Consider the following 72,089-nt stretch of genomic DNA (forward strand, 5'->3'; position numbering starts at 1 on the left):
TTTTCATCAATTGGAAAAGGTGTCTACTCTGTGCAATTTTGCAAATCTGATCACTAAGGACATACTAGTCATCTTATTAGAAAAGCATAGAGGTGCCTTTCTGCTCTCATAGTGCAAAGGATGTTTCACTGAACAAATACAATATCAACACCCATGCATTAGTGCTCAAGTCTGATGCTCTGTCCTGTAAGGCTCACAGGCAATAAAGAAACAATAATGAAACTTAATATTAAGTAACAGAGTCACAAGACTTTCCAAATGTTCATGTTTAGTCAGGTTCCAGGGTACTTCACAGCCAAATATTAATTCACCAAAAGAAAGAAAAGGATATGCCACTTAAGATTACCTTTTCCTGAACGTGATGTGAACACCTGTGGAAATGCTCAATAAGAATCACAAGGCTTTATGTCACTCTTCCTAAGGAATAAAAAATGGTTAAAAGCATAAGTGAATAAACTGAACAAGGCCCATCATTTGGATCTGGAGCCAAAATCTTCTAGTCCAATGGGCATAAATCTAAATTGCAGTGAGTGACTGTCTTACTCTATTCTTTCCAAACCTAAAAATTTGTATTAGATTTTTAATGCTATAGATCTGCAAACTTTTAAATAATAGTTTTAAAATTCTTTGAGATTTTTATACATAAATAGTGTATTTTGATCATATTCCCCTTCATTTCTCCCAGATGGTTCCTGATCCACTCTGCTAATTCCAACATTACTAAATTCGTGCCTTTTGTTTTGTTTTAAGTCATCTACCTAGGGCATATGCTCATGTGTTAGAGCCGTCACTGAGTTTGCTCAAACTACCTGGCATCAGCACCCTAAAGTAAACTGACTCTTCCTCCTCCAAAAGGCACCCACTGCCACCAGCTTCTCAGTTAGGGGTTTGGGCCAGTGAGCCCCTTTCTCTTCCATACTAGAATGTTGTCGGCTTGACCTTGGAGTTCATGAGTGCAGTAGTCCTGTCATGCCCAGAAGATCCTGTTTTATTTCAAGTATTGTAATATGCTACAAGAATTTCAGAGATATCAAACTTGACAAAAAATATGATTATGTGTTGAGAGGAATTCTGAAGAAAATGTTAATGTTCTTATTTTGACTTTTTTTTTATTATTTAAACTGCTTGGCCATTAGCTCAGGCCTATCATTGTCTAGCTCTTACTCTTATATTTAGCCCATTTTCATTAATCTATAATTTGCCACATGGCTCATGGCTTACTGGTACCTTACATCTTCCTTGTCCTAGTGGCGGCTCCAGGCGGTCTCTCCCTCTGCCTTCCTGTTCCCTCAATTCTCCTCTGTTAGTCCCGCCTATACTTCCTATCTGGCTACTGGCCAATCAGTGTTTATTTATACAGAGTAATATCCACAGCACTTCCCCTTTTCTTCTTTTTAAAAAAGGAAGGTTTTAATTTTAACATAGTAAAATTACATATAACAAAACAATTATTGAGCAAGAATTACAGTTACAATATTAAAGAAGATATCCTATCTATCTTTTATTTGTGAGTTTAAGGTTTTATATCTAACTTATCTTTTATCATAAATAAGGAAATTTGTAACTATCTAGCTTCAACTACATCAAAGACCTCAGAAGGATATAATATTACCTGAGAAATGGGAGAAGGATGCAAGCAACTTTCGGGAGTCTTGCAGGGTAGACAGAGACAGGTGACAGCCTGGACAGTCACCTCATGTTCCTTTGTAAAGTTGGGGCATTTGTCTTCAGCTCACAGGGCTAGAGTCTCTCGGCCATTTTTTTTTCAGTGTCCTATAGAATGCCTGGCAGTTTTCTCTGCGAAGCAGGAACCTGAAGGACCATTTTGTCAAGCAAAGTTCAGTGGTCATCTTTCTATGGGTCCTGTAAGTCCAGTCGATCAAGCAGTCCAGGCAAGAACAGTTTCTTGCCCAAATGGCTATTTTTGCCAAGGTGAAGATAAACTCCATATGGAGTGTCTTCGATGCCCATCCTCCTCTCTGAAGTAAATCCGGTGCTGTCAGGAGCAGACATGACTCACTGTCCAGGAAGTCTAAATTTTTAAAAATATTTTAAATGCCATATTCTGTAGGTCTTTGAAGTATTTGAAGATTACTTGTCTATCTGAAATATATTTATGTATACCTAGAAGACTTAACTAACATGGCTATAAGTATGATTATCATAGATGACTAGTTATTAATCTATTTAATTATCCATTCTAATCTAAATGAGTTACATAAACATAATACCTCAAACAAGAATAGCAATATATATATATATATATATATATATATATATATATACAGTATAACAAAATTAAGATTAATTTGACTTATTATACTCACACATGAGTTACAATTAAATGAATCAAGGCAGTACTGTATCATGAATTTGATTGTTGCTTTGTATACTTGAAAATGTTTAAGGTAATTTCCTCTCTCTACATAATTTCTAAAATTCAGAGTAAGAAGCTGAATGTACAAAAAGACCACTGGAAACTGAACTGGCGTACATCCATACTCTTGATATTTTACCGAGGAACTTTGGGTGACTTAACAGGCAGCCAGCTGTGTCTGTCATTCTAGGGTTTTGGAAGTTGCTTACAATGCATTTCCTATTTACTTAGATAATATTGTATCCTTCTAAGGTCTTTGATGTAGTTGAAGACTAGATAGTTATAGTTATAATTTTTCTTGGTTATAATAAAAGATAAATTAGATATGAAACCTTAAAATCACAAATATAGGATAAATAGAATATTATCTATTAATTTGACAAATATAGACGAGATATTACAACTATTATTCTTGCTTGATAATTGTTCTATTATATCTAATTTTACTATGTTAAAGTTAAAAACTTTCTTTTTAATTAGACAGAAAGGGGAAAAGCTGTGGGACAATGCTTTTGTACACTGGTTTAATAAAACACTGATTGGCCCGTAGTCAGGCAGGAATTATAGGTGAGGCAAGCTGACTAATGGAATTTTGGGAAAGGTCAGGAGTCACCAGCCACACAGAAAAAGCAAGATATGAAGGTAGAACTCAGAAAAGGTACCAAGACATGTGGCTAAAGACAAATAAGAATTATGGGTTAATTTAAGTGTAAGAGCTAGTCAGTAATAAGCCTGACCTAATGGCCAAGCAGTTTTAATTAATATAAGCTTCTGTGTGTTTACCTGGGTTTGATCAGCTGTTGAACCTCAGAACCATGGGAACCGGGTAGAACCAAGAAAACTTCAGCTGTACCTAAAGTCTTCCACTGTGACCCCAGAGGTTCATAAAAATGTCAACTTGGTGTGAAGTCACTTTTGGGTGAGGTATGAGACAGGGATGTAATAGCTATACCATGTGACATCAGCACATGGACATTCTACTGTATCATGGAGAGCCCTGGCATTCCATGTGATGTCACCAGTGTTGTGGCAATGCCAACTGTCATTGGGGCATTTGTGCAGTGTCTCGTGTTTCACCTACAGACATGCTGACTAGACTGAACAGGATTCTTGGGAGACAGGATGGCGAGCACAGGGAGGCCAAAGGGAGGCAGAAGGAAGATGCCCTTCAGTCTCCATGTCACACATCAAGAAATAAATGGTTCTGGGGAAAGCACAGTGAGTCCTGGGAAAGGGATGGGGAGCTTCCTGAAGGAGGAAGGCTTCAGCTGATCCTTCTAGGAGTGGGGATAAGGGGGTGAGAGTTTCTGAGAAGCCATGGGCATATCCAGGTCCTCTGAGTTCTTCAAGAGCAGACCTAGAATTGAGGATTTTCATGGATAGTTTGGCAGAGAGCCAGGGATGGTCAAGGCTGCAGCTGTTCTGTTGAGGGCCCTCTGCTTTCACTCTGAGTGGGAAGGAAGCACAGAGGGACTAAAGAGGTTTCAGTAGCAGCCCTGCAACTCACACACACTGGATGTCTTTTGTCCTGTGTCACTAATAACAGGGAAAGTAAAGTCCCCTGGCTAGAGCTAGAGGTTCTCACATTTTAAATAACAACCTCTAGCAGGGCAGGAGCCACAAAGGATTGCTGCATGTCAGTGATCCCTAAGGTTTCTGAGTTCCTGCCCTCTCACTAGCCAGTCATCTTTCCTCTACCTTGAATACATGATTGAGACATCACTCTTCCTGTAAGTTTTTGTTCTTGGTGTCAGAGGGTTCACCAGTGGATGCCCAGTCCTTAGGTATTTTCAGTCATACCTTTCAATAGTTAATAACAACTTTGCTAACATCATGAAGGCTGGAATGTATTCTGACCTGCAGTATGGTGGGAATGAAGCCTCTGCAAATGGCACATTAAGCTATATGATGGATTTAGCCTTTGCTAATACAAAACAAAACAAAACAAAACAAAAAGAGATTTCTGGGCTACACGCTGCTTTGATAGAAACATAGACCCACTATTTCTGAGAATTGATGGCTCCCAGAGCTGGCGGAAAACATACTACTGCCATGTTGGGAAGCTAAAATGGGCGGAACCAACAGCCACAGCGCCAGCGCGTTTCAGGCTTAGAAGGCTACAGTTTAAAGCAATAGGCTCAACCAATATAAAAAAATAAGCCACATAAAGATGGCTACCACACAGAGAATCTGGATTATGTTCTCTTTGATATTCGTAACTGAAGAAAAACATTTGATTACAAAAGCTGTTAAATTATGCCAAAATATATATTTTAAAAGTACCTTGACTTCAAAATTTGGATGTAAGGATATGTTGCTTTGGAAAGGAGGCTCTGATTTTGTTTCCACAGAAAGCCAGAGGCTAAGGATTTGTTCAAGATTAAGAAACATCAGATTTGACCAGCCAAGTCCTCCTGAAAGGTCTCCGATGACACCATGGCCCTGATGATCCAACATCCAAATGATTTCAAAGCTACTGGCTCAGACGACATACCCTCATGGACTATTTCATAATTCTAAAATTTTCTTTATGTCCCCATAAGATACAGCGCCCCCCTCCAGCAGGAAATAGTAAGAAAAACTACGCCCAAATTCCCAAATATACCAAGCTGACTTTGGAGATATATAAAGGTTAAAACCTTCCTTTTTAAGAAAAGAAAAGGGGAAGTGCTGTGGGATGGTCTGTATGTGAAGTGTGTTACTGATTGGTTAATAAATAAATCACTGATTGGCCATTGGCTAGGCAGGAAGTATAGGCGGGACAAAGAGAAGAATTCTGGAAAATGGAAAGCTGAGAGAGAGACACTGCCAGCCGCCACCATGACAAGCCGCATGGGAAGATCCCGGTAAGCCACGAGCCATGTGGCAAGGTATAGATTAATGGAAATGGATTAATTTAAGATATAAGAACAGTTAGCAAGAAGCCTGCCACGGCCATACAGTTTGTAACTAATATAAGTCTCTATGTTTACTTGATCGGGTCTGAATGGCTATGGGACTGGCGGGTGAGAGAGATTTGCCCTGACCGTGGGCCAGGCAGGAAAACTCTAGCTACAGCTGAAGCGTTTGGAAAAAGATTCATCATTACCTGTGTGAATTATCATTTTTCTGACAGGACCCTAATAATCCTCCACCATCCCCATACATTGTAACTGCCCCGTGGATCTTCTCTGATGTGCTTATTCACCTCATGGAACTGATCTTCCTTCCCCATTATCCTGAACTAATTCCTTAGCATCATTTATTTCTCATCTTATTAGTTAGCGATCATCAGGATGAGAAGAGCCATTCCTGGGCAAAGTTTGGAAAATGAGTCTTGCCCTTCATACATGATGAACTACTGAATTAGAATGAACTAGATTCTAATGAATCAGGGAGATCTCTGGATTGGAAGGAGGGGGTGCTGAAGGCTTTCCCCTGTGTCTCAGAGAAGGCTTCTGGAAAGGGTGGCTTGGCTTTTGTTGAACTGGGAAGAATTTATTATCAGATAGGTAACAACCATTGGCAGTGACCATAACAGTTCCTTCTCTGGAAATTCTATTGTATCCCAGAGATCCCTTGGCATCTTCTGTGAAAACACCAGTGTTGTGGCAATGCCAACTGCCCTTGACTCATTCATTAAGTGGTTACAGGGTTCACCAAAAGACATGTTGGCAAGACTGAGCTCAAATGATTGGCAGAGGAAGCCCTGGTTTTCTAAGGAGAAGATGATGCCAAAATTGGACCTTATCTTAATGAGGTTCAGTAGCTGTAATCATCTGAAGCAATGGGCCTCTGTTGCTTCTCTTGGTCCCTAAAGAGCAGATCCAAAGTGGAGGATTTCTGATGGGTAGTTGGCAGGGGGACTAGGAATGATCAAGGAGGCAGCTGCTAAGTGGGTCCACTGTACCTGGATCTCTGTCCTCTTTGAGTTTCTGTTTGATTGGCAATGCTCCCAGCCACAGCCAGGGAAAGAACACCTTGTCGTTACTGGCTCAGTCAACAGGAACTTCTGTCCAGGAAGCAATATGCATCCATGTACCTCTGAAAACAGGATCCCTGACATCCCCCACACATACCCTGGTGCTTAACTGTTCACAGTATTGGGAAAAAAATTTCAGGTCTTTGTAGAGGCAGAATTATTTATCTGCAAAGATATCCTTTGGAGAAAAACAAAGTAATGGGGTACATGAAGGTGAGAAAGAGGTTACTGAGAGGCATGAAAGGCTTCCTGAGGGTTTGTGTCCTTCTCTGCTCTGGGTGAATGGTGACTGACCACTGATGACTTCCCTGCATCCTGTTTTTTTCTTCTCCTCATCACCTGCTGCCATTTTCCTTTCACCTTTGCCTAACCTTGGTTCAGCTAACCTTGTCCTTGGAGCTTGGCATGGACTTTATTCCCTGAGAAATTCTGAACTTCAGAGGAGCTTGTGGCTGCATCTCAGCCCAGCAGAAGTCCCACAGCTATGCTGAGGTGTGAGAAGAGGCTGTCTCAGTGCACCCCTTAGACTCATCATACTCTAAAGCACCCACTCCATGTTGTGTCTGCAGCACTCAGAACCTGCTTTTATTCCAAACTTCTTCATACTGAGTAAAAAAAGCCTGATGGAGGGTTAGAAGAAATGAAAACTCTCAGACATTGATAGAAGTGTAAGATGGTGCAGCCGTGTGAGAAGCTATGCACAAATATTCAGAAAGTTGAACTGCAGACCCTGCGTGGACCATTGATTCAGAATGGAAAGTAGGTGTCCTCAGAGAATAGGGGACAACAGGGTTACAGCAGGACTCATCAGAACACCTCCAGCTAGAAACTATTCAGATGCCCATCTTTGATAAGGGAAAATATACAAGGTGGTCCATGGAATATTGTGAAGCATGGAATAATACATGCAATCATTTGGATGTGTGTTAGTCAACCTTCTGTTACTCAAAGAAATCCCTGACACAACCATCTTACTTGAAAGAAATGTTAACATAGACTTCTGATTTTATAGGTTTTCTAGTTTTCTGAGCATGTTACTTTGGGCCTAAATTGAGGTAACCTGTGGTATAGAGAGCTTTCATAGGAGAAAGCTGCCCTCCTTGGAGGCACTGGGTAGCACTGAGAGAGAGCAAGGGGCTGGTCCACTGCCATCCAGTGGTCCTGTGCTGGGGAACTAAGCCTTCAATGCACAGACAGGGAACTTGCTAGGAGAGCTTGAATTACTGGTCAAGGAACCCTGGTGTTCACCTGTCTGTGTACAGGTTTATAAGGCAAGCACTACATTGACTGATCTGCACACTGAGTTCTTCTTCCAGATCACCAGGCATGCATGTGTTATACAGACACACAGGCAGGCAGAACACCTGCACATTTAAAGTAAAAATAAAATGAAAAATTATGAAAACAGAGTAAAAGTACATAATCTTCTCCACATCCCTGTGCTCAGAGCATCCTGTGTTTTCCTGACTCTCGGCTGAAATGTGGGTAGGGGGAGTGTGGGTTAAGGAAAGTTAACTTCTCCATAGTGTACCAGGTGGTCTTCTTACCTTAGTGTTATCTGGGAAACTAAACATAGATGTAATGTAGTATGCCTATATGTATGCATCCACATACATGTGTGTGTTCAATTGTGTGTGTGTGTGTGGTGTGTGTTTGTGTATGTGCATGTGTGTGTATGTACAGGGGTGCAGGAAATCCTCTCCTAAAAACACAATCTTCTAATGAGCAGGAACATCAAAGACTTGAGGAAAATCTTCAGTCCCTGATGAAGCAGAGGGAGCTGCTCACCCGGCAAAGGGACTTGGCAGTAAAACTGCAGCAACACTTCACTGTGTCCCAGATGAGGTAGGAGCCCAGGCTTCCAGAAGCAGGTAGATCCAAGTGGGTCCACTGTACCTGGATCTCTGTACTCTTTGAGTTTCTGTTTGATTGGCAATGCTCCCAGCCACAGCCAAGGAAAGAACACCTTGTCGTTACTGGCTCAATCAACAGGAACTTATGTCCAGGAAGCAATATGGTTTCTCCTTGGTCTTATGGGCATTGTGTCCCCTTCTTCCCTTCTGAGACCTCTAGTATCCTCTGAATCCATCTCTTAGATTAGATCTTCCCACAAATGTTCACATGGCATCCAGAAACCTAGAGAGGGTCATTAATCATGAAGGAAAGTGTTTTCTCCTGCAACTTTATTTTCCATCAGGAACATCACGTTTAGAGATTAGTGTCTACACTTTGGCAGATGTGCATACTGTGGGAGCCCATTCTCGGGTTCCTTGTGGCTTTACCCAGCAGGTCCGCATAGAGGATGATTAGGACCACGGGCCTAAGTGCAGGTGTCTGAGATGGTCTGCACTTGGCTGTGCTGGGAGGAGGTCTTTTGCTCCACCCCTTGGTTTCTCTATAAAAACCCTGGGGCAGAGACAGTCGGGGCCCGTTGGAATAGGTTCCAGGCCCTCTCGAGGCTATCCTTTATTTTCTATCTGTTTATCTCCGCGATATTCTCCGCAATAAATCCTTCTATCTAATATTTCCTGCTGCTCGCACTCAAGAAAACTCTGGGGAACTGTGGGGGTGGTTGGGTAAACGCCCCACAGAATGGCGCCCGAACAGGGACTAAAGAAAAAAGAAAAAAGGGACTAAAGAAAAAAGGGGGGACTAAAAAAGAAGGGGGGACTAAAGACAAATGAACAGGGACTAAAGACAAAGTAATAGGGACTAAAGATAAAGGAAAATAATAGTTTTATTACAGAGTTTTTGGCGAAAGTGCTGAGTTCAGCCCTGCCAGTGGATGAGGCATGCCGGTGTTATGGAAAATATATATTTTTTATATATATATTTTTGAGAGGCAGGGGTTTTATCCTCGAGAGAAAAGGAAAGCGGACTGGAAGGATGTCCAATGCTGCAGCGAAATTCTCTTCTGTCAAAATTTTCTATCTTCTATCCCTTTCTCAATTTCTATCTGTGAAAAATAAGTATAAGGCATAGGGTAGTGAAATAGTGTAGGGAAAACTTAGAAGTGTAAGATTGTGTAGGAAAAAATAAGTAAGGCAACTAGACAGAAAAACTCGTCAATTTTCTAACTTGGGGGCTCTGAATGCAAACTGGGGGAAAAATCTTTCTTTGGGCTATTTGGGTAGTAAAAAAGCTCTTCTTCGAGCTTATGGGGAAGAATAAGTTTCCTATGGAAGCTTTTGACCTGGGGCAGCTGAAATGGTAAGTCCAAGCGGCAGGAGAAAGTGATTTCTCCCTGAGGCAAAAATGGGGATGTAAAAAGCCAAAAAGTTTAAAGTTGGGAAGTTTTGGGAAAAGTTGCTCTTTCTCTTGGGGGGAAAAAAACCTTTCTCTTAAAGCTTTTCTTGGAAAATTTGGGGGAAAAAACTCTAAAAAGCCTTCATCTTTCTCAAAAGCTCTCAAACTTAAAAACTAAAGCCTTTAACTTTCTCTCAAGGGCAAAAATTAGAATCACCTGAAGATATTAGTATGGGGACCACCTGTGATTAGCTCTAAGGGAAAAACAACAAACCTCTTAAGACAGCAAAACCTCTAAGTTCTGTTTTTCAAGCCTTAAAAATTGTCCCTGCAATGCAGGAGGCAGGGACAAGTTCCTAAAAACCTCTTGTAAGCTGTGTCTCTTCAAGCTAGTAAAAGACAGTGGGTCAGAGTACCCTGAGGGAAACGCTTGGGAGAGTGTGGGTAAAGAGCTACAGAGAGCCCAAAAGGGCCAGAAACTTTACCTGAGAAAAGCAAAAAAGCCAAGCTTTTCAGTTACAGTGGAGCTGAGGCATCAAGGGTTTTGTTTAAAAGCAAAAAAGCCAAGCTTTTCAGTTACAGTGGAGCTGAGGCATCAAGGGTTTTGTTTCTGAGTGAGCGTTTCAGAATGAAAAGGTGCTCCTAATCGTCCTAATGCAAAGATCCCCTGAAGCATGCAAACTGTTAGCATTGTATCCTCGCTTCTGACCAAAAACCCAGAGGTGACTGGCCAGCATCTCTGAGTTGGGGTGCATTTCGGGGATACTAGGGTTCCTGCAGTTGTAAACTTCCTGGAGCATAGAGCTGAGGCAGGAAGGTGCAGGACCCAGGGGAAGATTGCTAATGAACAAACAAAACTAAAGCCAGTGGGAACAGCACAGTTGCCTGCTCTCCTACAAATCCCGAGTTGGTAGGTCCACAGCTGCAAAAAGAAATCTGAGAAAAAAGCTTTCCTATCAGTAAGGACCTTTCTGGGAAAACAGTAAAGCTGAACTGTGTCTGAAGCAGTTGTGCTGCTGAGTCAGAACGCTGTCTGGGGAAAGAGCCCAGCCAGGGCAGAACAGCACTATCCAGGAGTAAAGCTTTCTTTTCTGTCAGAGAAAGCACCTCTTTGAGAAAAGCTTTGTTTCAACTGACTCCCCTGAGATGAGGGAGTGTAGCCCTGAGGGGTGATTGCCTCTGGCATAAGCTCTGTCCTTGAGCACCCAGACAAGCAAACGCAACCCACTGGGGGACTGGGTCAGGTGAAGGCCTGATGAAGTAAAACACCTGTCCTAGTGGGAGTTTAGAGATGGCAAAAACCTCCCTTGTTAGACTTTCAATCTGTACGCTAACCACACAGACCCTGAAAACAGACAAAAAAACCCTACCTTCAGTAGCAGGGAAAGCTGCCACTGTAGTGTCGGAAACTGTTTCTGGGGTAGAGGGGATAAACTGAGACCAAACTGGGAACTGTCTGGGAAAAAGACTCCGAAGAAACAGAAGGGACATATTCCTCCCCAGAAAATACATGACCTGTGAAAAGCTGCTAGAATTTGAGGCAGATTCCGGGGGAGAAAAAAGGCCCCTACCTCCAAAAGCAGCTAGGAGGGGAACAGAGCCACAGACAGATACCTGAAGCTCTGCATCTGGGGAAGGGAGGAACAAGCAAAATGAGATAGATCAGTGGGAGAAAATCTCTCTGAAAGAGCTATGGAAAAGCTGTTGTACATGATCTTGTTTTTCACTGACTGGCTAAAACACAAGCCCCTAGGAAAGTTGCTATCAGAAATGCCAGCCTCAATGCCGGCTAACGAGGCAGGTGTGGTTCTGATTTGGGGCCAGTGTTGGATGAAGGAGAAACACCTGTTAAAGCCAGTTGAGGCGAGAATAGAAATCTCCCAACGTGCCATAACTGAAAATGTAAAATGCTTGTTCAAATCTCCCGTTGCAAAAGCAAAAAACTTTGTTCAAACCTCCCAGGCAAGAATTTGTAAGCAAGTCTGGTAAAAAAGAACTTAGAAGTTGACTCTCAGACCCGAAAAGAACTATGGGAAATGACTGATGGAAAAATGATATAAAGGACTGATATAAGGGACTGATAGTATTATGGACTGATATAAGGGAAATGCATTCTGGGAAAGGTAGTTTTTTCCGCTAAAGATGGTGACATTGCCCTGAAACACGTTTGTCAGCTCGAAAATATGTTCATGGTAAATTTAAAATTCAGCTTTTAAAAGAATAAGGAGGAAAATCATCTAAGAGTTTTAAGTGTCAGTTCCAATGAAATATTGAAAGGATATGGAACTAGGCACTTCGTGGTTTGGGGGTTGGTAAAATGCCTTATTTACCCTAATAGCTGTGCAAAGTTTTTACGGTAGTTGGATGGCAAAAGGCTACCTTTAAGAGCAAACAAGCCACTTTAAAATCCTTAAGACAGCAAGAGAGAGCAGTTTATACACTCAACGTTGTCTTAGATATGAAAAAACTTATGTGAAATTAAAAGTTATTTACCTCTTGAACAAAGAACCTGCAATGAGTGATTCCTTTGCAAATCTAATTAAGGGGATAAGAAACAGGCATTCAAAAAAATGACTGCTTTATAGATGGGAAACAAACTTCAGAAAAGCTGTCTTACAAGAGTTGCTTCACCTGAAAGTTCCTTATAAGAAATCAATGCTAAATCACAGCTGCTAATAACATCAGTAGTTAAAGCTAATAAAATGAAAATGCTAAATCCTGAAAATGCTTTTTCTCAAAGTAAGCTAATGAAGGATATGTTTCATGAAAGAACATCTATGTTCTTGACTCCTTTGAATAGTAACAGTTTTGGTGAAAATATTGGAACTAACAACAATCCAGTCAAAATGTTTCAATAAATTCAAGATGCTATTCCACAAAAGAAAGCTGCCATGCTTTGTGGGCCATATTAGAGTTCACTCCAGTCTTCCTGGTCCTTTAGCTGAGGGTAATGAGAAATAGAAAGAACCCTGCTTGGGATTATGGAAGGGTACTAATCCTGTGTTAATATGGGGTCTAGGACATGTTTGTGTTTTTTCACAAGAGGAGAATGAAGCTCGGTGTTTACCGGAGCGTCTGGTAAGGAGCGTGGAACTAAGAAAGGTCAGCTCCAATGACGTTCCTACAAAGGAACCAGAATGAAAGTGGCTCGATCAGTGTTTCTGAGGTTTTGTCACTGGTTGATGCAAACAGTGAGGAAATAGAGTTCGGAGCTGTGCCACTTTTGGCTTTACTAGCTCCTTTGGAAAAATACGTTATATCGCCTAATAGCTGTGCGGTATTTGGCAAAGACCTTACAGCAGCTAAATATGGTAATTTCACCCTCAGTATGAAATGAAGTTTTTTCGGTAGAGCAAACCAAGAGTACTGCTATAATAGAAACATTTGTCTGAATTGAAGCACTTAGGGGAACTATTATGAATTTGGGTGAAGGGACAGCCTCTAGTTAAACACCGTCTAGCACTGACAGTGCATCTCTGCTGGGTCCGGAACGGCTGAGAGAACTGGCAACTTTGGAGTGTGGCGTCATCCTGGGAAGGTTACAGTCCCCTAGCAACAACTATCACAATTCTATAACAACAACACTCACTAAATCCCAGTGCTTTATAACAAAGCTGACTATAAACTCTAAAATTTAGAAATGATGTACGTACTTCCTGTCTAGTTAAGAGAATCTGTCTAATAGAGATAGTACTAATAATTAAGAGTAAGAAATAGAAAAAGAAGAAAATAAGATATGTGAGTTTGTAAAAATTATCTTGTTAGATCTGTGTTAAGAAATCTTTAGGTGTTTGCTAAGTTAAATATATGCTAATGGTAGCCCTGTATAAGTTTGTAAAATAGATCTATAGAGTTCCTTTAAGAAAATAAGCTTGCAAGAAATATCTAAGGTAGTCTAAGACGTGTAGTAATAAGCTTGTAAGAAGTAAAGATACTAATTGTAAATGTAAGTTTAAATAAGAAATATGATAAGTATATAAGAAATATATTTGCTAAAGTAGTTCTGTAGTTTCCTTAAGGAGTATAAATAAGTAGATGTTAATGTGTTATATGTGAGTTTGTAAAAACATGTAAATGTTGAATGTGAATCTAAATGCAAAAAATGTTATATGTGAGTTTGTAAAGTGTAAATGTTAAGTGTGAGTCTATTTTTAATGTATATGGTGAAAGAACCTGAGACACAGAAGGTAGTGTCCTACTAGACTGCAAAGCAGGCAGTCTGAGCGGTTTTTCAAAAGCTCCAAAAGCCGCTAAGAAGCTAAGAATGGCGGACGCCAGAACCAGCACAAGGCATCCGCAGCTGAGATCCGTGGAAAATCGACGCAACACAGAAAAACCTGAGCTAACATCAAAAAATGGTGCAGTTTAGACTACTACTGTCTAAAAAGGTCGGTCTGTGAGAACAAAAGTTGCAGAGACGCTTGTTTGAACTAAAATTGTTAACTGCAAAAAGTTTTGGTTGTAAAAAGTCTCTTCATATTTGGAAGTGAAAGCCTGATACCAGAATTTATTTCTTGTTTGAACTTTTTGAACTTAAAATGAGATAAAATTACAAAAAGACTTTGGTTATGGATTTCTTCATATTTGGAAGGCTCATACCAGAATTTATCATTTGAATTTTGGGACTTAAGAAATGAAATGAACAATAGAGATTTCATTGCAATGGGACAATTTTGAGTTTATTCATAAAAAAATGGAACTGTTTAAATGAAGAAATTTATTATTTCTACCTAGAGTCAAGATGCAGTTTTGTGTATGCATATATGCTTTATTAATTGGTGATTCATGAATTGTTTTGTGGAACTGTTTATGTAAAAATGAAATTACTTACAGAACTGGTTTTGTGTTACAAATGGAACTGTTTAAATTGAAACGTTTGGGTTTTCTAACTAGGCTTGAGATTTTGCTTAAATTATAAAGAAAGGGGGAAGAGTTAATATTCCTTAGTCTAATTTCAAAAGTTGTTTGAGGGATTAATGTCATGTTTTTGTTAGTAAGAAATGCAAATGGGGTATATTAAGAGACTACTTTTAAAGTGTAAAGAGTTTTATTAAGAAACTGCTTTTGGATGTTTTGCTAAGTTTTCAAAGTGTTAATGGTTAGATTGAGAAGATTGCTTTTCAATATGGGTTTGTAGGAATTGTATGAGTTTGGGTTCTTCTAACTAGGTTTGAGGTTTTCTTTAAAAAATTATAAAGAAAAGGAGGAGCTATGAGATTGAATTATGTTTGCAGAACCCTATTGATATTAATGCACCCTGGTTTTGTGGAGTTAAGGAAATATTTAAGTTTGATGTGAATACATCGAAGTTTTTCCTATGTTCTGTTAACAAGAAAATTCAAATGATTGAGTTAAAGTTGTAAGACAGAGAAAATTGTTAACTATATATAGCACCATATATGCTAATTCAAATAGTTCTGTTAAGAGTTTGCTTTGAATTGTAAGATTGAGAGAATTGTGACTATGTATAGCAATATTTATGTTAACCTGTTAATGGTAATGATGAAGCTAAGGGATTCTTTAAGTTTGTAGCCGCCTTAAGAGTTTTGGCTTAGAAAGGGCTTGAGGCAGCTAAGACTGCTGTAGTCACCTTGGACCTAATTCAAAAGAGAAATGCCATCTATATCATCCTCTACTCCCATACTGGGAGGTGTAACAGCTATGGAGATTGCTGTAAGCCATTAATAGTTTTTTTTATATATTAAGAAAGGGGGACCTGTGGGAGCCCATTCTCGGGTTCCTTGTGGCTTTACCCAGCAGGTCCGAATAGAGGATGATTAGGACCACGGGCCTAAGTGCAGGTGTCTGAGATGGTCTGCACTTGGCTGTGCTGGGAGGAGGTCTTTTGCTCCACCCCTTGGTGTCTCTATAAAAACCCTGGGGCAGAGACAGTCGGGGCTCGTTGGAATAGGTTCCAGGCCCTCTCGAGGCTATCCTTTATTTTCTATCTGTTTATCTCCGCGATATTCTCCGCAATAAATCCTTCTATCTAATATTTCCTGCTGCTCGCACTCAAGAAAACTCTGGGGAACTGTGGGGGTGGTTGGGTAAACGCCCCACAGCATACAGCAGCCTACTGCTGATTGCTGGCTCTCTGCAGTGTTTATCAGTTTCTCATGAGAAGATTTACTCTGGTCATAAACAGAGTAGGAGTTGACAAGCTAATCCCATGCAGGGGTCTGGGCTGTAGGAATCATCAGAGCCTTCTCTGCATTGCTGTGTAGGCTCCACTAGAGGGCAGGCATAGAGTTTTCCAGGAGGTTCACATTCACCTGGTATCTAATCAAGACCAGGTACATCTTTCCTGACCTGTGCCTCAGACCTTGTCATACTGATATTTCTCCAAAATGATGTCTTTGGACTGTTGAAGAAACATGCTGTTTTTTTCTAATCCAGCACAGTGTGTATTTTCCAGTTCAACTTCTATCAGTTTTTAAAAGTTGAGGAAAAAATCCTGCCCAGGTGTTCTCTGACACTTTTCCGTTGGTGAAGCAGGGAATGAACTCGGATGAAAGGTAATGCTGATTGTCTAGCTGTGTAGATCTGGTGGGGGCACAAAAGCTGACAATGGCAGGTCCCCACCAGGCTTGTGTCCCATCTGTCTTCCTCCCCTAGGTTTGAAAACCTCCAGCAGGAACTGGGGCAGACCACAGCCCAGGATGAGAGCCTCCTGCAGATGGAGCTGCTGAAGCAGAAACACTATGTCCCAGGCAAGTCAGCCACCATTGAGCCCCATCCCCAGCAGCCAGGGTATTCATGGGGTGTGTTTCCTTCCTTAACTTTTGTTTACTAGAGATTAATAGGTCCTGATTTTCTTGCCAGTGGCACAGCAAAACTGTTTCTGAATCATATTTTCTTTACTGATTTTACCTGACAGCACCTGTTAAGAGTACTGAGAAGGCTGGAGGAAGCCAGAAACACCTTGAAGGCATGACATTCTACACTCCAGGTTCAAGGCCTCCTCAGAAAATGCCACCTCTTTTCAGCTTTGAACTCAATAGTGAGGCAAATATCAACCTACCATCAGGGGATCCAGCCACAATCTGATCCACGTCTGTTGGCTCACTATCCTTGGAGAAAAGTTTGTGTCAGAAATGAGTATAATATCCAGAGAACACAACACAAATTACTAAGATCTCTGAGTCCATATGTGATGGGCAAGTGTTGCTGAAGATAATTTACTACAGAGAATAAGCCAGTTCCTCACCTCATTTACTCTTCCATAGTGAAATTCCAAAGGAAACTGAAATTTGTTTGTTTTATTTTTTGTTTTATTTCTTGGGATATTTATGCTTTGGTTTTGTGTTTTCTTCATTTTGTTTAAGGTTGTGTTAATTTTTGTTATTTCTTTTATTCTTGTCATTGTTTTAATAGTTTGCTAAGGCTATACACTGTATATATTGATGCTGTTTTGAAAGCCCACATTGAATCAAATGAATGTATTTTTGTGAATAAAATTCAATTTCAAACTTTTCACTCTAAGATTCTTCTTTAGTCAGATGAGGTTTCACACTTCTGTAAACCAAGAACTCACAGGCTTGTATTTATCTCAGTAAGTTCCAGGAAGCTTGGGCTGCACAAGGATTTTCCATTCATGGGTCTCAGGGCTACACAAGGGGATTGCACCTAGGATGTGGATGGCATAGCCTACTACGTGGACACCCACTACATAATAGAAAAACTAGATATATTGTATATTTGAGGTCGTATATTTAGCTACCAGTAAACTGTGGTACACTGTACACACATGTTCAAGAAATCATCATGTAGACCAAATTAAAGAGAAACAAAAATATTTTGCTCCAGGCTTCTCTGGAAATGAGAACATTCATTAAAATTGTATAAACAAAACCAGGAAATGAAAATCATTCTGCCTCTGGTTTTCTTGAAATATAACATGAGTGGCAACTGAACAGCAGAGATCATTTCCTGCATAACATGTTGGGACTTTTTTTTTTGTGATGCTTTTCTTTATACCTATGGGGTTTTTTTGCCACCGCGTACATGCAATTCCCACAGAGGCCAGGTGAGGGCAGATTCCACCAAGAATTTAATTTAAAAAGGTTTGTTAGCTGTCCTGTGGGTCTTCTGAGACAGAAATAAATGCTCTTAATGGATGAGCCATCTCCCCAGTCCCTGCAATTGACCTTGTCCTCCCATACATGTGTGCTGTATTAGGTGAATCGGATCACTCCCCACCAAAGACTGAAGTTTCTTGAAAACTGTAGGGACAGGCATGCTAAATTGTCTTAGGCTGCCACACATCCATTCTGGGTTCTCTCATAGGTTCAGGATCCTGCCCCGGTCTCACTGACTGTCAGAATGGAACAGATTTCCTAGATCTCTTCTAGGTTGACAACACCTATGAAGCCTGTCTGATGAAATGCAGAATTGAGAAGACCCTCCTGGGGTTGGAGGTAGGATGAGGAATCCCTCTTGATGGTCCATATAAGCAATGTTGGGAGGAAATTATGACTAGGTGGAGTGGATGGAGGCTTATTCAGGGGCCACATGTCTCTGGTGCAGAGTGATTCTGTGAAATTTATAACTGAGATAAGGCTGTTGTGAGGCCCAAACTACTCTGAAAGTTCTATACATATCTGGTGTACTGGTCAAGATTCTGTGGGGTAACAACTTATAGAATGCATTTCTATATATACAGAAGGCTATTTTTTAGAATGACTTAGAGGCTTTGGTCCAGCTAATTTATCACTGGCTGGTTATGATGGCAAAGACCAAGAATCCAGTAGTTGCTCAGTCCACTACGCTTGATATCCTAACCCATCAGTAGTATAGTCTGGAATCCCAAAGAAGTTGGCTCCAATACCAGTGAAGGTATGGACTTCCTAGCAAGGAGAGAGCAAACAGCTAAAGAGCAAAAACTCCCTTCCTCCATTTCTGTAGAGGCATTAGAGGCAAGCTCTGCTACCAATCTTAGGAGTCTCACAAGAAGACCAAGTTGTACAAGTCTAAAATATATGCAGAGGGCCTGGATCAGGTCCATGCATGATCCCTGGTTGGGGGTTCAGGCTCTGAGTCACTATGAGCCTAGGTTAGTTAGTTCTGTGGGATGCTTTTGGGGCTCCTGATCCCACTGGCTCCTACAAATGTTAATTGTTCATTCATTATTTTATGTACATTGGTGTTTTGCCTTCATGTAAGCCTGTGTAAGGGTGTAGAATCCTCTGGAACTGGAGTTACAAACAGTTGTGAGCTGCATTGATTTTTTCATTATTTTAAAAATTATTTCATATGATGAGTATATGGAAATTTATTGGTGGGGATTTAAAATGATAACATATATCCATTTACTTATTTAGAAAGGATAAAATACATATATACATATATATGATAGAGAGAGAATGAACATACAATACACACCATGACATTTTGACATTCTGTTCATATGGAGGTCAATGAACAAATTAGGAGGAGTAAGCTCTTTCCTTCCACCCAACTAGTCATCTCATTGGCCCTTCTCTGGTACTTTACATGATCAACTTGTGGCTTTCTGCCTTAGAAGATTTTCTTGTGGTTTGAAACTTAAAGAATATTTTAATATTAATGTGCATTAGGAAATATTTGTGCATAATTTTGTTTCAAATGATTGATACACTTAATAACTTTTCACCCTAGGGGTAAGAATTCTTGATGGGAGGAGGGTTGCTGTGTGTCTAGCTTGAAGAAACTGCTAGTCCAGAGTAATTCATGGGAAAAGGCAAAAGTGAAGTTACTCTGCCATGCAGGTCAGTGAGTTCACTGGAAATAACCAGTGAAAAAGCACCAAGGAAGGTTCCAGAGTGAGTCATTGAAATGCCATGTTCCTTCTTGGCATTGTGCTTTGAGAATCTGTCCTATGTGCCCCATGAACTTCTCTGGACTAAGACTATTGGTCACTAATGCTCTGCAGGCCCCTCTTGACAGTTCAGGTTTTAGCATTTAACCAGTTATAGCAATCATCACATAGTTATCCAAATATAACATTCTTACAAAAGTCAAAATTTCCAAGGCACTTCAGACGTTAAATAGCCTTCATGTTTACTAAACATTTTAGAATACTAAGGTCTCAACGACTTAGTAAAAAACATACCAGTTAGATGAATTACCTTGTATATTTTCATCTCTAGATACTTTTAAACATGAATTTCTGAAAAATTGATGCAAAATGACATGCACAGTACATGATATACTGAGGTTCTTCTTAAATGCACTTCAGAATCAAATATGAGCATAATCATTAATTATACCCAGAACTTTAGCTTTATTTCATACTTGATGACATTCAGAATAAGCTATATCAAAACATGGGGATTGACATAGGAAGTTATTTGAGTGGATAAATGAATGTGAGGAAGGAGTCGGATCTTCCCCTGAAACTGCTCATAAAACCTAGAAAGGATTTCCTGACAATTTCCTGAAGCAGGTCAGAAGCACCACATGTCCCTCCATGGAGGAAAGGTGCAGCCTTATATCTGAAGACTGATGAAGGCACACAGAGAGGACATGATCCAAAAGCCCTCACTATTTGCCATTCATCTGCTTGACTCCTATTGCTTTCATTTTGATACACTTTTCATATCATTCCACTTTCCATCAACTCTAGAATAAACTCTCAGGTCTACTACATGCTCTAAAAGGCACAGTGCTGGCCCTGAGCAATGGTGCATGTCCATGGCTCAATGCCATGCTGCATGGGTGAAATGACTAGGCCCACAAGGAGTTGAGTATCAGGAAATGCCCCCGAAGTGAGAAGGGTAAGGGTATTGGGACATATGGGGGAATACATAAAGGCATCATTTTGTGGTATGGAAAGAACTCAGGTGAACATGAAGGCTGTAGACCACTCCAAGGATCAGGACCATAATGAAATCTGGAGTAAGGGCCCATCTGTTCTGGAGCCGTGTGCACCTCTGTTCCTACACGTTGTAGAATTTGGGGACAGAAGCCTGATATGAGACCAGATGAGTGTTTGGAAGACTCCCTTTCTTTGGTAGCCTTGTTCAGGTCTCTTGCTGCCTGCAGGTCAGTAATTCCTCTTGAGATGACCTCCACAGCAAGACTGATGCCCTTTCGCCATCTCCATGTGCTCCAAGGGTCACTCTGACTTGTGCATGGGATGGTACCCCATCTTTAAACTAAAGAGTGTTCTGGGACTCCAGAGGCTTTAGGCACAAGGGAGATGTTGGTGTGCTTACTCTTCATGTTGAGACTTTAGGCACAAGTGAGATGCTGGTGTCAAAGACTTTATTCCTGTCTTTCACACTTGGAAGCCTGGCTAGGGGTGGCATAGACCAGGAAATGAGAACTGTTCAAAGACAGCGCAGGCATGTACAGGGGTAACAGCTGCTCTTATACCCTCATACATATCAAACAGTGTGAGTGAGAGATAACTCTTTCCATCTTTTCCCTGTTAGATGGAAGCTCATTAGGTTGGGTCCAAGAGGGACCTCTCCAAATGAGCGCGGTGCCTGGATTGGTTCACAGGGGTCTGGGATTCAGGGTTAGAGGGTCCCCAGGGCAAGTGACAGTGAGGGGGGGATGGATGGCAGCTGATGATGCTGTGTTCATCTTCTTTCATCTCCCCTGTATACTGTGCCTGGGCTTCAATACTATATGCTTTTATATTTAAGAAATTTGATACTGATTAATTGAAGTCCAAACTTTTGTTGTTAATGTACATTTAATGTACCTGACTTTTTAAATTGCAAATTAGAATATTTGTTTAATATTGTTTGAAAATATGGACATTTACGGATTCCTTCATAAGCAAAAGATATTCTATGTAACGACAATTAATTCTGAATGAAAGCAATCTTGAACAAAATCTCAGGTCTAAGCATTTGTTGGGGGCTTTTCTTCCTTAGGAAGACTTGTGCTGTGAAAGTTTGTACTCGGTGAGTGTTCATGTGTTTCTCTTGGCAATCTCTGTTTTGTTGTGGAGTCCCTAACAAGGAATTTAAGATAGGTAGAGCCTAATGATGAGACTCTCCTTTTTGTTTTTTAAAAAAAAGTACTCTCATATCAAAAACATCGTCTACTAACACCACCATAATCTGTTTTCTTATGCTATCTAAGGATATCTTAGAGATTTTTTAATTTGAATGTAATAAGCCCCTATAAGCTCATAGGTAGTAGAATTATTAGGATGTATGGCTTTGTTGGAGAGAGTGTGGCCTTGTTGGAGGATGTATGTTACTGTGGAGGAGTGTTGAGATCTCTTATGCTCATGCCATGCCTAGTGTCTCAGAGCACTTTTTGTTGCCTGTGGGATCAAGATGTAGCTTCTTCTCCACTTTCTTTTCCTTCTCGAGCATCATGTCTGCCTGCATGCCTCCATGTCCTGCCATGATCATAATGGACTAAACCTCTGAAACTGTAAGCAACCTGATTAAATGTTTTCCTTTTTAATTGTTGCTGCAGTCATGGTGTCCCTTCACAGCAATAGAAACCCTAACTAAAACAGCACGTATGCAACATAATTACAGAGGACAATGGACTCAAAACAATTTTACTTTTGGACCACCCTTTGAGCATGGATCAGATGCAGAATACATTGTAAGGGTTTGTACATTTAGGTGTATTTGTTACAAATGCTTTTAGACCTGTATCATCTACGAAGACATCATTGCAGAGCAAGCCCAAGGTCAATCAATTCACCTTGCTAAGTTGAAATCTGGGACAGCCATGTGTCATGCAGTGGGTAAGAGCTGATGTGTTGTTCTATGCTGAGTAGCAGTGTGCAGAGTCAGAAATGCCTTTCTCTTTGTGTTCTGCCTTTTTTTCCTCCTATTACTTCAGACATGATCTTTCAACCATTTAACTAGAACTTTCCCAGCACATGAAGTCATCCCACCCAAATGAACCCCTTCCCATGCTACTCACCCTGGTTACCTCCATGTCTTCAAAGCCTAGTGTAATAAATGCTTCTTAGTCTACACAGAAATATAAACTAGTACATGAAGAAATTAACAACTCGACTTCTAGACAACTAGAAGATGTTTTAGATAGAGACCATAGTGGCCGCCACCATCATGGAGTATGATATCTCATGACACACACACACACACACATATATGTATGTATATAATGTATACATATATAATGTATATATATGTATGTATATAATGAAGACTGCATTTCTCAGGGGAGAAAAAAATAAAAATATAGTATTAATATTAAACTACTGAAATGATATGCAGGTATAGAAAAATGAACTGAAGGAAGATTTGATATTCATTTCTAGATACTGATAGCAAAGATTATTTCTGATATTTATGCTTTTTGAAAGTTACATTTTACATATTTTCTAATAAGGCAAATACAGTGTCTCTGTTGTGAATTAAAAAGTTATCCCTTTCAAAAAAATGTAACAGGCACTCAGAGTTGAAGGCAGAAAAGAGCTAACACAGCAAGCTGGCCAATCAGAAAGTTCTGCTGCCTCCTTGGCTGATGTCTGGGAGTTGGGATTTCAGTTTACCTTTATATTTATAGACACATATTTATGCGGTTAGATATGGTTGTACATATTATGTATACCATATAGATAATTATAAAAACATGCACATAACTATACTCATAGCTCTGCATACAACATGCATACCATACACATGTGTACCAATACCACAAAGGTTGTTTGTTTCTTTTTTTTTCTTATTTTGACAATTTATTGTACATCTAATTTAATTTCAAAGTTTATTTCTATGTGTGTGTGTGTGCCTGCAAAGGTGTAGACAAATACATGTTTTTAAATTTATGATTGTGGGCACATGGATGTGTGTACTGTGTGGGAACAAGCATGTGTGTATTGTGGCACAAGAATGATGGTGCCCTCATCCTTTATGATGGACTATTGCAGTAGGTGGGGCATGCTTGATCATGCTGCATTCCGTGCATGGAACTTCCATGCTTCTAGAGCACAGATGTTGTCTAAGATGTTGCTAACAATGTGTAGACGATTCAGGATCTTTCTTAGATGGATATCTACAATCTATGTCACACGTTAAGTCCCTAAAATACCATTTGCCACCAAAACATGTAAGTTTTCAGTTTCTCCTTCCTCTTCCACTGCACTTTCAGGTTATAGTAAATCACCACCATCAAGTAAGTCTAAAAACACTTACTGGCCATCCACAACTTGGTGGAGAGAAGAAAATTTTGGGTTCCCAGGATACAATGATGTTGACAGGAAGAATTCCAGGTGGGGTGTTCCTACTGCAACTGTTACCACGGGCCTTGAGGCTGAGACAGCAAAAAGGCATCTCTAATGGGCAACTGTATAAATTCTCTTCTTCCGGATTCTGCTGCTGCAGACAGGAAAACGATTTCAAGGTCTGTGATTAGATAGCTGGTTTAATTGAGGCCACCCTCCCTAAATCCTGTTTGGCTTTGAGGGTAGCACAACACTTACACTTCATCTCATCTAGAAAACAGGAAGAATTTCCAAAGTGTTTTTCTTTTATAACAGATTTTATTGGTTGAGGACCAGTAGAAAAACATGTTAATTCAGTTTGGTTTTCCTTCTTTTTGCATGCCACAGTTCTTAAGAGTAGGTTTCCATCTGCAATAAGATCTAGCATACAGGAAAGGAACACTGTGATACCTTGACTAACTCCTCAGATCTCTAAGCTACCTCCTTTTGACTACCCATCAAATGGCACATTAGGGCAAGAAAAAAGCATCCATGGTAAAAAAAAAAAAGAATAAAAAGGAAATCCAACACTAAGGAGACTGTGTTAGAAGGATTGCTGGGAATGTGAGGCCAGCCTTGAGAGAGAAAACTTTCAGGGACGGAGAGAGGCATGAAGGCAAAGGACAATGGGCGATTGGGAAGGGGTTTTCTCATAGTGAGATATGTCCATTGTTTTCTACTACTAATCTCCACTAGCATTTGTTAGAAAAGGTGACAACAGCTGAGGCAGAGTCAGCACCTGTCCCAGGACTCCACTTTCCAAAATGGGACAGGATAAACTGCTTTTACACTGCCATCCAGCGAGTGACAGCCTTAGAAGTCATCAACTACCACGATGAGAGGAGGTAGGGAAAGCCTCATGGCTTTCTGCTTTCTGGTCAATTCCACTTCAAGTTGTGTTTAATGTTGGTGAAGGGACAGGCTGGAGGGCAAATTTCAAACAGCTCTGTCCCCCAAGGCCCAGGTACTGCAGATGGCACAATACACATCTCATGATAAGAGAATACTGACGATAAACTGAGTCTTAGAAATGGTAGACCATTATTTGAACTGTTTACATACAGACTGAGTCTGCCCATCGCCACTGACCTTTCTCTTTTGAGCAGTGAACTTTTGTAGTAGGAGAGGATTATTGGATGGGAAGTTGTCCCCAAGCAATGATGATAACTGTAGCCTTTGGGCAACTTCCTTAATTACCAGCCCAAAAACATCTGCATAGCTTGACCCCCTTTGTGCTTCCCTGAGCAGAGTGAGGCCTGGCCTCTGTGACACTCCATAAGGAATCATTGTCATGGTTACATGTGTGCCCTTGACAGGTTGGCAGCTCACTCTACTAATGTGGCCTGTGATTTACAACAATAATAACGTGAGCAGGAATCAATTTCTGTTGAGTCAGTGCAGACATGCTTTGTGGGAAGACCTGATCACACATCAGTGAGTGGACATGACATGGAGCTTTCTTGAAAGGGATCACAAAGGCATGGTTCATTGTTCCAGGGGTTTTTAAGGCAGAAGACAAATGACATTTTGAGAAGCATTTCCATAGCAAAGACCAGGGGAACATCCTCATTAGTGCATGCCATGAATGACATACAGAAGGGGACACCATGCCCACACTGCATAAAAGGCTTCATGAAGATCTTCACAACCATCATGTGCCTATCTAGCGGCGGCCTTCATCAATGGAGGACCAGCTTCTGCTGTTATATTAGCTGCCTGCGATATGCCTTCATGGGCTAGACCACATAAGGAAGGAAAGGCAGCAGAGACCTTGTTGGGACTCAATTTTGTTATCTTTACTGAGAAGCAACAATTTTCCACATGAGCTCATGGTGCCTCTTTACCCATGCTCACAATCCCCAATGCAACAGCAAGGACTCTCCCAAGCACCACTGTTTCCTACCTACCTTACCTTTCTATTTGTGTAATATGTAGTTTATTCCATCTGAACTCTGTGCTGTGTATGTTGGTGTCTGTGCCCATTTCACTTGGAAAGAGCAAGTGTTCCTCAGAATATACTTGAGTTGTAAGAAAAGGGCTGTAAACACTGTCCTCTATCAATATCCACATTATTTTTTTTTCAGAATGGCTGAGCATAATCCAAGGCTAATTACAAATTACAAAGTAGCTTCAGACAAACCTGGACTCAAAAGCATCCACTGATTCAACCCTAAAGAGAAACAGGTACTAGAGAGTTCCAGAATATCAATGTAACCAAGCTTACCTCTAACACAAAAACTGCCTGGACATAGTCATACCCTGAAAGTAGCCCAGGCCAACATGGTCTCTGAAAAAGCCCATGCTAAGCACCTAAAGTGAAAGTAGACCAGGATTAACCATTAAACCATGGTGTCAAAAGAGAAGTATTCCAAGGCCTGAGGATGAACCTGATGAAGACCCAGGAATAAAGCCTAAATTAACAATGGCTTTACCTCATTCAGAAAGGTCATGGACCAACCCTAAGAATAAATGTGCCAAATCCTGACCTAACAGAGGACTGCACCCAAACCTGAAGCTGAATAAGCTCTGACCCAGAGGAAAAACAGAGGTATCCCTGGGCCAGTCCATCAAATGGAAGAGCCAAGGCCAAAGGAGAAAAGGAAAAGTAACAAAATGAAATGAAACAAAAAGCAAAGAAAAGAACACCCATGTCTATCCTGACACTGAAGCAGGCTGGCCCCAACCAAGAGGGAGATGAGTTCTACCCTATCCCTCAGAAGAAAAAGACGTGGCTCAAAGAAGGAAAAGGAGAGTATCCATGACTCAACTTTACCTGGACTGAAGGCAGGGCCCTCACCAGGATGAGAAGTTGGCCTCAGCATAACTCTGACCCTGAAGACTGGGCCAAACTAAGAAAGGACACAGGCCCAGACCAATCCTTCAAATGAAAGAGGCCGGGACAAAGCAGGAAAAGGGAACACAGACAGGGGCCTAACACTGACCCTGACAAAAGCCTGAGATAAAACAAGGGGAGAAGAAGACCTGGGACATTCTCTTAAATGAAAGAGGCCAAGGACCAACCAAGATAAAACTATTGACTGCCTATAGTCCTTACCCTGATGAAGTATTGGCCTAACCAAGAAGAGATGTGGGCCATATCATAACCTTAATGCTGACAAAGACCAGGCCAAAACTGAGAAAAGTAGTGGGCCTGAGTCCCATTCTAGCTATGCATATGCCTGGGCCCTAATCAAGAAGAGAAGTGGGGCTGGGGCATCCCCTTAAAGAATGAACACCCAGATAAAACCAAGAAAACAGCTATGCCCAGCTCTAATTTTTATTCTGAAGACACCAAGGACCAAATGAAGAAGTAAGTCTTTAGCTAGAGTTTTCTCCAGTCCTGCCTGGCCCACAGTCAGTTCATTTCGCTCTACATGCCAGTCCCGAAGGTGCTCAAACCCAACCAAGACTTATATTACTTATAAACTGTATGGCTGTGGCAGGCTTCTTGCTAACTGTTCTTATATCTTAAATCAACCCATTTCTATTCATCTATAAGTTGCCCATGTGGCTTGTGGCTTACCAGTATCTTAACATCTTCTCATGGCTGCAGCTGGTGGCGTCTCCTCTGCCCCAGTTGTCCTGTTCCCAGAATTCTCCTCTCTCCTTGTCCCGCCTATACTTCCTGCCTGACTACAGGCCAATCAGTGTTTTATTTATTAACCAATCAGAGCAAAACATTTAATATGCAGAACATCCCACAGCATAGGTCTGGGACAAATATTGACTGGGAAGAATTCGGAGCTCATACCAAGCTCATAGAACAAACCAGGCAAAATCAAAAGTGGAAATGTTACAGGCCAACCACAGACCTTGATGAAGAGAAACCACAAACCCGAAAATCAAGGGAGCCCCTGCCAACCCAATGAGAGATATGTGGTCAGACTTAATGTTGACCCTAGGAAGTCCAGTTTGAAGAGACAATTTAAATGGAGCCTGCTCCAACCACAATGAAGAACTCTTCCTAGGCCAAACACTGATATCAAGTAGCCAAGGACTAAGCTCTGTGTGAAAGGAGTCCAGGCAATCCAAGAAGAGAAACACGCCTGACCATAAACTGCTATCAGTGGAGACCTGCAGCCTACTGAGCAAGAATTAAACTCAGAAGCCCTGAACATTAAGGATGTATGGGCAGAATACTCTCTTCTTCATCCAACACCCTAACCAAAAGGGAGCCAGAAACACCATGTTCTCAATAGAGCCAATGGCTCCCTTACAGATGAAAGCAAATGGACATCATTAACATATTTGGTAGTTAGAGGGAACCTTGAGGCACTCTGATCCCAGATTTTGATTTCACTTGATATTGTACAGTCAATCAAGGCCTCAAAAGAGACATACAGAAGAACATTTGTTGAAAATCTTAGACTCACAGACTTCATGTACAGATATAAGTTGACATCCTGAGTACCAACTGTGTGGATCACAGATATTTCATTTACAACACGAACTATCCTCAATACATGCACACCAGGATGTGCCACTCACCATATGATCCAAGCTCTCATCTGAGTAACCAATGAATATGGACATACCATAACACAAATGGTGTTATACTGCATGCTGTTGTGGCCTGATATAACTCCATATCTTGACTTCAGCTGATATTTTTAGGAACAAACAAGTCTCAAAAGTAACATAGGAGTAACCATTCCTACCAAGATGCTTAGACTAACCAAAAATTTGCTTCAGTAATTTTTTACTTCTTTAACAGAAACATGGTCCATAAAGTTTCTTTTTTCTTACAAGATTTGAGAGAGCTGAACTTAATATAAAATATTAGATCAAGGATGGAAATGATTTCTCAAAGAAGGATCCCGTTGTATTTTTTTTTTAAATTCCCAGTATGATGTGTAATGCCAATCACCTAAGCATTAACAAATAAAGGCTTTTCTCACACATTGTCAGAGTTCCTCCTATATTTAATTTTCCTTATTCTGACTTTTCTTAACATTCTGGAGTTAACCATCTCACCCTGACCTTTCAACTGCAGGCAATTCTACATTTCATTTCATCAACTTGCTACATCTCCACTTTACTTAAAGGATTCCAGACTAATCACTGAGTAGAGTGTCCTCGTGCTGCTGAGCTCAGTGCTAAGAACCCCCAACTAATTTTGTTGTCTTTATAAAAATAACATCCCCAAAGGCAATCATGATCAGTCCATCACATTCTGGAAAGTCTATGACATGACTTTTCTCTAAAATATGTCCTTAAAAAATTGGCAATGGGGATTTAGCTCAGTGGTAGAGTGCTTGCCTAAAAGGCCTTGGGCTTGTTCCTCAGCTCTGAGAAAAAAAGTGGTCTGAATGTAATCTTCAGAGGATCTAGCCTGTGACATATTTCTGGACCAGAAATTCTTGCCTCTCCATCACAATAATCCATATCATCATTCTAGAACTTAACCTGTTTTGTCACAACATCTCTGTATCATCTGCTGTATCCAGGATTCCTTGTTTTTTTTCTAGAGTTCTACAAAAAACCGAGAGCATTTATTTAGAAAGGTTCTTCGGGGACTAGAATGACAGGGCCCCCTGGATGACAAGCGTTTATCCCCCACCTGGCATATCAGCATAAAGAAAAAGTGGGACCACTGACAGACAATTGGAATGGAACTAAATTTGAGGGCTATTTCAGGGAATCAGAAGTCACAGAATTGTCCAGATTCAAAGGGCTACAGATGTTGATGAAAAACTTCTGAGTTCTTCACCCCTATCTAGTTCTCTGACCAATATGGAAAAAAGGACAAATGTTCTGAGTCCATTCTGCCTTTGGTGGACCCAATAACCACTGTATTGTATAGCCTGAAAAACTGTATATACTTTTATCTATCTATCTATCTATCTATCTATCTATCTATCTATCTATCTATCTATCTATCTATTATCTATCTATCTATCCTTCCATCACCTATCTCTATCAATCTATCCATCCACTTAACACTATCCATCCATCAACCCATCCATCCATCTTCTCCTGCTGCTATACTTCCTCTTCTATTTCTCCTTCTTGATCTTTTCTTATTAATCCAGAATATTATAACCATTTTTGCCTCCCTGAGTTTTTGCGGGGCCTTAGTAAATATTAATTACATCATAACAAATAAAAGCTTTTCTCTGTGGGGTCATTCTCCATATTTTCCCACCTGAAATCTTTGTAATCCCTATCTTTCCCAGCACTTGCTAAAGTGTGACATTCCTTAGATCTCTGACACTGTGACACTAAAAATCTTGTATAAAAGAGTGTTTGTTAAAAAAATGCAAGTTGTGCTTAAAACAAGCCCAAAACCTACATCCAACAACTTGATACTTTAATAACTTGCAAGTACATCATCTTAGTTTGTTTCTTTATATGACAAATGTAATTTAGATGTAATGAATTTGGTGAGTTGAAATATTCAGTGCTTGTTAGTCCTCTCCCATGAAGTTTACAAAAAGGTTTTCTGACTAAATAAATTCTTGTCAAGGTGTAAAATCTGTAGAGTTTTCTAAATGAAAATGGAAAGTTGCACACAAAGCCAGAAAATAGAGTTAATCATAAGTCAGATATTTTATGGAAGATAAAAAATCAAGATCTTATATTAAACTGCTGAATTCATTAAAATTCGTTAGGCAAAAATTCAGTACACTTGTATACAATTAGAATGTAATTCTCCGTTTGGAATAAAAGTGATAGAAGATGCCACTTAGTTTCGACCTTTTATACAGAGAAAAGGAAAATCATTGCTAGAACTTGCATTTGAGAGTCTTAAAATGGCCTGCAAAAAGAGCCTGTCTTAGTCAGGAAGTATTCTGTCTTTCAACTAAAGACTTTCAAAAGATCAATGAAACCTCCTGTCAAAGCTTGGCTCATGGGATTATAGGCTATGAGAACAGATGAGATCAATCTGAATGCCATAGAAGTGGGAAAGCAGGTCATGCACTTACTTAAACCTCCTTGAAATACAGGCTATGTAATCTAATGAAATCTGAGAGAAATTATATCGTGATGGACTGGCTCACAGGAAGCTTTGTGGATGCTTGGTTATCACAAGCAGAGGTCTCACATACACTGGAAGATGATGAAGGAAGGATGGGGTTTTCCTGATAAAATATATATGAGAGAAGCAGTGCTTTATGGACAATTCTCTGAGCATAGTAGAGCACTGGGCTGTGCTTACAGAAGAGGTCAAACATAAAATGGTTGATTCACCAGGGACTTTAGGACTGGTGTTTGCCTTTAGTACCTTTGCAGAGCTCCACAGGACAATGTGAACTTGTAGAAACAACTAACATTTTAAGGAACAGGTGAAATGTTGTGTAACAATTTTCCTTTTTATGAAATTCTTTTCTATTATTTTTGAGATTATAATTGCATTATTTTCTCTTCTTTTTCACCCTTCCAAACCCTCACAATACTCCTCCTTGCTCTGTTTCTAATTTATGTCCTCTATTTTCATTAATTGTTGCTATGTTCATATACATATATATGTGCATGAAGATATATATATATATATATATATGTGTGTGTGTGTGCATGTATGTATATCCATATATTTAAATTTCCTAAATGTAAAACAATCATTGTGTATAGCTAGAATATATGTTTCCAGTACTGACCATTTGATATTGAGTATCCAACTGTTTTGCTCTTACCTGGGTTGGACTATTTCCTTAAGTCTCAGAAAGTTCTGTGGAAAGAGAGAGGAAGTTCATAATACCCAGCAATTAAACCAATGTTGGGAAAGCTGAAACTTTCAGGATTAACAAGGCCCTTCCACTCCCAGGTTAAACAGGTGGTAACTAAGGAGAACTGAAGAATTCAGACCCTCTGACTCATTCAGCTGCAAACAAGTCATGCAGACACATTCAGAATTCATTAATTTGAGGGAAAATTAATTACACAATCTTCCCTGAGAGGCAGATACATAACAAGGAATGGATAAATAATATAAATATGGCCAACTTCTGGATTCCTTTTTATTTTCTGTACTGAGACAAAGGCTTAGTAGGCTTTGTCTTCCACCAGTAGACTGCCTCTTCCAGCTATCTGGTTCAGGACAGATAGGTATGTTCACAGTGAGTCCTGAACATGGTCACCTGAAGCTACAGGTGATCACCCAGAGTCAGATATTGGGGCAAAAGCTGAAAAATCAGAGAGGCAGAGCAGTAAGCCAATAGTTTTTAACCCTATGAAATCCTTCACCAAAAAAGAGTAAGCACCTCTCTCATCCCACCTTATCACTCCCTCTATCTGCCCAGCTCTATCACTTCTTTTCTGTCTGTACAGACCTCCAGACCTCTATGGTTAACTAATAGCTAACTCCTCCTTCTGATGTTCAGGCAAGCTTTGTTAGAGCACAAATAAAATATCACCACATTTCCCCTTTTTTTGTCTAAAGTAAAAAATGGTTATAACTAATATAAGAAAAACTATATACAATAAGTTCAATAACTATATAAAATATATACAGGCAATAAATATAATAAGTACAATAACTATATACAATATATACAGGCAATAAATACATCAACCATGTCTTCCATTTGCATTTGACAAAATCAGAAAAATACTCCATTTTCTATCCTATTTTTGTAAATCCAAAGGACTGTGTCTAATTCTACTTCTATCCTAATTTGCATTACCAACCAAAAAACATCTTTTGATGTCCTTCAAACTTATGCACTTCACACCTTTTTAGTGAGTTTCTTTTCTGAATTTCTTAACAAGGAAAACTATAACTATTTAATATTCAACTCCTTCAGAGACCTGAGAAGGAAATAACATTGACTGAGTAAACAGGAAGTACAACTAAGCGACTTCTAAAACATGTGAGAAATGACAGAAACAGCTGGTTGCCTGCACAATCACTCAAGATTTCTCTGCACCATTGGGACATCCATCTTTGGCCTACAGGCCTAGCATATCAGTCAGACTGATCTGGGAAGAAGGATTTTCTGAAGGGCCTTCCTACTTTGTCTTGGCAAGGTGCAGCAGTCCTTTCCTTTGTGTCATGCTTGTCCATTTTGGACAGCATACTGTCAGCAATTGATGTAAGGTCACTTTCTTACCCAGTGGCTAACTTTTGCCACAAATAAAGTAAACACTATCTTGAGTTTCTTCAATGCCTATCATCTTCTTTGAAGTAAATTGATGCTGCCAGGAGCAGACATGTCTCACAGTCATAAAAAAAGAAAAAAAACTCTATGTTATCATCTTAAATGCCATATCCTGCAGATCTCTGAAGTGCTTTAAGATGACCTGTCTATCTAAAATATATTTCTGCTTGACCTTGAGAACAAACCTAATATGACTACATGTTTCATTGTAATGAATAAGTACTAACCTGCATTTCTTTATTATCCTAAGTAGTTGGCCATAAATTTCAAGAACTAGAAAATTGCATTGCATTGTGAAATGAACTGTATAGGAATGATACATTGAATAAGATTAGAAATATATGTACAGTATTTTCTAACAGAATCAAACTCAAATTTGTATCAATATGCATAATTTATATATAATATACAAAAATCAAATCCAATGTGAAACATTTAAAACTAGTAGTTCCATTCTAAAAGTAGATTCAAAAATCTAACTTTCTATATTACCATATCTATATCCTCTCTTTTTTCTTTTCAGAGTAGACTCAATAATCTACACTTTGTCCTACCTTTTCTATATCCCTTTGTTTCAGTGGTTCAACATATGGAAGTCTGTAAATGGAATCCACCATATAAATAAACTAAAAGAAAAAAAACCCACATGATCATCTCATTAAATGCTGAAAAGGTCTTTGACAAAATTCAACATTCCTTCATGATAAAAGTCTTGGAGTGATCAGGGCTACAAGGAACATACCTAAATATAATAAAGGCAACACACATCAAGCCTACAGCCAACATCAAACTAAATGAAGAGAAACTCAAAGGGATTCTACTAAAATCAGGAATAACACAAGGCTGTTCACTCCATATCTATCAACATTGGACTTGAAGTTCTAGCTAGAGCAATAAGATAACAAAAGGAGATCAAGGTGGTACAAATTAGAAAGGAATAAGTCAAACATTCACTATTTTCAGATGATATGATAGTATACATAAGTGACCCCAAAAATTCTACCAGGGAACTCATTCAGCTGATAAACACCTTCAGTAATTTGGGAGGATACAAGATCAACAAACTCAAAAAAATCAGTAGGCCTCCAATATACAAATGATAAATGGGCTGAGAATGAAATCAGAGAAACATCCACCCTTACAATAGCCACAGACAACATAAAATACATTGGAGTAACCTGTCTGACAAGAACTTTAAGTTTTTAAAAAAGAAACTGAAGAAGGTATCAGAAAATGGAAAGCTCTCATATGGTCTTGGATAGGTAGAATCAACATAGTAAAAATGGCGATCTTACCAAAGGCAATCATCAGATTTAATTTAATCCCCATCGAAATCCCAACAAACGTCTTCACAGATTTTCAAAGAACAATTTTCAACTTCATATTGAAAACCAAAACCCAGAATAGCCAAAACAATCACGTACAATGAAGGAATGTCTGGCATCACCATCCCTAACCAAATGGTCTACTATAGAGCTATATTATAAAAACAACTTGGTATTGGCATAAAAATTGACACATAGATCAATGGAATTGAATCAAAGACCCTGACTTTAATCCAAAGACATACGAATACCTGATTTTTGACAAAAAGCTAAAATTATACAATGAAAAAAGAAAGCGCCTTCGACAAATAGTGCTGGCCTACTGGCATAACTGTATGTTGACACACACAAGAATGCAAATTGATCCATTATCTATGACCATGCACACAACTCAAGTCCAAATGGATCAAAGACCTCAACATAAATCCAGTTACACTGAACCTGATAGAAGAGAATTAGCACAGACACTGAGAGCAACACCTAATAAATGGGACTTCCTGCAACTGAGAAGCTCCTGTAAGGCAAAGGAAAGGGTCAACAAGACAAAATGACACCCTACAGAATAGGAAAAGATCTTCACCAAACACACATCTGACAGAGGGCTGATCTCAAAATATATAAAGATTCAAGAAACTAGACATCAAAACACCAAAGAATCCAACTTAAAAAATGGGGTACAGATCTAAACAGAGAATTCACAATAGAAAAATATTAAATGGCCAAAAGACATTTAAGGAATTGCTCAAAATCCTCAGCCATCAGGGAAATGCAAATCAAATGACACTAAGATACCATCCCACTAACAACTTCATAGCTTGAGTGAGCTTTACTGACACTGGGGGAATCTTCATAACCATGTGACTTTTTTTGAGCCCACCAATCTCTGAAATTCTGAGGATCTTCCCTGGATGAATGTTCACTTCAGAGGTCTCATCCCTACTACTCCCCATTATCCTGACCTCATTTCTAAGCATCCTTTCTTTCTCAAATTATTGATTATTAATCTTGAGGAGGGGAAAATCCAACCCTGGACAGCACATGCAAAATGAGCTTTCAATTTCACTTAGATGAAGTTTCTAATGAAGCAGAGGCCTAGATTTCTGGCTTTTGAAGGAGGATCTACCTAAAGGCTTTCATTGTGAACCCAGAGGCTCCTGCAAATGGCACCTTGGTTTCAAGTCACTTTTGGGTGAGGTATGAGACAGGGATGTAACAGCTATACCATGTGACATCAGCACATGGACACTCTACTGTATCCTGGAGAGCCCTGGCATTCCATGTGATGTCACCAGTGTTGTGGCAACACCAACTCTCATTGGGGCATTTGTGCAGTGTCTCGTGTTTCACCTACAGACATGCTGACTAAACTGAACAGGATTGTTGGGAGACAGGATGGAGAGCACAGGGAGGCCAAAGGGAGGCAGAAGGAAGATACCCTTCAGTCTCCATGTCACACATCAAGAAATAAATGGTTCTGGGGAAAGCACAGTGAGTCCTGGGAAAGGGATGGGGAGCTTCCTGAAGGAGGAAGGCTTCAGCTGATCCTTCTGGGAGTGGGGCTAAGGGGGTGAGAGTTTCTGAGAAGCAATGGGCATATCCAGGTCCTCTGAGTTCTTCAAGAGCAGAACAAAGTTGAGGATTTTTCAAGGTTAGTTTGGCAGAGAGCCAGGGATGGGCAAGGCTGCAGCTGTTCTGTTGAGGGCCCTCTGCTTTCACTGAGTGGGAAGGAAGCCCAGAGGGACTAAAGAGGTTTCAGTACCAGCCATGCACTTCACTCACACTGGATTTCTTTTGGTGTGTGTCATTAATAATAACAGGGAGAGTAAAGTCCCCTGGCCAGAGCTACAGGTTCTCACATTTAAATAACAACCCACTAGCAGGGCAGGAGCCACCAAGTATTGCTTCATGTCAGTGACCACTAAGGTTTCTGAGTTTCTGCCTCTCACTAGCCAGTCATCTTCCCTCTACCTTGAATGCAGGACTGGGACATCACTCTTCCTGTAAGGATTTGTTCTTGGTGTCAGAGGGCTCACCTGTGGATGCCCAGTTCATAGGTATTTTCAGTCACACTTTTAATGGTTGATAACAACTTTGCTAACATCATGATTGATGGAATGCATTCCCTGAAGCATTTGGTAAAAGTTTCATCTTTACCTATATGACTTACCATTGCTCTGACAGGACCCACACAATCCTCCACCATCCTCATACATTGTAACTGCCCGATGGATCTTCTCTGATGAGCTTATTCACCTCATGGAACTGATCTTCCTTCCCCATTATACTGAGCTAATTTCTTAGCATCCTTTATTTCTCATCTTGTTAGTTAGAGATCATCAGGATGAGAAGAGCCATTCCTGGGCACAGTTTGGAAAATGAGGCTTGCCCTCCATACATGATGAACTATTGAATTAGAATGAACTAGATTCTAATGAATCAGAGAGATCTCTGGATGGGGAGGAGGAGGTGCTGAAGGCCTTCCCCTGTGTCTCAGGGAAGGCTCCTGGAAAGGGCAGCTTGGCTTTTGGTGAATTGGGGAAGAGTTTGTTATAAGATAGGTGGAGGCTGTTTGCAGTGACCCTAACAGTCCCTTCTCTAGAAATTCTGTTGTATCCTGGAGAGCCCTTGGCATCTTTTGTGAAATCATCAGTATTGTGGCAATGCCAACTGCCCTTGAGGCATTCATTAAGTGCGTATAGGGTTCACCAATCAACATGTTGGCAAGACTGAGCATACTGACTGGAAGAGAGATCTCTGGTTTTTTAGGGAGGAGTTGAGGCCAGAACTAGACCTTCTAGTAACGGGGTTCAGTAGCTGTGATCATCTGAAGCCATGGGCCTAAGCTGCTTATCTGGGTTCCTAAAGAACAGATCCAAAGTGGAGGTTTCTGATGGGTAGTTGGCAGAGGGCCAGGAATGGTCAAGGATGCAGCTGCTGTGCTAGGACCTTTTTCAGTTCATTCTGGTTGTCAAAGAATGCCAAAGAAGGCACAGAACCACTAATGAGGTATCAGGGTAGCATGTTGCTACATTTTATTCTCAGTGGATTTCTGTAGGTTTCATGGATATCTGATATAAATACCAGAGAGTGAAACTTTCCATCCATGTACCCAGGTCTGAGATATTCAGTTGCTTTTAGTCCTGCACACAGGTTATCGGGCTGGGAGATGCAAAGCACCAGGCAGTCCAGGACTTTCTTGCATCACATCAGGTATTGGCTGACAATTCCAAACCAACATGGCTGGCCTTGCTTATGTCTTTCAGGGACAGTGGGGCTGCAGTAGAGCCTGAGGCATATATCTATCCTCACAGATTAGAGACAGACACATGGCTTATGGTCCCCAGTTTAAAGATAGCTGCTCTGAATTTTGGGGCTTCGCTGGGTTCCATGCATTTCCTCTTCCTCAGGACTCCTCTTGGGACTCCACATGATCTCTCTTGGCTCTATGCCATTCATCTGTACAAATTCACTTGTATTTATGGACCTACAGGGACTTAGGAAGGCATCATCCACACCCTTCTTCCTCATTGAGCAGGAGCAACAGCTGAACCAGGTGGATAAACTGACCCTTCAGCTACAGATGATGACCAATGAGAGGAATGAACTGCTTGAATTCCTGGCCCTTTATAACAACAATGAGTTGAACAACAGGTACTCATAATGCCCTGTTCTCTGGTGACTGTCTGAACCCTACTGTGTCCTGAGTGCATCTGAGAGGCAGAACTGAAACCTGTAGGAGTGAGATAGGACACAGGCTGTTCTGATTCCTCCAAATTAAAAAAGCAGAGCCTGTGGCCTGAATCACAAAGTACAGAGGGGCAGTAGGGTGTAAGATCACAACATGCATTTCAAGAGGCCTTGACAGACATTGGCTTTTAGGAGATGCTTGGTGCTCTGGGTTGAGTGTTTATATTCCAGTATTTATTTTTGCTTTTTGATCTGGGAACAACCTGAAAGGCCTTGTGGTCCTACTCGGTCCATCTGTGTATCTGCAAGGCCTAGATTTCATCCCTGCTCCTCTCTAGTCTTGTTCCTTATACTATGAGACAAGGCCACTTACCTGCATTTCTCTGACATCCTAACTGTGTGTGGAATTATGTGTGTGAACTGCTCTCTAAGGGGCTCAAACGTTGCAAACATGGCAGTGGCAGGTTTTGCTCTTTTCAATTCCCTCTCCCTTGATAAACCATTAGATTACATTCCTAAATTTAGTCCCCAAAGTCTGTTTCCTTTTGTGGACACTGACTCATTCTTGAAACTAAACACCAAAGTCCAATAATCGAAATTCATTACTTGGTTACACTGGCTAACCTATCCCTTCAGAGCTCAACAATTTACCCAGCACAGACTTAACCTTTTCTACTTAAAAACCCACTGCTGAAAAAAGCCTGCTGCTTGCTGTTTGCCTTCGCCTGATCAAGAGACAGGCTCCCAAACTATGCTTGCCCTGCTGGGTTAATAAATCTCCTTTTGCTTAGGATTGTGTGTCTGAGTGTGTTCTGTACTGCCTCTGAGAGGCTCACTTACAGTGTGTGTGTGTGTGTGTGTGTGTGTGTGTGTGTGTGTGTGTCCTTCCTGATCCAGAGAGTCAGAGCTTGATAGTAGGCCTGAATATTCACATGTCTCAAAGATTTCTGGTGATGTACGTGCCGAGGCCAGGGAGCCCCACATTGAGCATCACTGCTCTCAGCCTTTGTGCTCACCCTGGTCCCTCATTGGAATCCCCTTGGGAGTTTATAAAGCCATCCTCATGTAGTGCCTCCTTCATGGCACTACTGATTATGAGTTCTGGATATCCTTGTAAGGAGAAAGAATCTCTGTTCTCATGACAGTGGGAATGTCATCACAGATTTCAGATAGACCTGGATCTGTGGCACAGACTCCTCACACCCTCTCAGACAGCTAGTCTGCCGCTATAGGTCTACTGAGGGAGCTCATGTAGCCCTGTCTCCTTCCCTATTGACACCCAGCCTTTCCTGGCCGTGGGGCAATGAGGCAAGTCCAATGCACATCAGGAGGTCCAGTACATAGGATTCAGGGTGTGACATCCAGTGGGCTAGGGCAGTACAAACAGAACCTTAATTCATGTGATCCCTGAGGCCTGTGTTCATGGGGTTCTTTGCTCCTGGGGCCATGCCCTACCACAGGCTGATATCTGAGCTTCAGATGCTGAAAACACAGCATGAGAAGGAGATGTCAGATGTGAAGAAATTCCCCAATGAGATCTGTGAGGCCTCATACAAGTGCAAGGAGCTGAGTGAGAATACCCACTTCTACTGGTGAGTGCCTAATTTAGATGGGACCCCAGAAATTCGTAAGGACTGCTTCTGGTAGTCTGAAGTTTCTCCAGTTCTGCCTGACCCAGCTGTCAGGAGGAATCTGTCCCACTCACCTCCTGAAGCCAAATGGTCCCAAAGACACACACAGAGGCTTATATTACTTACAAACTGTATGGCCAATGGCTTAAGTTTCTTGCTAGCTAGCTCTATCATCTTAAATTAACCCATTTCTATTAATCTATGTTTGCCACATGGTTGCTGCATGGCCAGGCTGCTGGCATGTTTCTCCTTGGGTGGCAGCTGGCATCTCCTCCACCTCTGACTTGCTTCTCTGACTCTCCTGGATTTTTCTGCCTGGCTCCATCCTGCTTTGCCATAGCCCAAAGCAGCTTATTTATTAACCAATGGGAGCAATACATATTCACAGCATACAGAAAGACATTCCACAGCAGCTTCTCCCCTTCCTCACCTTAGAACAAAGTTGAATTGAGGTTCTAGTCTGTTTACCTCTTAGCAAGCAGCCTGCCTTATAGCTCTTGGACTTGTGCCTCCGAAACTGAGTTCTCCTAAGAGTGAAGAGTCTGAGAGCCCCTCCCAACATTTTCCTGTCAACTTCTGGAGCTTCTAGAGAGAAAACATGGTTTGCACCATGAATGTTTTCTGTGGCTCTGGCAGGAGCTTACAGAGCTGGTTTCTATGGGAAACATGGAATGTATTTACATTGGGTCTTCTGTCCCTCCTCAGGGCATGGTTTCCCTCTACCTGCTCATGTTTTCTCAATACTGTGAACAGGTAAACATCAGGGTGTGTGGTGGAGAGGTAGGAGATCAGGTTTTCGGAGTTACATGGATCCCTTTTGCTGTCAGGGTATTCAGAAGTAGTTTGAATCTTTCTGTAATTTGGCTATTCTCTGGCTTTAGTCTGCACCTGAGTCATGCTGGCATGGCTAATGTGGGTTTATCCCAGGGATCTGCGGTTGGGGACATGGGACCTTGCAGGAAGGATGGTATTAGGAGGCAGGAGTGGCAGATGGAGGTGGAGCTCATCATTTTTGGTGATATTTCAGCACCGTCTACAGTCAGCTCCTGAGGGAATGGACTCAGCTAAAGGAAAAAGTGAACATGTTGAAAGAGGACAACAGAAAGCTGCAGGGGGAGCAGATTTTACTACAAGAGTCCTGCGAGGAGGTGAGGAGGCTCTGTGAGAAGGCCCATGGGATGATCTATGATCTCTGGACAAAGCAGCAGCAGGTAGGTTGAAGCAGCAGGGCCAAACTGCCCACTTGTCTAACCATACACACACATACACACACACCCATGTAACCATCTACTCACTTATCCACCTGACCCATCCCATCCAATAGTTCATTTCTGTGATCATTCACAAGTCATTCTGGGGAGTTAGCATCTTGGAAGGCACTGCATCACTGGCAAGCAAACCCTACTGCTCTGCTAGAAGCTGCAGTCCATCAAAGGAGATGGGTAAATCACATGTCACTCACCAATATGTTAGTACGGAAAGAGAAGTGCTATGATGGGAGCCACTTAGGGAGTAGCACAGAGATCTGAGTGAGTGAGGTCAAGGGTTCTGGGTCTCACTTGCTTTGCACAGGTCATATGAGATCAGAGGCAGAAACAGTATGGAAGGAGGAACGTGCCCTACAAAAGCCAAATGACTGTGTCTTGTGGACATCTTTTTGGGTGTCATATGGCATTTTACCCTCTTGTTCCCCGACTGCCATGGTGTTCTCTTTACCTGGTCAACCTCTTGGTTCACACTGACAGGAACTTAAGTAACAGTTTCTCAATACTGTTTCCTGTGACTAGCATTGGCCAGTTCTCCCATCCTGGATCTTACACTCAGAAGCTCACTGGATGACCAGGGATGTGGCAAGGGCTTATGACAGGTGGGCGTCAGGGTGGCAGATTTGAGATTTTTTTTTTTTTGGTTTTTCGAGACAGGGTTTCTCTGTGTAGCTTTGCGCCTTTCCTGGAACTCTCTTTGGAGACCAGGCTGGCCTCGAACTCACAGAGATCCGCCTGGCTCTGCCTCCCGAGTGCTGGGATTAAAGGCGTACACCACCACCGCCCGGCTAGATTTGAGATTTTAAGAGAATTAGTTCTCCATCTTCATCAACATAGCCTGCAGAAGCATAACATGCTTTCCCAGGCATGTTTAGTCTCAAAATGATGGAAAGCAGATTTGTGGGTCTCACTTGAAACAGCTAGTGTGAGGAGTCTAAATTCAACTGGTAATGTCATCCTCAATCAGTTGATGTCCTCCTCATTGTGTTCTGTCCACTTATGATTTGAGGTGTGTGTGTGTGTGTGTGTGTGTGTGTGTGTTGTATGCATGCTTGAGGGTGCACACATTAGTGAGTTTGTTGGAAGGCCACATCAAGTGACCTCTGTTGCTTTCTCCCTTAATCCCTTTATCCTGGGTCTCTCACTGAACCTGAAATTTTCTCTTCTGGCTAAGCCGGATAGCCACAGATCTTTGGATCTCCTGTCTCCTCACAGTAGAGCTTCATGTCTTTTTCTGTCTCATCTCATTGCTAAATGATTCATTTGGTCAGAAAAAGAACTGACTTGTAGGTTTCTCTTAATTTTTATACATTTTTATTACTTTGAAATTAATGCATTTCGTAAAAAATAGCAAAAATCAAACTATGGAGCTATTTGAAAAATCAACATAGACTTTTCTTTCACAGCATAGAGGTAACATCCCAGGATATTTCTAGTTTGTCTTACTGGCTACACAATATGGAACCTGATATTTTGATGCTCACTCTGTCATGTATATGACTGTGTCTTAGGACAGATTCCTCCTCATAGTTGTATAGAGTGCGCATTTCAGAAAAGTGCTCTAGGTGACCTAAGTAGCCTCCTAGTGACTTCCTTGGGACTGTTTTCATATAATATGCACTGAAATCTGGTCAAAAGTTATTGGGTAAAGTAATGACAATGGGTGACCTCCATTCTCTGGTCTATCACTGTCTTCTGTGGAGGAGTCTGGGTAGGTTTAGTGAGGAGTCTATGATGGGTCAAATTGCATCTGTCGGAAGGCTTCATGTCCAGCCATCATCCATGGGCACTTGGTCTTGTGTGGTTAAACTCAGTTGTGCAGAGGTTGTTACTTTTCTGTACAATCAGTGAGTCTGGCGATAAAAAGTTCCCTAGAAGGGGAAATAAGTTCAGGCCAGGGCAGAAGAGCCTGGATGAGTCTGAGTCTTGTAGACAACAGGGAGGACACACTACCTCTCCCTAGAGTAGAAAAGGTGCTGTAACATTCTAGTCTTCTGCCTTGCTCTTCTGGGTTCAAGAAAGGTGTGTGTGTGTGTGTGTGTGTGTGTGTGTGTGTGTGTGTGTGTGTCTATGTGCTGTCTTATGTGTATATATGTGGGTATGGGAATATGTGTTTGAGCCTGTATGTGTATGTTCACTCACTCATGGAACAATGGAACATCTTTAAGAATGATGGAGACAGACATCAATGTGAAAGTACTGTGCCTAACCTGGTTAGTACCACTTTGCATCAGTCAAAGAACTGACGGAGCTGCTCATCATTCGGCATGTCCATAAACTAACAACAACAAAAGACAGAAAATTGATGCAAGGCAAAATTTTTTCAGGTCTTTGTAGAGGCAGAATTATTTATCTGCAAAGATATCCTTTGGTGAAAAGCAAAGTAATGGGGTACATGAAGGTGAGAAAGAGGCTACTGAGAGGCAGGAAAGGGTGCCTGAGGGTTTGTGTCCTTCTCTGCTCTGGGTGAATGGTGGCTGACCACTGATGACTTCCCTGCATCCTGTTTTGTTCTTCTCCTCATCGTCTGCTGACATTTCCCTTTCACCTTTGCCTAACCTTGGTTCAGCTAACCTTGTCCTTGGAGCTTGGCCTGGACTTTATTCCCTGAGAAATTCTGCACTGCAGAGGTGCTTGTGGCTGCATCTCAGCCCAGCAGAAGTCCCACAGCTATGCTGAGGTGTGAGGAGAGGCTGTCTCAGTGCACCCCTTAGACTCACCATACTCTAAAGCACCCACTCCATGTTGTGTCTGTAGCATTCAGAACCTGCTTTTATTTCAAACTTCTTCATACTGAGTTAAAATTTGTCCTGATGGAGGGTTGGCAGAAATGAGAACTCTCCGATATTGGTAGTAGTGTAAAATGGTGCAGGCCTGTGAGAAGCTATGTACAGTTATACAGAAAGTTGAAATACAGACTCTAGGTGGACCATTGATTCTAGAATGGAAATGCCTCTGGGCTGGAATATGGGTAAAGTGGGTATGGGTTAATAAAAGGTAACTTTCTTCTCCATACTATCCCAGATGATCTCTTCTTACAATAGTGTTATCTGGGAAACTAAACATGGATGCAATGTAGTGTGTTTGTATGTGTGCATCCATGCACATGTGTGTGTTCAAGAGTGTGTGCGTGTGTGCATGCATGTGTGTGTGTGTGTGCTTGCACATGTGTGTATTTAAAGGGGTGCACACAATCCTCTCCTAAAAACACAATGTTCTAACGAACAGGAACATCAAAGACTTAAGGAAAATCTTCAGTCCCTGAGGAAGCAGAAGGAGCTGCTCACCCAGCAAAGGGACTTGGCAGTAAAGCTGCAGCATCATTTCACTGTGTTCCAGATGAGGTAGGAACCCAGGATTCCAGAAGCAGGTGGATCCAAGTGGGTCCGCTATACCTGGATCTCTGTCCTCTTTGAGTTTCTGTTCAACTGGCAAAGCTCCCAGCCACAGCCAGGGAAAGAACACCTCAGAGTGTCTTTACTGGCTCAGTCAACAGGAAATTCTGTCCTGGAAGCAATATGCTTTCTCCTTGGTCTTATGGGGATTGTGTCCTCTTCTTCCATTCTGAGACCTCTAGTATCCTCTGAGTATCTCATCTCTTAGATTAGATCTCCTCACAAATATTCACATGGTAGCCATAAACCTAGAGGGGGATCATCAATTTTGAAGGAAAGTGTGTCCTCCTGCAACTTTATTTTCCATCATGAACGTTATGTTTAGAGATAATTGTCTACACTTTGGCAGATTTGCATACAGCAGCCTACAGCTGATTGCTGGCTCTCTTCACTGTTTATCAGTTTCTCATGAGAAGATTTACTCTGGTCACAAACAGAGTAGGAGTTGACAAGTTAATCCCATGCAGGGGTCTGAGCTGTAGGAATCATCAGAGCCTTCTCTGCATTGCTGTGTAGGCTCCACTAGAGGGCAGGCATAGAGTTTTCCAGGAGGTTCACATTCACCTGGTATCTAATCAAGACCAGGTACATCCTCCCTGACCTGTGCCTCAGACCTTGTCATACTGATATTTCTCCAAAATGATGTCTTTGGACTGTTGGAGAAACATGCTGTTTTTTCTAATCCATCACAGTGTGTATTTTCCAGATCAACTTCTATCAATTTTTAAAAGTTGAGAAAAAATCCTGCCCAGTAGCTTTCTGACCCTTTTCCCTTAGGGAAGCAGGGAATGAACTCAGCTGAAAGGTAATGCTCGATTGTCTAGCTGAGTAGATCTGGTGGGGGCTCAAAAGCTGACATGGCAGGTCCCCACCAGGCTTGTGTCCCATCTATCTTCCTCCCCTAGGTTTGAAAACCTCCAGCAGGAACTCCACAGCCCAGGATGAGAGCCTCCTACAGATGGAGCTTCTGAAGCAGAAACACTATGTCCCAGGCAAGTAGGTTACCATTGAGACCCATCCCCAGCAGCTAGGGATCATGGAGTGTGTTTCCTTCCTTAACTTTTGTTTACTAGGGATGGATAGGCCCTGATTTTTCATGCCAATGGCACAGCAAAACTGTTTCTAAATCATACTTTCTTTACTGATTTTACCTGACAGCACCTGTTAAGAAGACTGAGAAGGCTGGATGAAGCCAGGAACACCTTGAAGGCATGACATTCTACACTCCAGGTTCAAGGCCTCCTCAGAAAATGCCACCTCTTTTCAGCTTTGAACTCACTAGTGAGGCAAATATCAACGTACCATCAGGGGATCCAGCCTCAATCTGATCCATATCAGTGGGCTCACTATCACTGGAGAAAATTTTGTGTCAGAAATAAGTCTAAAATACAGAGAACACAAGACAAATTATTAAGAACCCTGACTCCATATGTGATGGGAAATCTGACAAGCAAGACTGTGTTAACGTCACACTGCCATCTAGACAGAACACACCAAAAGCACAAGAATCTCTCTACTGCAGTGCTGAAGCTGACACCATGTCATGGGCAAGTGTAGCTGAAGATAATTCACTAAGGAGAATAAGCCAGTTCCTCACCGCTTTTGCTCTTCCATAATGAAATTACAAAGGAAACTGTAAATTCCTTAATATTTTTGTTTTATATCTTGGGATATTTATGCTTTGGTTTTTGGTTTTCTTCATTTTCATTTAAGGTTTTGTTAACTTTTGTTATTACTTTTATCTTGTCATTGCTTTAATAGTTTGCTAAGGCTATACACTGTATATAATGATACTGTTTTAAAGGCCCCATTGAGTAAAATGAATGTATTTTATGAATAAAATAAATTTCAAACTTTTCACTCTGAGACTCTTCTTTAGTCAGGTGAGGTTTCACACTCCTGTAAACCCAGAACTCACAGGCTTGGATGTATCTCAGTAAGTTCTAGGAAGCTCGGGCTGCACAAGGATTTCCCAGACATGGGTCTCAGGACTACACAGGGGGATGGCACCTTGGATGTGGATGGCATAGCCTACTCCATGGATAACAACTACATAAGAGAAAAACTAGACATATTGTATCTTTGAGGTCATATATTTAGCTACCATTTAAATGTGGTACACTGTACACACTTGTTCACAAAATCATCTTGTAGACCAAATTAAGGGAAACAAAACTATATTGCTCCAGGCCTCTCAGGAAATAAGAATGTTCATTAAAATTGTATAAAAGAAATCAGGAAATGAAAAGCAATATGCCTCTGGTTTTCTTGAAATATATCACGAGTGATAACAGATCAGTAGAGATAATTTCCTGCAAGACATGCTGGGATATTTTGTGGTGTTTTCTTTATACTTAGGGGTGTTTTACCACCACATACATGCAATTCCTACAGAGGCCAGGTGAGGGCAGAGTCCACCTGGAATCTAAATTAAAGAGGTTTGTTAGCTGTCCTGTGGGTCTTCTGAGACAGCAATAAATGCTCTTAATGGATGAGACATCTCCACAGTCCCTGCAATTGACCTTTATCCTCCCAGCCACGTGTGCTGTATTAGGTGGATTGGATCACTCCCAAACAAAGACAGAAGTTTATTGAAAACTGTAGGGACAGGCATGCTAATTGTCTTAGGCTGCCACACATCCATTCAGGGCTCTCATAGGTTCAGGATCCTGCCCCAGTCTCACTGACTGTCAGAACGGAACAGATTTCCTAGATCTCTTCTAGGTTGACAACACCTATTAAGCCTGTCTGATGAAATGCAGAATTGAGAAGACCCTCCGGGGGGGTAGATGTAGGATGAGGAATCCCTCTTGATGGTCCAGATAAGCAATGTTGGGAGGAACCTCATGACTAGAGGGAGTGGATAGAGTTTTCATCAGGGCCACATGTCTCTAGTGCAGAGTGATTCTGGGCAAAACCATAAAAGGAGAGAAGTGGTTGAAGCTGCTCTGCTACCACAGCAGATCTCGATTATATCGAGAAAGTTCTTCAAGATGACTGATTTACTCTGGTGAAGCTCCTCTGGGATAGATCTGAGTTCTGAGACTGAGAGTGAGGCAGAGATTTAATGTGTAAAGGAAGTAATTCCGTGTGCCTCCAGGCTAGAACTATCACTATCAAGAGCAAAAGGTACCTACTGTCTTCTGATCTTAGTGTGTGTGTGTGTGTGTGTGTGTGTGTGTGTGTGTGTGTGTGTGTTGCCAGGTCTTGGCCCCCAGAAGCTAAGACATCTGGCTTTTCATTCCTCACTTAAGCTAGAATCTGTCCATCTCATATAATTACTCATTTAATTAGATTACTGTGTGTTCCTTTTGAGAAATTTTAGACTTGTGTTATTTTACTTTCTTGCCCAGTGATTCTGTGCAATTCATAACTGAGATAATGCTGTTGTGAGGCCCAAACTACTCTTGGTCAGGGTTCTATGGGGTAACAACTTATAGAATGCATTTCTATACATACAAAAGCCTATTTTTTAGAATGACTTAGAGGCTGTGGTCCAGCTAATTGAACATTGGCTGGCTATAATGGCAAAGTCCAGGAATCCAGTAGTTGCTCAGTCCACAATGCTTGATGTCTCAGCCCATCAGTCTGGAATCCCAAAGAAGATGGCTCCAATGCCAGTGAAGGAATGGACTTACTAGCAAGGTGAGAGCAAGCAGCTAAAGAGCAAAAGCTCCCTTCCTCCATTTCTGTATATGGGCTTCCAGCACAAGGCCTGGCTCAGGTTACAGATGAGGTTTTGGGGCTCAAAACGTCTGAGTTAAAGGTGTTTCTTTCCTCATTAACATGCAGATAATGTCTTCGAACCACAAAGAACTGGATTCTATGTGGATTTTCTCTCTTCAAATTAAGCAAAAATACCTCATAGGTGTGCCCCTCCATTTTCGGGTCTTAGTTAATTCCAGATGTAATAAAATTGACAACTAATAATATCTATCACAACTTCACCCCATGTCAACTTGACACACAATTATATCTTTTTATATCATGATTAATTTCTAAATGTAAAACAATAACCAGGTCATAATAATGCCTAAACATGATAAGATTATTCCAAGTACAAAGCAAACACATTATGTATTAGACCAGCTCAAAATTATGCCTAGCATGATTTAACTATCCCTGTACAACTACAAACACAATAAAAAGTTACAATAAGTGGCAATGTCCCTTGAGGGACATTTATTAAACATTTATTAAATCTCAAATTTAAATATGATAAACATCAATATTCTCCCTTATTTTAGAATGAATGATTTTATTTATTTGTTTATTTTTATTTTTACATCCTAACCAAAATTTCACCTCCATCCTCTCCTCTCAACCCTCCGCCCACCTCCACTCTTCCTGATCCACATCCATTCCTCTTTCTCTTTCTTCTCTTCAGAAATGTGCAGGCCTCCTACAGATATCTGCCTGCCATGTCATATCAAGCTGTGGTGGGACTAGGCATGACTTCTTCTATTAAGGCTGGATATAGCAACTCAGTAGGAGGAATGGGTCCCCAAAGCAGGCAATAGAGACAAGCCCTGCTCCCACTGTTAGGAGTCTTACAAGAAGACCAAGTTATACAACTGAAAATATATGCAGAGGGCCTAGGTCAGTCCCATGCATGTTCCCTGGTTGGTGGTTCAGGCTCTGAGTTACTATGAGCCTAGGTTATTTAGTTCTGTGGCATGCTTGTGGGGCTCCTGACCCCACTATCACTTACAAAAATTTAATTGTTTATTCACTAATTTAAATGCATTGGTGTTTTGCCATCATGTATGCCTGTGTGAGGGTGTCAAATCCTCTGGAACTGGAGTTACAAACAGTTGTGAGCTGCATCGATTTCTTTCATTATTTTAAAAATTAATTATTTCATATGAATAGGGTATGGAAATCTACTGATCGGAATTTAAAATAATAACATATATCCATTTACTTATTTTGAGAGGGGGAAACATATACATACATACATACATACATACATACATACATACATACATATGATAGAGAGAGAATGAACATACAATACACACCATGCCAATTTGACATTCTGTTTATATGGAGGTCAATGAACAAATTTGGAGGAGTAAGCTCTTTCATCCCACCCAACTAGGCATCTCATTGGCCCTTCCCTGGTACTTTTCATGGTCAACTCGTGGCTTTCTGCCTTAGAGGATATTCTAAGTGGTTCTGAAACTTAGAGAATATTTTAATATTAAAGTCCATTGGAAAATTTGTGCAGAATTTTGTTTCAAATGATTGATACTCTTAATAAAAGCTCACCTTAGGGGTAAGAATTCTTGATGGGATGAGGGTTGCTGTGTGTCTAGCTTGAAGAAACTGCTTGTCCAGAGTAATTCATGGGAAAAAAGCAAAAGTGAAGTTACTCTGCCATACAGGTAAGTGAATTCACTGGAAATAACCAGTGAAAAAGCACCAAGGAAGGTTTCAGGGTGAGTCATTGAAATGCCATGTTCCTTCTTGGCATTGTGCCTTTGAGAGTCTGTCCTATGTGCCCCGTGCACTTCTCAGGTCTAAGGCTATTAGTCATAAGTGCTCTGAGACCACTGTGGACAGTTCAGGTTTCAGCATTTAACCAGTTACAGCAATCATCACATACTTATCCGAATATAACATTCTTACAAGGATCAAAATTTCCAAGGTACTCCAGAACTTAAATAGCCTTTGTGGTTACTGCATGTTTTAGAATACTAATGTCTCAAAGACTCAGTGAAAACATTCCACTTAGATGAAGTACCTTGTACATTTCAATCTCTAGATACTTTTAAAACAAGAATCACTGAAAAGTTGATGCAAAATGACATGCACAGAACATGATATACTGAGATGCATCTTTAAATTTATATAAAAGTTACACTTCAGGATCAAATATGAGCACAGTCATTAATTATACCCAGACTTTTGTTTTATTTCATACTTGTTGGCATTCAGAATAAGCTATATCAAAACATGGGGCTTGACATAGGGTAGGTATTTGAGTGGATGAATGAACGTGAGGAAGGACTCAGATCTTCCCCTGAAACTGCTCATAAAACCTAGAAAGGATTTCCTGACAATTTCCTGAAGCAGGTCAGAAGCACCACATGTCTCTCCATGGAGGAAACGTGCAGCCTCATATCTGAAGACTGATGAAGGCACACAGAGAAGACATGATCCAAAAGCCCTCACTATTTGCCATTCATCTGCTTGACTCCTATTGCTTTCATTTTGACACACGTTTCATAACATTCCACTTTCCATCAACTCTAGAACAAAAGCTCAGGTCTACTACATGCTCTCAGAGACAGAGTGCTGGCCCTGAGCCATGGTGCATGTCCACGGCTCATATCATGCTGCATGGGTGAAATGACTGGGCCCACCAGGAGTTGAGTATCAGAAAACGTCCCCGAGGTGAGAAGGGTAAGGGTACTGAGAAACATGGAAGATACATAAAGGCATCATTTTGTGGTAGGGAAGGAACTCTGGTGAACATGAAGGCTGTAGCCCACTCCAAGGATCAGGACCATAATGAAATCTAGAGTAAGGGCCCATAATTTTGGGGCCATGTGCATCTCTGTCCCTACATGTTGTAGAATTTGGGGACCCAGGCCTGATATGAGACCAGATGAGTGTTTGGAAGACTCCCTTTCTTTGGTAGCCTTGTTCTGGTTTCTAGCAGCCTGCAGAGTCAGTAATTCCTCTTGAGATGATCTCCACAGCAGGATTGATGCCTTTTCACCATCTCCATGTGCTCCATGGGTCACTCTGACCTGCGCCTGGGATGTTACTCCACTTCTAAACTAAGGAGTGTTCTGGGGCTGCTGGCTGTCACTTGGGACAGTTTTTGGCAGGAGTCTGTGAAGCTTGTGGTGGCTGCCATTTGGATGAGGCATGGGAACTTCTGGGGATGGATTAATTCTGTTTGCTTGCTCTTCCTGTTGAGACTTTAGGCACAAGTGAGATGTTGGTGTCAAAGGCTTTGTTCTTGTCTTTCATGCTTGGTAGCCTGACTAGGGGTGGCATAGACCAGGGAATGAGACCTGTTCAAAGATAGTGCAGGCATGTACAGTGGTAGCAGTTGCTCTTAGACTTTCATACGTATCAAACAGTTTCAGTGAGAGATACCTCTTTCCATCCTTTTCCTGATAGCTGGAAGTTCATTAAGTTGCGTCTAAGAAGGACCTCTCCAAATGAGTATGGTGCCTGGCTGGGTGCACGGGGATCCGGGATTCAGAGTTAGAGGCACCCCAGGGCAAATGACAGTGAGGTGGGGATGGATGGCAGCTGATGATGCTGTGTTTGTCTTCTCCCAACTCCCTTGTTCACTCAATGGCTGAGCAACAATACTATATGCTTTTACATTTAATTAATTTGATACTGATTAAGTGAAGTCAAAATGTTGCTATTAATGTACATCTAAAGTACCTGACTCTTTCAATTGTAAATTAGAATATTTACTTAATATTATGTGAAAATATGCACATTTAAGGGTTACTTCTTAAGCACAGGATATTCTATGGAATGACAATTCTGGATGAAAACAATCTTGAAAAAATCATCTCATGTCTAAGCAATTTTGGTGGTTTTTTTTCTACCTTAGGAAGACTTGTGCTGTGAAAATTTGCACTAGGTAGGTGAATATGCTTTTCTTTTGGTAATCTCTGTTTTGTTGTGGAGTCCCTAAAAAGGAACCTAAGATGGGTAGAAACAAATGATAAGACTCTCCTCTTTTTAAAAAAGTACTCTCCTCTCAAAAACATCTTCTATTAGCCCCACCATAATCTGTTTTATTATGCCTTCTAAGGATATCTTGGAGGTTTGTTAATTTGAATGCAATAAGCCCCAATAATCTCATAGGGATTGGCACTATTAGGGGGTGTGGCTTTGTTGGAGAGAGTGTGGCCTTGTTGGAGGATTATGTTACAGTCGGGGAGGGTTGAGATCTCTTATGCTCATGCCATGCCTAGTGTCTCAGAGCACTTTTTGCTGCCTGTGGATTAAGATGTAGCTTCATCTCCACATTTTTCTCCTTCTCCAGCACCATATCTGTCTGCATGCCTCCATGTCCTGCCATGATCATAATGAACTAAACCTCTCAAACCGTAAGCCACCTGATTAAATGTTTTCCTTTATAATTGTTGCTGTGGTCATTGTGTCCCTTCACAGCAATGAAACCCTAACTAAGACAGTAGGTATCCAACATAATCACAGAGAACAATGGACTCAAGAAAGAATTCTACTTCTGGATGACAATTTGAGCATGGACTTTGGTATAAACCAGCTCTGATGCAGAATACCTTGTAAGGGGTGTACATTTAGGTGTATTTGTTACAAATGCTTTTAGACCTGTATTATCTTTATAGACACCACTGTAGAGCAAGCCAAGGACAATAATTTCACCATGCTAAGTAGAAATCTGGGACAGCCATGTGTCATTCAGTGGGTAAGAGCTGATCTGTTGTTCTACACTGAGTAGTAGCATGCAGAGTCAGAAATATCTTTCTCCTGTGTTCTGCCTTTTTGCCTCCTATTAATTCAGACATGAATTTTCACCCATTTAACTAGAACTTTCCCAACACATGCAGTCAGCCCATCCAAGCCATCCCCTTCCCATGCTACTCACCCTAGTTACCTCTGTATCGTCAAAGCCTAGTGTAATAAATGTTTCCTAAGTCTACACAGAAATATAAACTAGTCCATGAAGGAATTAACAACTCAACTTCTAGGCAACTAGAAGATGTTTTAGATAGAGACAGTAGTGGCCAATACCATCACGGAGAATGATACCTCATGACTTATATATATTGAAGACTGCATTATTCAGGTGAGAAAAAATTAAAACAATGAGATTAATATTAAAATATTGAAATGATTACAGTTATAGAAAAAAGTGTTGAAGGAAGTTTCGATATTCATTTCTAGATACTGAAAGCAAAGGTTATTTCTCATGTTTCTATTTTTTGAAAGTTACATTTTACATATTTTCTAATAAGGCAAAACAGTGTCTCTGCTGTGAATTAAAAAGTTATGCCTTTCCAACAAACATAACAGGTACTCAGAGTTGAAGGTAGAAAAGAGCTAACACAGCAAGCTGGCCACTCGGAAAGTTCTGCTGCCTCCTTGGCGGGTGTCTGGGAGTTGGGATTTCAGTTTATCTTTATATTTATATACACATGTATATGCAGTTAGATATGGTTGTACATATTATGTATACCATATAGGTACTTATAAAAACATGCACATAACTATACCCATAGCTCTGCGTACAACATGCATACCATACACATGCTTACCAATACCACAGAGGTTGTTTGTTTCTTTTTATATTTTGTTATGCCAAATTATTGTACATCTAATTAATTTAATGTATATTTCTATGTGTCTGCAAGTGTGTGTGTGTGTGTGTGTGTGTGTATATGTGTGTGTGTGTGTGTGTGCATGCAAATGTGTAGACAAATACATGTTTCTAAATGTATGAATGTGGGCACATATATGTGAGTATAGTGTGTGAAAAAGCATGTGTGTATTGTGGCACAACAATGATGGTGCCCTGATCCTTTATGATGGGCTAGTGGCACTATTACTTTTGGGTGGGGCATGCTTTATCATGCTGCATTTTGTGCATGGAATTGCCATGTTTCTAGAATACTGATGTTGTCTAAGATGTTGCTAACAATATGTAGATGTTTCAGGATCTTTCTTAGATGGATATCTACAATCTATGTCACATATTAAACCCTTCAGATAACATTTGACACCAAGCACATGTAAGTTTTCAGTTTCTCCTTCCTCTTCTAATGCACTTTCAGATTATAGTAAATCATCACTATCAAGTAAAACTAAAACCACTTACTGGCTATCCAGAACTTGGTGAAGAACAGGAAATTGTGGGTTCCCAGGATAAAATGATGTCCACTGGAAGATTTCCAGGTGGGATGTTCCTACTGTAACTGTTACCACAGGCCTCCAGGCTGAGACAGCAAAGAGGCATCTCTGCTGGGCAACTGTATAACTTCTCTTCTTCCGGATTCTGCTGCTGCAGACAGGAAAAGGATTTCAAGTCTGTGATTAGATACCTGGTTTTATTGAGGCCACACTCCCTAAACCCTGTTAGGCTTTGAGGATAGCACAATGCTTACGCTGCATCTAGAGATAACAGGAAGAAATTCCCAAGAGTTTTTCTTTTATATCTGAGATTTTATTGGTTGAGAACCAGTAGAAAAACATGTTAATTCAGTTTGGTTTTCTTTCTTTTTGCATGCTACAATTCTTAAGTGTATGTTTCCATCCTCATAAGGTAGAGGAATGAAACACTGTGATACCTTGACTAACTCCTCAGATCTCTAAGATGCCTCCTTCCCACTATCCTTAAATGTCATATTAGGGCAAGAAAAAAGCATCCATGGTAAAAATAAATAAATAAATAAATAAATAAATAAATAAATAAATAAATAAATAAAAAGGAAACCCAACACTAAGGAGTCTGAGCTAGAAGTATTGCAGGAAATCTGAGACCAGCTGTGAGAGATAAACTTTCAGGGAAGGAGAGAGGCATGAAGGCAAAGGACAATGGGAGATTGGGAAGGGGTTTGCTCAAAGTGAGATATGTCCATTATTTTGTACTACTAATCTCCACTAGCATTTGTTAGAAAAGGTGACAACAGCTGAGGCAGAGTCAGCACCTGTCCCAGGACTCCACTTTCCAAAATGGGACAGGATGAACTACTGTTACATTGCTATCCAGTGAGTGACAGCCTCAGAAGTCATCAACTACCATGATGAGAGGAGGTAGGGAAAGCCTCATGGCTTTCTGCTTTCTGGTCAATCCCACTTCAAGTTGTGTTTAATATTGGTGAAGGGACAGGCTGGAGGGCAAATTTCAAACAGCTCTGTTCCATAAGCCCCAGTTATTGCAGATGGCACAATACAAGCCTCATGATAAGAGAATCTTGATGATAAACTGAGTCTCAGAAATGATAGACCAGTATTTGAACTGTGAACATATGGCCTGAGTTTGCCCCATCCCCAATGACCTTCCTCTTCTCAGCAGTGAACTTCTGTAGTAGAAGAGGATGATTGGATGGGAAGCTGGCCTGATGTGACTAGAAGGGCGGAGAATGCTCCTGTTAGTGGTCATGGACTTGGATTTACTATGTGGTAGGCATGGGTTTGGTGGGTCATTATGTATTATCATGTAAGTATAGGCTAACTAATAATGTAAAAACGTAGGCTTGAATTAGGGCTACTGCAAATTCTAAGATAGTTAGGAGGGCCAGGATAATGAAGGTAATGGATGCAGTGGGTGGGCTAATGCTTGTAAGAACTAATGTTGCTCCACCAATTAGATGAATAAGAAGGTGTCCAGCTGTAATATTAGCTGTGAGTCGAACTGCTAGAGCTATGGGTTGGATAAATAGGCTGATTGTTTCGATAATAATAAGCATGGGGATTAAAGAGATTGGAGTTCCTTGAGGTAAAAAATGGGCTAGTGAGGATTTTAGTTTGTGTCGGAATCCTAATATTACGGCCCCTGCTCATAGAGGGATGGCTATTCTGAGATTTATTGATAGTTGTGTTGTAGGAGTGAATGTATGTGGTAGGAGTCCTAGAAGGTTTGTTGATCCAATAAATATTATAAGTGATACTAATATTAGTGATCATGTACGTCCTTTTGGGGTGTGAATGAGTATCATTTGTTTTGTAATGAGTTTTGTTAGTCAATGTAGAAATGAGAAGTAGCGATTTGTAACTAGACGTTTAGAGGAAGAGAGTAGGATTGATGGTAATATAATGATAAATATGATGATTGGAAGTCCTATTATTGTGGGGGTAATAAAAGAGGCGAATAGATTTTCGTTCATTTTGATTCTCATGGGTTGTCTGTTTTTGTTAATTTTGTGGTTTTAATTGAAGGATTTAGTGGAAAGTTAATTATTGAAATTTTTAATTGTATAAGTACAAATAAGGTAATTGTGGATGATAGAATAGTAATAAAACATGTGGATGTATCTAGTTGTGGCATTTCACTATGGAAAATATTATTTTCTGACTTTAACTTAAAAGGTTAACGCTTTAAGCTTCATAGTGAAATTAGATTATTGATGCAGATCAGTTCTCAAAATGTTTTAGTGGTACTATTTCAAGGACGATAGGTATAAAGCTATGGTTTGAACCGCAAATTTCAGAACATTGACCGTAGAATAGTCCTGGTCGATTGGATGAGATTGTGGCTTGATTAAGGCGTCCTGGGATCGCATCTATTTTTAATCCTAAAGATGGGACGGCTCATGAGTGAAGTATGTCTTCTGATGAAATTAGTATACGAATTGGTAGTTCTATTGGTAAGACAACTCGGTTATGTACTTCTAATAATCGAAGTTCACCTGGTTTCAAGTCGTTTGTTGGAATTATATACGAATCGAAACATAGGTCTTCATAATCTGTGTATTCATAGCTTCAGTATCATTGATGGCCTATAGTTTTTACTGTTAGAACAGGATTGTTAAATTCATCTATTATATAAAGAATTCGAAGGGATGGAAGTGCAATTAGAATTAAAATAACGGCTGGAAGGATAGTTCAGATTGTTTCTACCTCTTGTGCATCTATTGTGCTTGTGTGAGTTAATTTTGTGGTAAGTATTAGTGTAATAATGTATAATACTAAGGAGCTAATTAAGAATACAATTATTAAAGTATGGTCATGAAAGTTTGTTAATTCTTCTAAAATAGGTGATGTAGCATCTTGTAAACCTAGTTGGAATGGATAAGCCATATAAGATATATAGATGTTATTCTATAATTTAACTTTGACAAAGTTATGTAATTATTTTACTAATATCTCATTGAGAAAGACATAGAGGTTATGGGATTGGCTTGAAACCAGTTTTAGGGGGTTCGAATCCTTCCTTTCTTATTTTACTTTTATGTAGGTAGGTTCTTCGAATGTGTGGTATGGTGGTGGGCAGCCATGTAATCATTCTAGATTTGTTGATGAATACTCTACTGATAGGACTTCTCGTTTTGAAGCAAAAGCTTCTCAGATTATAAAAATTATCACTAGTACAGCAGTGAGTGAAATAAATGATCCTATTGAAGATACTGTGTTTCATGTGGTATAAGCATCTGGGTTGTCAGAGTATCGTCGTGGCATGCCTGATAATCCTAGGAAATGTTGTGGAAAGAAAGTTAAATTTACTCCTACAAATAAAATGGCAAAGTGGGCTTTGGCTCATGTATCATTAATAGTATAACCTGTAAATAGTGGGAATCAATGGACAAATCCTGTTATAATAGCAAATACAGCTCCTATGGATAATACGTAATGAAAATGGGCTACCACATAGTATGTGTCGTGGAGAACAATGTCTAGAGAAGAGTTTGATAATACAATTCCTGTTAATCCTCCTACTGTAAATAAGAAAATAAAGCCTAGAGCTCATAGTATTGCTGGTGATCATTTAATATTCCCTCCGTGAAGTGTAGCTAGTCAACTAAATACTTTTACTCCTGTTCGGATGGCAATAATTATAGTGGCGGATGTAAAGTAGGCTTGTGTGTCTACATCTAACCCTACTGTAAATATATGGTGGGCTCATACGATAAATCCTAAAAATCCAATTGACATTATTGCTCATACTATTCCTATATAGCCAAATGGTTCTTTTTTACCTGAGTAGTAAGTTACAATGTGGGAAATAATTCCAAATCCTGGTAAGATAAGAATATAAACTTCAGGGTGACCAAAAAATCAGAATAGGTGTTGGTATAGAATTGGGTCTCCTCCTCCAGCAGGATCAAAGAATGTTGTATTTAAATTTCGGTCAGTTAGTAATATTGTAATTCCTGCAGCTAGAACTGGAAGAGAAAGTAGTAATAGAACAGCTGTAATAAGGACAGATCATACAAATAGTGGTGTTTGATATTGTGTTATAGCTGGTGGTTTTATATTGATAATAGTTGTAATAAAATTAATAGCTCCTAAAATTGAGGAGACCCCGGCTAAATGTAAAGAAAAAATTGTAAGGTCTACTGATGCTCCAGCATGTGCTAAATTACCAGCTAAAGGGGGGTATACAGTTCAACCTGTACCAGCTCCTGCTTCTACTATGGATGATGCTAGTAGTAGAAGGAATGATGGTGGTAATAATCAAAAACTTATATTGTTTATACGTGGGAATGCTATATATGGGGCTCCAATTATTAAAGGGACTAATCAGTTACCAAAACCTCCAATTATTATTGGTATAACTATGAAGAAAATTATAACGAATGCATGAGCAGTGACAATTACATTGTAAATTTGGTCGTCACCTAATAATGCTCCAGGCTGTCCTAATTCTGCTCGAATTAGGACACATGGAAGCTACTGTGGTGTTCCAGATGTTCCTGTAGCCAGCACATAGATAGGCCAAGGGTACAAAGAGTCCACTCTGGTTCACAGGTGAACTCACTTGGCTCTACTAAGTAAGTGAACACACGTTTTCTGGCACCTCAGATATGCATGCCACAGCAGTTTTCTTTCTACATGTCACGTGAAACAGACGAAGCACCTACCCCCTGCACCCAATTACTCAGTTCTGTGCCTGTCTATGAGCTCTTGATACAAAATTTCATGTACTCCCCAGGACTTGACAAATGTGCCCACCAGACTGAAAGCTTTAAAGGACAAGTAGGATTCAAAGAAATTGGGGTGTGGGGAGGAGAAACAGGAGAAGGAGGATACAATGGTGGACAGACAGGAAGCCATACACAGAAAGACAAACAGATGGGGGATATAATGGCTGACAGACAGAAAGCCACACACAGAGAACAGCGAGGTCAAAGTCACACACTCAAGTGACCAGACATCAGCTGGTCATCCAGAGAAGACCTGGAATTCCTAGCCAGGAGGAAAGCACAGAGGCATCTAAGTGCTCAAAGCATTTACCCCTGGGGGAAGAGCCAGGGAGCCGGTGAAATCCCTTCAAAGGGCTGGCACATTTTAATGAATCATTTCCCTAGAGCTGACTCTCTTGACTAAATTACACTGCAATGAAATGAGCAAGTTTGTGCATAATACTTTGCAACGTCTGAGTTCCTCAGGTATAATTACACAGTGCCAGTGCCATGGCTCAGTGGATAAAGGCGCTTGCCACCAGGCCTGAAGACCTGAATTCGATTGCCAAGACCCACATGGTGTAAGGTGAGAACCCACTCCTGCAAGGTGTCCTCAGTCCTCCGCCTGTGCCCGTGGGACACACCCCGCACATGGCACGTGCACGCGCGCGCACACACACACACACACACACACACACACACACACACACACACAAACACGCACACGCGTGCACATGTGCAGAGAAGTACATTTTACAAATCTACACGTTAACAGCTTCAGTTTAGTTCAGTGAGTATTATAAGGCCATTTGCATATTAACAAAGTTCGATTCTGACGGTCCAGTCTAAAATATATCTCTATAAACTTACTACAAAACTAGCCAAGTTTCAATACCTCAAAAATCTACAGATAACGAGTTTGAACTGGTCTCTCTACTTCTCACGAAACTTTGAAAACTTCTTCCGAGTTATCAGAACCATACACCAAAGGACTCTTACCTTTACAGCTCGGTTTCTCGGTTGAATTCTGTGAAGTCACAGTAAGGTGACAGCGGAAACGTTCTCTAGAAATGACTGACATCATCCAAATTCTTCCCCTAAGTTCTTCTGGCGTATGGATGTCCTAATTTTACCACTTCCAAGAGCAAAACTTCTCCCCCGGACTGGTGATTGATACACTTTAACCATCTTATCCCTTTGTCCCCAGCGTCTGTACAAAGCTGCCTTTGTTAGTACTCAAGAGCGCCTGTTCCTGTGGGCAACCTGAACCGTTCTTCTAGACTTCTCAGGAAAAACAAGACTTACTGCCTTAACTATTGTTCACCGTTGCGGCTGCTGTTTTGAGACAGGGTTTGGGGAACCACTATGTAGTTGACATGACCTTGAAATCCTGATCTTCCTGCTTCCAAAGCCTGGGCCTGCTGGAGAGCTCGCCATCCCCAGCACCTTCCCATCCTCCCTACCACTGTTTTATGGTAAGAGAAAACTTTGGGTTATCTTTTAATGAAGTGAATTTAGTTTCACCCTAGTATTTCAACTGAGAAAAAATTCTAATAAAACCATTTTGTTAAAGGCAGTATAACTAGAAACCTCAAAGCCGTTCCTGCTCCTGGGAAATATTCCCCTTCTGTCTTTTGTTGCTGTTTCTTTGAGATGTTTGTTTCTTTGAGACAGCATCTTAGTATGTAGTCCAGGCTAGCCTGGAACTTCCTGTGAAGACAAGGCCAACCCGGAGTTCTGTGCCAGAACTACAGTGTGTGACACCACACTTCAGTGCCATTGTTGTAGTTAGTTTGACATTTATTTGTGTGTGTGTGCATATGTGTACATATATGTAGTCTGTGAATGTGTGTGTATCATGTCATGAGTCAGGGAACTCCTTTCAAGGGGTTGGTTCTCTCGCGCCACTCTAGGGGTTCTGGGGTCACACCCAGGTTGTTAGGCTTGGTGGCAAGAGCCTGCACCTGCTGAGAGACCCTGTCCCTTTTGTTATGTTTTGTTTTCTTTTTCGATAAGGTCTCTCTCTGAGGCTGCCCACAAACTCATGACAAGCCTCCTGCCTCAATTTCTCCACATGCTAGAATCACAGAAATGAGCCACCACGCTAGGAGCACAATGTATATTTCAAATACTAGGGTAATAAATGAAATTAATCTATTAGTTCTAACTAATTCAGTGAACATGAACTTAGTCCCTACTACGCACTAGGTATTATGCTGGTTACAAAGGTGTTTAGTCCCTACTATACACTAGGTAATATGCTGGTTAACAGACGCGATGTGAAAAGGCCGAAGCAGGATCTGCTCTCAGACCTTTCCATCTTGGAGCCAAGAAAGGAAGGCAAACGAGGAACTTTATGAAATGGGAGGTCTTACTGACAAAAACAATGGGAAGAGTCTTTGGATTGGAATGAGATTCTGGAAATACCTGTATCACTAGCCAGAAATCTGAAGTTCATGAGTGAGTTGAGAAAGACAAAGAACCTAAAGAGATCTTCAGAAGATAGTAATCTCATCAACCAGGTCTTGACTAGACTCAATGGCATCTTATTTCCTCTAAGATAAACCCAAATTCCTTAAGACAGCTAACTAAATCCCAATAACAGACCCTAACCCTTAGGGTCTAGCAGTATCTATGTACAACATTTTTTTGTTTTTGTTTTTTTGAGACAAAGTTTCTGTAACAGTCTTAGCTGTCCTAGAACTCTCTTTGCAGACCAGGCTGGCCTCGAACAGAGGCCACCTGCCTCTGGCTCCCGAGTGCTGGGATTAAAGGTGTGCGCCACCACTGCCCAGCTATACAACATATTCTTGTTTTCTGTTTTATTTACTTTCTGAGACAGAGTCTCAGCGTAGCCCTGTCTGGCCTAGAACTTGCTATATAGAGCTTGCTGGCCTCAAACTCACAGAGGTCTGATGAGCCTGCCTGTACCTCCTTTCCACCCAACGCCTATCAGTTAAGCTCAGGAAAGCCCAGGGTTTTCCTTCCTGGAGTTTTTCAGGCACTACAACTTCATCTGAGTGAGTACATTTGACTCAGAGCCGGGGAAATAGCTCACTGAGCAAGAGGACTCATTTGTTATACAAGCACAAGGACCTGAGTTTGAATCCCCGGCACCCATGACAAAAAGCCAGATGTGGCCACACCTGTACCTGTCACCCCAGGATGGTGACAGGATGATTGCTGGGGCTTGCTACCTGTCAGCAGATGCCTAGGTTCAATGAGGGACCCTCACTTAAAGGATATCAGGCAAAGACTAACTGAGCAAGACACCTGTCGTACAACCGCACAGGCATATGCTCACACCATGTGCACACATACACCAAAAATAAAAAAAACAAAAAAGGAAAAGAAACCAAGTGTGGGTTTAATTCTTCAGTATGGCTTTACCAGAAGTGAATCTTAGAATATTCTATCAGTATTTTAAGTCTAATCTCTATTGTTCTCTTTAGATGTGATGGTAAACTCGGCAACCTTATGCCTCAGCCTCCAGAGCAGCTGGAACTACAGGCATCCCCACCGTACTCTGCTTGATCTCAACTTCTGCTGCTGCTGAAGAGCTGTTCCTGCAAGCTGGGCAAACATGCTGTCACGGTATTGTACCCCCAGGCCTGATCTTAATTTTACTAGGCTCTGGAGGGGGAGGTAATTAGTATGTTGAAAAACTCCCGACATGAATGACAGTAACCCTAGACTTACTGCTGGGCCTTAGGAGAGGCCATCATGGAGAAAGACAAAGGACTGGGTCTGGTGCAGCAAAACATACCTTCAGTCCTGGCACTAGGAGGCAGAGGCAAGTGGATTCCTATGAGTTTGAGTTCAGCACAGTTTACATAGTAAGTTCCAGGCCAGCAAGGGTTATGGTGAGACGCTGTCTCAAAAAGAAGTCTCTTTTTTTGTGGCATCTCCTAAGCAGTCAGTCATGTCTAGATAAAGATGCCTGTCTCCTTTCCAGCCACAGGCTGTTAGAAACCCACTGAGGTAAAGGAAATGCAAATGTTGTACATCTTATGAGAGAAGCACAAGGCCACAGAGGTAGCTGCTGATGCGCTGAGTGAAGAGTGTTAGGGTTACGTGGTCCAAATCAGTGGCAGGAACGACAAACGAGGTTTTCCCATGGAGCAAGGTGTCTTGGCCCATGGTAGAGTGTGCCCGCTGTTCAGTGAGGGACACTCTTGTTATAGACCAAAGAGAACTGCCAAGAGGAAGCACCAGTGTGTTCGAGGATGTGTTGTGGATGCAACCTGAGTGTTCTCAACTTGGTTACTGCAAGAAGAGGGGAGGAATACTCCTGGTCCTCGCCTTGGTAGTTGGGGCTCGAAAGAGCCAGCAAGGTCCGAAAGCTTTTCAGCCTCTCTGAAGATGATGCCTGCCAATATGTTGTCAGGGAGCCCTTAAACAAAGAAGGGAAGAAGCCCAGGACCAAAGCACCGAAGATTCAGAGTCCTGTTACTTCTGGTATCCTGCACCACAAACGCTGACATTGCTCTGAAGAAACAGCACACTAAGAAAAACAAGGAGGCTGCAGGATATGCTAAACTCATGATGGCCAAGATAATGAAGGACAGCCAGGCAGTGGTGGTGCACGCCTTTAATCCCAGCACTTGGGAGGCAGAGGCAGGTGGATCTCTCTGAGTTCGAGGCCAGCCTGGTCTACATAGGGAGTTCCAGGACAGCCAGGGCAACAAAGAGAAACCCTGTATTGGAAAAAGAAAAAGAGAGAGAGACAGAGAGACAGAGAGAGACAGAGGAGGGGGGAATATGAATTAAGATAAACACCAGGAACAGATTGCTAAGAGATGTAGGCTATCCTCACTGGGAGCTTCCACTTCTAACTCTGAGTTCAGTCAAAAGTAAGTCCTTGAGAATACATATTAAAAAGAGTGGCAAATAACGACCAGAACTTGTGAAAAAAGAGTGAGAACTAAATTAAGTAAAGAAGGTTTTCCCACTTTTCCTACTCAGATATCTTTTTGGAGCAAAATCTCTGTCCTTACTATAGCCTTACCTTCCAATTACTTCTTGTTCCTGCTTTCCTCTTCATCATCTGAACCACACTTTCTGAAATATATCAAGTTTTGTCCAAAACTCTAGAATGTGCTTTCTGTAATTTTAATTTTCTTAGTTATTTTTTGTTTCATTTTTGAGACAGGGTCTCTCTACACAGCCCTGGCTATCCTTGAACTCACTATATAGGCCAGGCTGACCTCAAATTCAGAGCGATCCTCCTGCCTCTGCTTCCCAAGCCTGGCTAAAACAGTCTTCAATACTTATCTGTCCTGTTCTTCCTTAACACAAAGTTCCTATGTCCTTAGTAGCTGATCATGAAGTAAGGAATATGACTAAATCCACCCACATTAAAATTAAAATAGATGGGGCTGGAGAGATGGCTCAGTGGTTAACGACTCTTCCCGAGGACCCTCATGGCAGCTCACAACCACTAGGGTTTCCATTGCTACAGGCGGCAGGCATGCATGTGATGCAAACATACATGCATAAAAATAATTTAAAAATCGTGGGGCAGTGGTGGCGCACACCTTTAATCTCACCCAGCACTTGGGAAGCAGAGGCAGATGGATATCAATGAGTTCAAGGCCAGCCTAGTCTACAAAGCCAGTTCCAGGACAGCTAGAACTGTTACACAGAGAAACCCTGTCTCTAAAAAGCAAAACAAACAAACAAACAAACAAAAAATTTAAAAATCAAAATAGAGTTAGACAGTTCTAGCCACTCCCATATGTATATCTATATACACATATACATACATTATACATGTCCACAGAGATTATCAATGTTCATTTCTATGCATTTTAAAGGTAAATAAACTTAACTACAGTAATTTCACAGAGCTGAGGGGGTCCCTAGAAGTCCACTACATAAATCAGGCAAGCCAACTCAGACCATCATTTCCCAGGGATTGAGGAATTGAGGTGGTACATTTAATCCCAGCACTAGGAAGACAAAGGCAGGTGAATCTCTCTCTGGGAGTTCAAGACCAGCCTGGTCAACAAAGTGAGTTCTAGGAGCCCTGGTCTACATAGGGAGTTCCAGGACAGTGAGAGCTACATAAGAGAGACCCTGCCTCAAAAACAAAAAACAACCAGGGATTGATTCCCCCAAACATGTCAGTTTGCACGGCCATCTACTTGTAGACACTTTTGCTGGGGGGTCATTTTCTTTGTTTGTAACAGGGTTTCAGGAGGCAGCCCTGGCTCACCATAAACTCACAAGAGATCCAGTGCTGAAATCACAGGCATGTACCACCATGCCCAGTTTACAAGGAACTGTTCTCAACAAGTGGTATTAAGACTGCAGGGAGTGGAGGGGAAGCATCTATTGGGCATGCGGGGGACAATCAATAACAGATCGATATTTACACTTTCAGTGTTAAGCTCACAGGTAAATCAAAGCAAAAGCACACTGAGGTTACATAGTGATGTTGTCAGCTGATTTCTAATAAAGGCTGTGAGGCATAAGCACAGTTAAAGATTACTTGCTTTGTAAGTTACAGATGAAGAGCAGGATTAGGCCGTCTCTCCCATCCTTTTCACCCCTTGCTCTCCATTATGTCTCCTGAGAAATCTTTAACCTCCTTTTCTAGGAAGCGCCTGAAATTGTATAGCATATGTTTCAACAATAACAGATTGCTTGCATGACCAAACTATTCAGTTTCCTGAGTCTTTCATACATCTTACAAATTTCATCTTTAGCAAAGAGCCTTGCCGAGCCAGTTTAATTAGAATGTCCTCCCCAGGTATGTGATGGAGGTAGGTCCTCATCCTTCACCAAAGTGTCCCAGAGCCCAGGCTTGTCTTCAGCAGGAATCATCATCCTAAGATGACTTACTCAGACTCCCCCTCACTGGGAATGCTTCCTCTTATACATCTCTATCCACGGCCCCTGCCCCTGCTCTTCACCTATAAATTCCTGCTAACCACAGCTCACTCAGGGTTAAACCCAATCTGTCTCCCCAGTGCCAAGCCCATTGTCACGGCCCTTATATTGCTACAATGGTCTTGAATACAGTTATTCTTCACCATTCAGCAAGTTTCATTAACTATTTTTTCTTTAGCAACAATGAGGTCAAGAACTTGATCTTGAACTCGAGTTCAGAGAAATGTCATCCCTTCTAGTAATTTTTGAAAGAAAGACTGAGGCTGGATTTGTACACACTCCGCAGTCAACCATACAGAAATCACAGCAGCATTCATTCATTTCCAGGTGGCTTTTAACCTCAGCGCCAGCAAAATGATGTCACTGAGTGTGCCGGTGCGCACCTGCAATCCCGGCACTTGGGAAGCAGAGGCAGGAGGACTGCGGCAAGTTCAAGGCCAGCCTGATCTGCACAGTGAATTCCAGGCCAGCCAGGGCTAGCGTGAGAGATTTTACTTCAAAAAGCAAACAATATATCTTGCGTCCACACATATCAGAACTGCAATCAAACTACACAAACTGAAGTGGGGAGAAAGACCTTTCACTTTACTGAGACAGACGCACATGAAATTTTGTTCGAGTAATTTGTTCAACATTCACCATAAATTACTTGTAGTTAATGATAAGTTGGACTTTTCAAGCTAACACAGGATATAGGAAAACAGTAACGTAAGTCTCATCAGGACCCAGTTCTTGACCTCCTGTGGCTTTTCTCAAGAAGGCAAAAAATCTAAAAATAAGAAAGGACAACAATGCCCAAGAATTACCAGGTAAAGGGTGTTCTGAAAGACTCAAATGGCACTTAGTCAATTTTTACCCAAGTATGACCTGCATCGATCCAAAATCTAAAATTTTTTCCTATACGCAACCACAACAAAAACAACAAAAAAGAGCAAAAACAGGGGCAAAGGATCTCATTAGCCGTCCCTCCAGAACAGACACACACTTGGCCAATAAGCATGGGAAAGACTGCTTTAATCCCTGGTCTGAAATCCAAATTAAAATCACAAAGAGATACCAAGTCACACCCACTAGGGTGGCTAAAAAACAGTGAAAACTGACAAGCATTGGTGATTTAAGGAAACCGCAACCCTCATGCACTGTTTGGTGGGAGGATAAAATTCAGCAACAACTTTGATTAAAGCCTAAAAGTTTCTCAAAAAAGTTAAGCACTGAGCAATTCCCTGCTTAGGTTTGTGTTCAGGGGCACTGAAAGCACACATCCACAAATGTTGTAGCAGCATTAATTATATCCAATGGCTAAAAGGTGAAAAACAACACAACTTCATTAACTAGTGAATGGATGTGATAGTGACCACATCCAGATAGACATTCAGCTTTAAAAAAGTACAGAACAGACAGACACACACTTGTTGCAACATGAATGAGCTTTGAAAACATTAGGCTATGTAAAGAAAGCCAGAAAAAAAAAACAGACAGACAGACAGACAGACAGACACACACACACACACACATATTAGGTGAGTGTGGCAAAAGCCTTGATCTCACCACTTGGGAAGTTGAGGCAAGGGGACCACGAATTCAGATTAGCCTGAACTATACAGCAGAACTGCTCCCCTAAGGGAAGAGCCAAAATCTTGTCTTTAAATGGAGGAGGCGGGGAACCCCCAAATACTGTTAGATTTCATTAGTGTCCACTAAGGGCAAATGCATAGGAACAGAAAGATTAGTGGTTGTCAATGGGTTGGCATAGTGAGGGAATGGGTAGCAACTAACAGGTACGGGGTTTCTTTTAGAGATTACGGAGAAAAAGAGCTGGATAGTGGTGACAGTTGCAAAACTAGATGAATGTACGAAAAGCCACATTTTGGAGGGATAAGTAGCACGTTCGCCACCTGATGTATCAGTGGATCAAACGTCCATTTACAAAAAGAGGGCATAGGTGTAACATACCTAAGAATATAATATGTAACACATCCGAACATGCCAGCTCTCGCCATAAATGGACACTGAGGCTTCTTAAATTGAGACATATTTTACACTCATATATAGCCAAGAACAGGGTGGCGAGGCTGCTGAGCCCCGAAGCGGGCTCCGGGGGTGAGCGCCGCCCGCCTCCCAGCATCTGCATCCGAGCTCACCTTCCTCCATCCCTCAGTGTGCGCTCCTGGTTACCGTGGCCTCCCGAGCAAGTGGGACGCAGAGCCCGAGGGCAGCGGCGGGCAGGGCTGGGCAGAGTCGGGGCGGTCTCAGATCCCGCCGGCCGCGACCCCAGCGCCCTCCGACACACCTAGCCATGACGGAGCCGCCGAACGCCGCTGATGTGGCCGCCCGGCGGCTACCTGGATCCGCGGCCGCGCCCCAGCAAGCGGCTCGCCCGCCTGCCGGCTCGGGCTCCCGCTGGCAGCGTTAGCTCAGGCTGCCCTGCGCATCCTCCGGGCCGCCACCCAGCCCGTGCATCCTCGGCTCACCGCTCCGTCGGCCCCGGGCCTCGCCGGGGTCCGGCTTCGTGTTCCTTATGGACCGGAATTCAGCCGAGGACGTGGGAGTCGTTGCGCGCTTCTCAGAGGCCAAAGGACGGGGAGGAGACGTGCGGGCAGCACGTCACGCCCTCCTAGCACCTGGCAGGGTCAGAGCCAAGTGCACAGGCGGGCGGGCGCTGCCCAGCCGAACCTTTCAGTTTGCCCACGCTCGAGTTTGGTAGTCGAGGTAGGCTTGAGCCAGAATCTGCCAAGGAAAACCGGGAGCTGCTTCGATGACTGTTTGTTAGGCACCTATTATGTGCGACTCAGCTGGTGGGGCTCCCGCCACCTAACCCCACCCCACAAAGGTGTGAGCCCTAGGGCACCGACTCCAGGGGAAAGCTGCTCGGTTTTAACCTGAGGCTACTCTATGGCCTCAAACCAAAGCTTTCACCGGACTGGGACAGCGTTGATTTAGCGGCTTTTGAGGTAGACACTGCCCTGTTTATCCTTGTTTTTCTTCTTCTGTGTCACAGTCAAACCTTGAATTTAACTTTGACCCTTAAGGGAGCTGCTGAATGATTAATGGTCATCTGCAGTCGCATGTGCGCGCGCGCGCACACACACACACACACACACACACACACACACACTCTTTCAGGCTGGGTATGGTGACACCCGCCTTTAATCCCAGAGGCAGGTGGTTCTCCTTGAGACCAGCCTTCTCTATTGAGCAGGTTCCAGGAAAGCCAAGGTTGCATAGTGAAACCTTGTGTTAAAACAACAACAAAAAAATAGTCATTCTCTTGTGGGTTTTTGCTGTTGTTGAACCCTAGAAGACAGAGTCTGTGCAGCCCAGACTGGCCTTAAACTCTTTTTGTTGTTGTTGTTGTTGTTTTTTGAGACAATCTCACTGTGTAGGTCTGGCTGGCTGGGCACTTGATTTGTCGACCACGCTGCCCTTGAACTCACAGTGACCTGCCTGCCTCTGCCTCTCAATGCTGGGATTAAAGACAGAGACCACCATTCTCCAACCTGTCCTCAAACTCTTACCCCTCCTGTTCTGGAATTACAGTATGTACCCCTGTGCCCAGCCCTAGAACATTTTCTAAAGGATTTTAAAGTGGGGGTGTCGGGGGAGGGAGGATGGAAAGATGATTAGCAGTTAAAAATAGGTTCTGTTCTTGTAGAGGGAGGACACAAATTCAGTTCCTAGCACCCACCTCCACAACCCTCCCCCAGCACACATCTGAAAGTCCAGTTTCACTGGACCCAAAGCCCTCTTCTGGCTTCCACAGGAGTCTGCACTCAGGAGCACATACCCAGTCTCTACACACACATATATACTCATTTAAAATAAAATTTAAAATCTTTAAAAGATTTTAAAATACCTTTAGGAATGAAAGCATTACTATGAAAAATATGGCTGCTGAATAGAAATTGCAGGAAGTCATTTGGAGTTCTTTGCTAAACCCCAAAAAGGATTCACTTACCACTAACTGGAACTGTTTGTTCCACTTTCTCAGAAACAGCTGTTTGAGTTGGCATGGTAATGAAGCGGCCTCTGCCTTAATCCTTACACGCACAAAGGCAATCTGATGTTGTTTCTCCATATATCACAAGGGGAGGAACTTTCAAATGACCAGTCTGCTCCTGTGGTGCTGCTGCTGCTTCTTTTTTTTTTCTTTTTTTTTTTTTTTTGAGACAGGGTTTCTCTGTGTAGCTTTGGTGCCTGTCTTGGATCGAGCTCGCTCTGTAGACCAGGCTGGCCTCGAACTCACAGAGATCCGCCTGGCTCTGCCTCCCGAGTGCTGGCGTTAAAGGTGTGTGCCACTACCGCCCGGCCCATCACATGCTTCTTTCCACTTTCTTCAGCCCCTTTGTGTCTGTGAAAGAAACCTCCACCTACCTCACTGGAATGCTCACTGTATTTTGAGAAATGAAGTATGTATGGCCTAGTTTTACAATCTGAAGATAAAGCCGCCGCCAGGCGGTGGTGGCGCATGCCTTTAATCCCAGCACTCAGGAGGCAGAGCCAGGTGGATCTCTGTGAGTTCGAGTCCAGCCTGGGCTACCAAGTGAGTTCCAGGAAAGGCGCAAAGCTACACAGAGAAACCCTGTCTCAGAAAAAAAAAAAAAGAAGGTAATGAAGATAAGGCCAATTAAAACCCTTAAACTAAATGGCTGTAGTTTTGTCCTGGGACATGGTGAAGTCAGTGATTCCGTGGCATTTCCAGATGTCTCTGTTTTGATTTAACTACTATCTTAGGATTCTGCTGCTGTGAAGAGACACCATGACCACAGCAACTCTTAGGAAGGAAAACATTTAAATGGGGCTGGCTTACAGTTCAGAGGTTTCGTCCATTATTGTCATGGTGGGAAGCATGCAGGCAGGCAGACATGGTGCTGGAGAAAGAGGTAATATTTCTACATCCGGATCGCAATGGGCATGACTTGAGCATCTGAGACCTCAAAGCCTGCCCCAGCTGACACACTTCCTCCAGCAAGGCCACACCTACTTCAACAAGGCCACACCTCCCTATGGGCCTGTAGGGGCCATTTTTATTCAAACCACCCACAACTACATCTTACTAGAAGGTAATGAGCTGCTCCAAAAATGATCAGAAAGTCTAACAGGTAAGTGTGTCTCCCTGGCTCATGGAGTCTCTTTAAAATTTCCACTCAAAAACACACATAGGGAGCAGCAGTGGTGCACTCCTTAATCCCAGCATGTGGGAGGCAGAGGCAGGCAGATCTCTGTGAGTTTCAGGCCAGCCCGGTCTACAGAGTGACTTCCAGGACAGCCAGGGCTACACAATGAAACTCTGTCTCGAAAAACCAAAACCAACCATACAAAAACACCCATTGGAAGTCAACCTCTGCCATTTTTCCTGAGAAAGCTAGAGGTTCCAAGTACTGCCCATCTCAATCAGTTGGCTGTGGAAGGCAGCTTTCTGCTCATACGCTTCATTCTGTATACCACAGTCTGGTGTGGATTTTTAAAATTCTTTGAGCTTCAACTTGGAACTCAAATGGAAATTCAGTTTTCATCCTGAAACTAACTCACTGAACTCTGCTAAAGAAGCAGCCCCTCCTGGATAGGTCCTGGCTCACGCAGGCAGCAGGAATCACATTCCTAACTCCTTTTGCCGAACTGTTGGTGACTTTGAAGGTGAAGCGAGTATCTCAGAGCTGAGGTTCAGCAGCGATGATGGAGGTGGTGGGTGCCAGACCAAGGGGCCTGTCTTCTGTTGGCTAAAAGAGCTCTCTTGGAAGAAATGGCATTCTGAGCCCAATGAATGAAAAGTTGGACAGACAACCAAGAGCCAAATACAAGTCACTGTGGCCTAGAGAACACAGAGCCATTACCTTAAGTGACACCTTCCATCCTGGAAGGGGTTGCATAAATTTCTGTTGTCAGCAGGGAACAGAAATTCACAAAACAATACATTTACCAATAAATATGGAGCATCAGAGAGGTGGGCTCCAGCACAGCAAGCTAATCCCTTTCAGATGTCACCTCAGAGCATTTTCAAGCTGTCCTGGAGGCTAGAAGTCGGCTAAGCTAGATTCTGAGAAGTTTGTATAAACACGCAGACACGTCTATGTACACATACATAATGGCATACAGATATCATTTGAGATAAAGCATGCAGGGTTTGTCCTGTTTTGTTTTGTTAACATAATGATTTCAAGTTGCATTCATCTTCCTATGAATGTCATGATTTAACTTTTCTTATAGTTATGCATTGTGTATGTGCATGGGTGCGCGCGCTCGTGTGTGTGTGTGTGTGTGTGTGTGTGTGTGTGTGTGTGTGTGTGACTTTACAGCCTGTTTTCTGAGGCAGGCTCTCTGAGCAAACCTGAAGCTTGCTGTTTCAGCTAATCTGGCATGCTTGTTAGTTTTTGGGTATTATGTCAGCTTGACACAGGCTAGGGTCATCTGAGAAGAGAGGACCTCAATTATGATGTCTC

The 72,089-nt window shown here is 41.6% G+C and overlaps 2 long non-coding RNA genes across 3 annotated transcripts in view; both read left to right on the forward strand.

Annotated features, from left to right (window-relative positions):
- Nucleotides 1-7,899: 7,899 nt before the first annotated feature.
- LOC131901236 (uncharacterized) lies at nt 7,900-46,009 on the forward strand. Its single transcript, XR_009376441.1, has 3 exons — nt 7,900-8,183; nt 16,200-16,298; nt 45,332-46,009. It is a non-coding gene; the product is annotated as an uncharacterized LOC131901236 (long non-coding RNA).
- A 13,829-nt stretch (nt 46,010-59,838) lies between these two features.
- The window catches only part of LOC131901235 (uncharacterized), a 21,352-nt gene continuing 9,101 nt past the window's right edge, over nt 59,839-72,089 (forward strand). Inside the window, exons 1-3 of one of the 2 annotated variants that reach the window (XR_009376440.1) lie at nt 59,839-60,233; nt 62,211-62,352; nt 63,146-63,846. This is a non-coding gene — a long non-coding RNA (uncharacterized LOC131901235). Of the gene's footprint in view, nt 60,234-62,210; nt 62,353-63,145; nt 63,847-72,089 lie in introns of those variants that run through there. The other variant, XR_009376439.1, reaches the window with a different exon arrangement.

This window comes from Peromyscus eremicus, unplaced genomic scaffold, assembly GCF_949786415.1.
Source record: "Peromyscus eremicus unplaced genomic scaffold, PerEre_H2_v1 PerEre#2#unplaced_58, whole genome shotgun sequence".
Classification (NCBI taxonomy): Eukaryota; Metazoa; Chordata; class Mammalia; order Rodentia; family Cricetidae; genus Peromyscus; species Peromyscus eremicus.